This window comes from Prunus avium, chromosome 5 (genome assembly GCF_965620075.1).
Source record: "Prunus avium chromosome 5, drPruAviu1.hap1.1, whole genome shotgun sequence".
Taxonomy (NCBI): Eukaryota; Viridiplantae; Streptophyta; class Magnoliopsida; order Rosales; family Rosaceae; genus Prunus; species Prunus avium.
Genome location: NC_142288.1, coordinates 12259352 through 12331440, shown reverse-complemented (window position 1 = coordinate 12331440; position 72089 = coordinate 12259352). Strand labels below are relative to the sequence as shown.

General features: G+C 39.4%; 2 protein-coding genes, 1 long non-coding RNA gene and 1 pseudogene across 3 annotated transcripts; 1 reads left to right on the top strand and 3 right to left on the bottom strand.

The window, feature by feature from the left end:
• Positions 1-17408: 17408 nt before the first annotated feature.
• On the bottom strand, positions 17409-18440 carry LOC148294326 (alcohol acyl transferase 1 allele RGc pseudogene; annotated as a pseudogene).
• Positions 18441-25977: 7537 nt separating this feature from the next.
• On the bottom strand, positions 25978-28092 carry LOC148294325 (uncharacterized). Its single transcript, XM_088253702.1, has 2 exons — positions 27393-28092; positions 25978-27215 (listed from the first exon to the last, which is right to left on the bottom strand). Exons 1-2 carry the CDS (start codon positions 28090-28092, stop codon positions 25978-25980), a joined length of 1938 nt encoding a protein of 645 aa, XP_088109828.1.
• A 7683-nt stretch (positions 28093-35775) lies between these two features.
• On the top strand, positions 35776-40494 carry LOC148294324 (uncharacterized). Its single transcript, XR_015835701.1, has 3 exons — positions 35776-36461; positions 36733-38027; positions 38244-40494. It is a non-coding gene; the product is annotated as an uncharacterized LOC148294324 (long non-coding RNA).
• A 246-nt stretch (positions 40495-40740) lies between these two features.
• Positions 40741-42294, bottom strand: LOC110771197 (trihelix transcription factor GT-3b-like). The gene is made up of 2 exons (XM_021975451.2): positions 41858-42294; positions 40741-41737 (listed from the first exon to the last, which is right to left on the bottom strand). Exons 1-2 carry the CDS (start codon positions 42149-42151, stop codon positions 41177-41179), a joined length of 855 nt encoding a protein of 284 aa, XP_021831143.1. The 5' UTR covers positions 42152-42294; the 3' UTR covers positions 40741-41176.
• Between the last annotated feature and the right edge of the window lie 29795 nt (positions 42295-72089).

Sequence of the window (72089 nt, the reverse complement as noted above, 5' to 3'; positions counted from 1 at the left end):
AGTTTGGGAACATTAATGAGCACATCATTCACATGAGAACTCGGTTTGATTTGCAAATCACATGGAATATAACAAATGTTAAAGAGATTCAAGTGAACTATAAGAGTGAAAGAACTACGTGTGGCTTGATCCCTGGTTAAGGGTACGTAGGCAACCAAAAGTTACCAGGTGCGGCCGTGAGACTAAATGATTGGAAAGCTATTGAAATAAACTGTCTTGAAATCTATTGATGTATTGTATTGTTTCCAAGGTTTGGATCCGTTTCGGTTGACATAACATTTTATTTGAGTTTAAGAGGCCTGCGGCCATAAAGATTTGATATTGGTTGCTTGAATTATATTGTGCATGCTGAATGATTGGGATTATATATATAGATATATGCTTGTTTGACAGGTGGAAAATTTTGGGAAATGAGCGATTTACAGGGGAGACTCTGCCGAATTTTCGGCAGAAGTCAAACTTGAACAAAATTTGGATTTTAGTTAGTAGGGCATTTTGGTCAAAAGTGCCTGGCATCTGCCAGGTGTCGGACACGCACAGGGTACGGCTCAAATTCCAAAGTGCAATTTGGGTCGGGTCCTGTCAATAAGCATATCATCAACATATAAAAGCACATAAATGAAGGTTCCATCTTGTAGCTTGCGAAAGTATACACAATGGTCATAGTGACTTCTTGTGTACTTTTGCCCGATCATAAACTGATCAAATTGCTTGTACCATTGTCTTGGAGACTGCTTCAAGACATACAATGATTTTCGCAATTTGCAAACCTAATTTTCCTTGCCAGAAACCTTAAAACCTTCTGGCTGAGACATATAAATCTCTTCCTCCAAATCACCATGTAAGAACGCAGTCTTGACATCAAGTTGAGCCAATTCAAGGTCAAATTGCACAACTAAAGCCAACAAAATACGAATAGAAGAATGTTTTACTACAGGAGAAAATACCTCATTGTAGGCAATGCCTTCCTTCTGAGCATAGCCTTCAGCTACTAATCTGGCTTTGAATCTTACATTGTCTTTTCCCAAAGATTCCATCTTCTTGGCATAAACCCATTTGCAACCAATTGCTTTCTTCCCCTTCGGTAACTGAACCAACTTCCAAGTCTCATTTTTATGAAGAGATTTCATCTCCTCATCCATAGATTTCTTCCACTCCATGCTCTCTAAACTCATGACAGCTTCTTTGTAGGTGGATAAAATATCATCTTTAATAACGGGAAGCGCATGTGCCACAATATCAGTAAACCGAATAGGCTTTCGAATTTCCTCGTCCTCATCAATAGAATCAAATGTAGGACTAGTGTCTATAACATCAAACCTTACTGAAATAACTGGAGTTCAGTAGCTCCACCTGCATTGAACTACTTATGGTATTGGTCGCTTCAGTTTCACCTTCATGCTTATTCTGATTAACCATAGTAGCCTCATCAAAAGTCACATTTTTGCTTACAACAAATTTCTTTTCATCTAGACATCAAAGACGGTATCCCTTCATGTCAGTGCTAAAGCCCATAAATAGATCTTTCTTTGCTCTTAGATCCAACTTGCTTTCCCTGACATAATAGTAAGCAGGACAACCAAATATGTGTAAATACTTGTAATTAGTACAAGGTTTACCAAACCATACCTCCATGGGAGTTTTGCCCTCGTTCGCGGCAATAGGCAACCGATTAAAAAGATGGCTTGCATAAGTAATTGCCTCAACCCAAAACGCCTTGCCTAAACCAGCATTAGACAACATACACCAAACTTTCTCAAGCAAAGTATGGTTCATGCTCCCCACCACCCCCATTCTGTTGCGGTGTCTCCCTATCCGTGAAGTGCCTCACAATACCATCATCTTGACAAACTTTCAAGAAAGGATCAGACTTATATTTACCACCATTGTCTGATATGAGAGTCTTGATCTTTCTATCGCTTTGCGTTTCAATCATTTTTTTCCACTTCAGGAATATCTTCAAGAATTCATCTTTACACTTCATGGTGTACCTCCCCAAGAGAAGTCATCAATAAAGGAGACAAAATAATGGCTACCTCCCCAAGATGCATTCTTGAAAGGTCCCCAAACATCAGTGTGAACATAATCTAGAATGTCTTTAGTGTGGTGAATAGCAGTACCAAATTTTACTCTAGTTTGCTTACCCGCACACAATGTTCACAGAATTCCAATTTTCATGCCTTTGCACCTTTCAATAAGCCTTGCTTCACCAATTCTTGCAACGCCTTTTCACCAGCATGCCCAAGACGCATATGCCATAACTTCGTAGTGTTTGTGCTATCTCGGTGACAGGTGCTCCACCAATAATTGTACTCCCTTGCAAGAAATACAAGTTATTTCATCTTGTACCTTTCATCACCACCAGTGCCCCATACACAGCTTTAAGAACTCCACCCTCCATGGTGATCTTGAGACCCTTGGATTCCAATGTGCCCAATGAGATAAGGTTCTTCTTCATATCTGGTACATACTGAACATTACTCAATTATCTGATTGTTCCATCATGCATCTTCAAACAGATTTTGCCTATCCCTTGTATTTTGCATGGCATTATTATTGCCCATCAATACAACTCCACCATCCAGCTCCTGGAAGCTAGAAAACTATTCCCGAATAGGACACATGATGGGTGCAACCTGAATCCAAAATCCACTCCTTGGAGTGACCATCATCAAATGAACTAGCCAAAGCAAACTCGAAATCATCATCTCTAGATTTTGCAACATTTGCTTCAGAACTCGCTTTCTCCTTCTCTTTGTTCATCAATTTGGGGTAGTCTTTATTCCAATGACCCTTTTGGTGACAAAAGGCACATTCATCTTTAGCATGAAACTTCCCTCGTGACTTTGAACGAGATTTTCCCGTTTCTCAGATTTTCTTTCCTCTATTCGACCCCTTGCAACGAGTGCCTCGATTTTTGAATCGTGAGTCTTCTATTCCTTCTTACGACACTCATGATTCACTAATGCCAACACCTCATCAAGTTTCACCTCGGATTTCCATACAACAAATTAGTTGTCAAATGATCATAATCATCAGACAATGAATTTAACAAACATAGTGCCTTATCCTCGTTAGGAATTTTCATATCAAGGTTTGCCAAATCATAAAGTATTATATTATAATCATTGAGGTGTTCGTGCATAGAAATACCTGGACGATATTAAAATCGGAAGAGTGGCTTCTTCAAGAATAGCCGATTTTCTGCGCTCTTGGCCATATACTTCTCCTCCAATTTCGTCCATAACTCCTTAGCTGAAGTTTCCTTCATATACGGGTATTTCAACACCTTATCAAGGAACATTCAATAGCGGCACAAGCATGAAGATTAATTCACGTCCATTGCTTGTCATCAAAATCTTCGAGTTTATCCTTCAGAACCATATCCAACTCTTGTTGATACAAACCATGAGATGTGGTGTGGTGGTAGCTCACCTCATTCCTTAACCATGAGGTTGGGGGTTCGATCCCCGCCCATGAGAATGGAGCGCATTTCGTGGCCAGCCGTTTACCTCTATTGGGAGAGCTCCCGCGGCAAAAAGGATTAGTCACTGTTGTTGGCGGTGGATACCCTTGGCTCTCACCTAAAAAAAAAAAAAAAAAAAAAAAAAAAAACTCTTGTTGATACAACACATCCATAACTTCACATTGCCACATACCAAAATTATTAGATCCATTGAATTTATCAACCTCTAGCCTTGAAGTAGTGATTGGATGTCTAATGGATGTAGGTGCCGACGAAGACAATGTCAACTCTTCTCCTTAACAGGTTCGTCTTTATCTCCAACCATCTACTCGGCACTATTCACAAATACGATACTATTCACAGTACTGTAGCAGGGACTGTAGCGCCGACACATTTCACGCCACTGTAGCTCCAAAAAAAATTTCACTCCTACGAAACCCTAGTCGAAAAACTGGAGGTTTGATACCACTTGTTGTGCGGAAGCATCAACCAACTGTGAGTGAAAATAAAACAACAACTGGTAAGAGATAGAAAAGAGCAAAACAACACCAACAAGAACACCAAGATTTATACTGGTTTGACAATGCCTACATTTAGTTTGGAGACGACGGAGTAATCCGCTCTAATCAAATGAGAGAATACAATAGTGTTTAACACTCAGAAACCCAAGCCCCAAATATACCCAAGCTCACACACTCAAGAATATAAAAGGATTACAAATTGAGTACAATTTGGAGAAAGGGAAAAATAACCAACAATAGCCACAAATTGTTTTGCTGCCTAACTATTATTTTTCCTCTATCACTTTCTCTGCTGCCAACTTCTCTCTGCTCACTCTCATTCGAATGCTGGGCTGCTTCTCCTTTTAAAGCCAAAAAAGAGTGGCTCTTCAAAAAAGCCAACGGCTAAAGGCCTCTAATCAAGTCAAAAAGTTAGCTGCCATGAATGAATGCCTTTTGTCTCCCATATGCTACTATCCCATTTCTGCCAATTAATGAAGCCCACGACTCAAAATATAGGCAAAGCCTAAAGCTGTCCATAATTAATGCATTCCCATTTGCAAAGCCAATTCCAAATATCAAAGCTGCAGAACGCAACTTTGCATGTAGGTGCCCTATTGAGTCAAATAGTCAACACTATTGATGTCTCTATCAAGGAAATTGGTTCCAACATGTTTTGGGTGCGTTTTGTTTGTGATCGTGATAAGAAGCAAGTCCTTAATATGTAGCCTTGGGCTTTTCGGCTCTCATTGATATTGTTGGCTGATATCTTGGATCATGGGACTATGCACTCAATGCCCTTATCTCTTGGTACCTTTTGGGTTCAACTCCATGGTGTTCCTGCCTTCTACATGATTGTCCTTGTTGCTAAAGCAATTGGGGATATTGTCGGAGAAGTTCTTTGGGTGGATAAGTGGATAATCATGATGGTATTGATTGTGTGGGGTGCTTTATCCGGATTCATGTGAGGTTTGATGTCACGCAGCCTCTTATCCATCCAACACTTGTTACCTTTCCTTAGGTGGGCGAGCAAATGGTGGATTTGAAGTATGAATATCTTCGTAAACATTGTTTTGCGTCTGGCACAATTGGTCATCTTACTCAAGTGTGCATTGATAAGTACGAGCTTTCTCAGGGTTTTCTCACTCTTTCTCTATTGGCACAGTTATCCTCTGCTTTTGTTGATCTATAAGGTGGTACCAATTTGCGGGGAAACTCTATAGGTTCTTTCGCACGCCGTACTCCAACTCCTTCACCCCCTTTTAAGAGCCTCGTTCACTCTCCTTGGCAAGCTGGTCTTCGGACCAATGATGGTTCGGGTGATCGTAGTAGTTCTGGCACTCAGTCTTAGGGGTTGTCCTCTTGAGAACAGACTGAGGTAGACAACTCTATCTCCCGCTTGGCCTCATCTCTCCACCCCACAGTGCTTAACGCGGTGGCCTCTTTCGGTGTCAGTCTGAACTATCTGCTGCAGCGGCGCGTGCTCCGCTGGTTTCCCTAAATGAGCCTAATGTCTCTGTGGTTCTAGTGGTTCCAGTGCCAAATGACCCCTCTTTCCAGGCACTCCATGCTCCCTAAGGTTCAGTAACCTCTAATCCTTTTGATCTTATGCCCATTATTCAGTTCTCTGCTTGTCATTCACCAAAAAGGGGTCCCCAAGAAATGGGAGGTCTCCAGTTGTGCCTCCAGCAGTACTACTGCTAAGCCCAAATCTCAAGTTGCACCTGTTTCTGTTGGAGATGCCTTGGTTTCTAAGGTAGATTTCATGGCTTCCAAGCGCTTGTGCCTTGATGTCCCTCCTGACAAACCTATAGAGACTGGCCTAGTAGAGTCTCCTAGGTGCCTTCCTTAATGTATTCTTGGAGCATTCGTGGGCTTGGCATCCGGCGAATGCTTTTGCGCCTAATCCCCATATTCAGGTTAAGTGGCTGAGGCCAGTTTTGTTATTGTTGCTTGGTGTTTTCTTCGTTCTCCCCTTAGCTGATCCTGGATTCTTCTCCTATCTCAAGGACTATGTTTTCATAGGAGGTTTCTTTGTCAGTGTTCAGATGATACGGTGTGCTTGGGGGGTTTTTTATTGTATTTATTTCTTGGCTTGTTTGCGAAGTAAGTCTCCTCGTTGTGTTACTTGTTGCAGATTTATCTCCTTTTATCACCAATTGCTTCTAGAGGTGGATGGAGATGGTGTGCTTAGTGGTTGTTTCTTTCTTCTTGGCATATTGATGTGTTCTCTGTTGGATGCTCTCACTGTCTTGTAGCTGTGCAAAGGACTATGATTTCATAGCAAGACTCTTTTGACAGTTGGATTGTGTTGTAGTGTTCTCGTTGGAGGTCTATGTTTCAGTTTGTTGTTTTATTTTTCTTGCTCTAGCATTGGTCATGCGTGACTGTTTCAGACTCTCTTGTTTGTCCATGACACGTGTGGTACTCTTTCCTACCCTGGGGTTTATCGGTCAGGAAGGTTTTACTGAGGTCACTGTTTCGTGTCGTTCTATTTACTTTGATTTTATGAATGAAATCCATTTCTCAAAAACAAAACAAAAATTACACAAATTCTAAAATTACAATTGATGTGACAATGTTTCATTTATTTCAAGTATGGGCTCACTCTGACCTTCGTTATTCACAACGAATAAAAGTTGTGACATTAGTCACTAACCAAAATTTGCTGTGATAAGTTTGTATCTCAAGTATTATTGACTACAATTATATACAAATGTAAAACAACATAGTTCTTTAAATAAGTACGAGATGAACACACAAAAAAAGTCAATAGAGAATCCCAATCCGAATAATGAAGCTAAAAATCCAACTAATTAAGTAAGTGATTATTTTCATAAGTGATCATATTGTGATTAGTCCAACCCCTAACTATGATAGAATGGACTTAAGAACTATATCACATGGTACCCTAGTATTGTTAATTCTGAAGGACAAGTGTCTATTAAGATCATTTCTTTTTCATTTAAGAATTTGACAAAATTGTACAAATATAAAAGAAATTAATGTTAGGATTTGATTAGACACAGGAAACCATGAAATAATAAATTTTATATGTATGAATAAAGTACAGAATTTTGTTTAGGATGAAAAAGTTGAAGGGAAAAACAGAAAAATGATGGAGGACCTAAGTTGTCAGACTAATGTCGTAAACCATTCAACATAAATAAGGAAAAGAAACGGAGATAGTGGATCACCTTGCTAAGTTCTCTCTTTGGCTTCGGCATGAAAGAAACTCTAGCATAGGCATCCCAACTAAAATTGCAAACTCAGAACAACCAAAAAGAGATAAAGCTTGAAAAAACCAAGCCATAAAAATATAAATAAAACGTCACAACAAAGAGATAGAAAACTCTAAGAAAAAGAGATGTGAAAACTACATAGAAAATCCAAAGAGTCTCTGCGACTTATTCTAAACATAAGGAAACATCAGAAATGATAATGGTGGCCGAGCCTAGTAACACGGGCTTGTGACCCAATGTAGGGGCATTAAAGGTGGAATGAGGAAAGTTCTTGTTAAGACATGGACAACATACGGCCCAATATGTCCTCGGTTAGCTAGTGGCCTTAGATACGCATGTCTAGGTTCGCCGTATGTTTCCACAAGTACTCCATTGGGCTCCTATACTCTCTTTAGGCTGCCCGGTCGACGGGGACGTAGACGAAGTCTTTGCCCACAACGACATTAAGGATGTTGGCTTCTCAGAGAAATGATAGTGGTGGAGATCCGATGTTGAGACACAGCCACCTGTGATGGGTGTAGGAAAATCATAACAAAACGAAGACAATAGGAGAAAACCTTATGTCACCGAAAATGGGGGAAGAAAGGAGAAGACAGGGGAGGAAGAAGAATGGCTTCCTCCAACCTCAAAGTAAAAACGACGCTAGGAGTGTTTATTGGGGAAGAGGGGGCTAGGATTTTTTTAGCTAGGAGTGTTTTTTCGTTAAATGGTGAGCACTTTTTTTGTAGATGACATTATAAAGTAGGTTGGTCTCCACTGGGTCATCTATTGAATTCCTTAACTGGCTACCTTCATTGTTTTTCTCTAGAAACTTAATTTTGGTAATCAAACTTAAGATCTCTTTCAGTATGGAAATAATTGAAATAAGGAATATCATTATGCTAGATAATTATAACTTTATTTTAGAGTTTGAGATAAAAGCCCATCTCCAAGTTAGGCCAAATTCCTAAATTATAGCCCAAAATCCATCTCCAAGAGTGGGCTACACAAGGCTATGAAAAAAGGGAGGGTTACACAAAGGGCCAATTCCTAAATTGAGGGCCACATGTGGCTTTTTGACTAGCCCGGGCTAAATATTTGGATATGGCCTAGCTGATGTCACCTAGCCGTTAGGTGATGTTAGCCAGTTATTATTATTATTATTATTATTTAAATAAAAAAATGATTTTTTTTATAAAAAAATTTCTACAAAATTCGTATATTTTTTATTATTATTATATATAAATACCTTATTCTTACATAATTTCTCACATCTTCATCATTTTACATATTATCCTTCCTCAATTTCATCCTTTTACATAATATCTCACAATCGCTATATTCTTTTAAAAATTATCCTTTATATTTTTCCATTTAAATTAATTTTTAAGTTATTTTTAGAACAAGAAAACATCTAATCATAAATCTATAAGGCTAATCACATGCCGACATGTGGATGTCAAAAATCTTATCCCAAAATATTTTTCTCTTCTAAAATGTATTTTAAATAGGATATAAATAGTAGCTTAATTAAATTAACTAATAAATTTGCATAATATACTAAAAACTATTAAAATATTAAATTTAGCCTTTGCTGTTGGATACGGTTAAAATGTAGCATGATATTATTCCTTACAAAATTATTTTTTAGAGGTTAAATGTAGCCCTCCCCACCTGGAGATGGCCTAAGTACCTTCTAGGATCTCCAACTAGAACCAAGTTCAGGTTTTGTTAAATGATCCAAAAAAGGTTTGACTTATGCTTTGACACAAGCGATATTGAAAAGAAAGAATCGAACATATGACTTCGAGTGCTGAGATAAATACTTTTAAATCCAAAGTTTGATTTTTTTTTAGAAAAAGGGGATTTTTGTAGACATGTCACCTGAACTTATACCTCAGTTTCAATTTGTCACCTTAAAAAAAAATTTAAGAGAAATGTCACATTAATTTTTCAAAATCCATTATTTGTCATATGACTTTAACACCATCCAATTTTCCATTGATTTTAAGGGTATTTTAGTACTTTCCAATCCAAGGGTATTTTAAAAATGGAAAAATCATTATAAAAAAAATTTATACATAGTCAAAGAGAGAGAGAGGAGGGGGGAGGGGGGTCCTGCGCAATATGTTTTGGGGGCGGGTGGGGTTAGGGTGGGGGAGAAAGGGAGAGAAAGGTCTCTTTTTTTTATTTTTTTTTTCTTGAAAATAGAAAGATTAAAATACCCCTAAAATGGATGGAAAATTGAATGGTGTTAAAGTCAGATGAAAAATCATAGATTTTGAAAATTTAAAGTGATATTTCTCTTAAATTTTTCTTTAAAATGATAAATTGAAACTGAAGTACAAATTCAAGTGACATTTCGACAATTATCCTTATAAAAAAAGAGATTTTCTATTTAAACCCCACACTTCTCTTAGTTCACCCCATGTTCTAAGTTCATCCCATCTTTTAATTTAAATTTTCACAATTTCTAAGAAAACCCCACTATCTTCCCAACCTACCCTTAAATACACCCCAAACTGAAAAAAAAAAAAAGAAATAAAAGAGATTTTCTATTTAAACCCCACAATTTTATTTGTTCCTAGCAAAAAAAAAAAAAAAAAACAAATAGAACCCTAAACCCGAAATTTAATACTTTCTAGAGAAAAAGAACAACTTTATATCTCTCCAAGAACTGTAACTGGAATTCCAACACTTGGGTATTATTGAGTTGATAATCAACAAGCCTTTTCATCAACTCCCACGCATATTTAAAGAGGTAGACTCATCAATTTTCTATGTCTTTAAAAGAGAAGAGTAATCTAGCAATATGATGTAGAGGAGTTTGTATTTTTCTAAAACTTGATATGAAGAGTTGTGGGGTGTGGGGTGTGTGGTGTGTGTATAGATGTACTAGGATTAATTATTAAGTTGGATGACCTTTTTTAAATCTTTTTACACAATAATAAAACTTACAACTTAATAATTTAAGTATTGTGGTGAATAAAGAGAAGTGCGGAATTTAAATAGAAAATCTCTAAAAAAAAACAGAAGAAAACAACGCCGCGTGGGTTAAAAAGGGCAGCAGCTAACCGGAGCAAAGTTGGTGGCCCATGGACTCATCGTAAACGTGGTTTGGGGCCCACACACCACACGCAAATGCATAGACGGAACACTCACCCACGCACATCATGTGGGCCACATGTCATCAACTTTCTCTCTCTTTCACTCTCTGATTCTTTGAATTAGAATTTCACGCATTTTTGCTCTCCCAGAGCCTCAGAGAGAGAGACCGGGAAAAATGACTCGGGGAAAGCAGAAGATTGAAGCGCAAAAACGAAATGCGGAGAAGAATCAGAAGCAAAAGGGGTCTCAATTTGAGGCCAGAGCCGTTGCTCTCAAAATCACTTGTCCTATTTGCAAGGTCTATACCGCTTCTACCTACCTATCATATCATTTGCACCTTGTTATTATCATCATCATGATCTTCTTGGTGTTTTTTTTTCCTGCATTTTTTCTGTTATGTTCCAATTTAGTTATGATGATTGATGATGAATTCTTAGTGTTACGAAACCAACCCATCAACCCAATTTCTTTTTTTGTTTTGTTTTATGATATTTATATTTTGGAGCCCTCTTGAATTTTGTGATTCTATAAACAATCATAGGTCTTAAAGTTATTTTGGATAGATTATACCAGAAAGTCAAAATCAATGATGAGTATTGTTTCAGGTGTCAATTTGCTTGGTATATATGGGTTTATCAGTTTTCCCCTTACTTTGTTCTAGTTATTATTCTTTCTTTTTGTGTGAAAAAAGAAAGCGCTTGAAGTGACATGGTGTTAATTGACGTGCACAGAGTACAAAAGTAGAGAAAGTTTTGTATGAAGGTTCATAGTGAGATTTTATGTTCATAGAAGTGACTCTAGTTGTTATTTTGATCTAGATGTGTAAGTGGGACGAAGCAAATACAGATTTATGTTTTTCGCTTTGTGGTCATTCTAGTTTTACGGACCCTATGGAGTTCGGTAGTGTTCTTCCGGATCCAATTTGTATGATAGTTTTATTATTATTTTTTAGAACGAAAATTTATTACAGAAAGAAAAGGGAGTACATGACATGATGGACAAGAGGCCCACCAAAGACAGCTACAAAGTGAGAACAAAACAACAGAGAAAACCAAACAAACAGGGCCACACAACCTAAAGAACCCCACATAGCTAAGAGACCAAACACCCCAGAGCTCAATGAGCTGACCAATCCAGAATAATCATATTAAGGGGAACATCCTTGAGAAATTTAGACTTAAGGTGTTTTTTATATAGATTAAGAAAAAAGTAATTTAGAGGCCAGGAAAACAGATAAGTTATATTTTAAGGGATTTTGGCTTATACAGCACAATGACAGCGGACCAAGACTGTTCTTTGCAAGATTCTTGTGTTTTTTGTATACATCAAGGATGGCTCCATCCTTTTGGAGTTTATATTTCTTTTAGATCAACTTACTGTTGTGAACTACTACACCCCTTGTGATGTATCACTTTGCTAGCTTGTGGTTTTGTTTCTATGCTACTTTAGCGATCGTTACTAATAAATTTATTTTGTGCTTTGTTCAATCTTAAAACATCAGCTTTAGCTTGTGGATGCTATATTTTATTGATCTCATCAAGATAAGGAACTAAAATCAGAAGACCATTTCCACAATTTGTGTTGATTATCTGTTATTGTTGCAGCCTTACCTTGATATCAATTTGAATAATTTATCTTTGCATTGGATTAGGGACATTTATAGGTTTTGGATAGGTTTGTTCATTGTTGTGATTGGGTTGGATGGTGACTGGGTTGAGGTGGTGAGTGGTGGTGACGGGTGTAGCAGATATGATGCTTGGTTTTTGGTCTTGATGGGACAATAGAGAAAGACAATGGTGTTGCGTAAGAATAAGAAGAGGTGGGGTGTGGTCTTGGAGGACCACAACCTCCACCCCCCCTTCCCCTTCCACACTTTCTTTTTTGGGAGTTTCACTAAAACACCCAAAATGGGGGCTGAAATTATAAAAAAACCCAACACCCAACACCCAAAACACTTTATAAACACACCCAAAACCCATCATTACACACTCAAAACCCATTTATAAACACACCCAAAAAATATACAATTATTGATTTTGGGGTTGATTTTGGGTGTGTTTCTATGTTTAAATAGTGTTTGGGTTTTTTTTATAAATACATGTCTAGGATTGGGTTTATTTATAAATTTGCATTCTTTTTTTCAATATAATATATATTTTTTTTCAATTTCAAGGGTTGAGCATGTGTGTTTCATTTGTGTTTTTGTTCTAGCAATGTTAGTGGAGGGAACTTATGGGAGTAAAGTTGACATGAGAGATGAGTGGAAACATAGGGTGGAAAAAAATCTTCATACAATAGAGGAGCCCAAAACGTTCTGATGTCCATTAACTTTTTACTTTCAAAAGTGACGTAGCATGTCTTTTGGCAATATTTTGAAAACCTATGAGAAACTTTGATTAGCTGATGGTCGTATACCATGCTCGTCAACCAATGAATGGAAGAGTACTAAACACCCCCTTGTGAATACATCAACAAGTTGCCGTCCTGTCTTCACAAAAGGAGTGTAGATTACAGAAAAGTCTAGTTTCTCTTTGGAGTGTGAATCCACCTCAATGTGTTTAGCTTGTTTTCATGTTTGATTGGATTATTTTTAATGTTGATGACAACCTTGTTGTCATAATTTGTTGTCATAATATGATTTTACAGGTCCCTTGTGCACTAGGATTTTAGCCAAATTAACTCAAACCCCACTGGCTATTGGTCATGTCTCAAAACCAACCTCCTGGTGTCAAATTGGCAACCATTAACTTCTCTTTTCTGTGTCATGTTACCGAGGTTCCACCTACAAAAGAGGAGTACTGTGATATTGGCCTCCTATTTGTGACTGAGCCAGCCAATACATGTTTATATAGGATTCCACCTGTTGATGATCATCTCTGGAAAAAGAAACCCTGATGCAGGACGCGTAGAACCTAAATTTATTAGTTTCCTAATGCATTTGTTAGTTTCCTAGATTCTCTAGTTTTCCAAATTCTAGCAGGATTTCAACTTTTCCAGATTTCTAGTTTTAAGTTTCCTATTCTATTTGGGTTAGGATTTCTGTTTAAGCAAGGGATTTTTATCCTATAATGTCTAGGTTTTAGTTTGCTATAAATACCCCCATGTAGTTCTTTACAATTCAGTTTTGAATATTGATTAAACCTTCTCTTAAAACTTTGTGATTTCTGTCCTTCCTTCTCGGTTCTCTGATTTCGGTCATTTCTTTCGTCCCTTCGATCTATATTTTCGTCTCCTCGACCTCCGATATTCTTCTTGTTCTACTGTTCTGCCCTTTCTTTCGTCTTTTCGATCTATATTTTCGTCTCCTCGATCTCTTATATTCTTCTCTGTTCTATTGTTTAAGTACTTAATCTAATACCTACGGGCTGTACTACATCAAACCCCTTTTCTGGTGCTAATTTTAAGTCCTCAGAATCCTATAAACATCTTACATATGGGTTACTCAAGGTAAATTGATCACACTGAAAGGGGCTAGTGTATATCTGGTCGAGTATGAGACAAGTGCACTAGCTTCCTTACAAGTCTTTTTTAACGACCTCCGATCAGTGGCAGTGTTTTCTATGGTATCCTCCAACTTATGGTTTTGCTATCTCAGTAGGAGTTTCATCTGTTTACATTGCAACAATCTTGTCACTTCAAGTTGGACGAGGACCTTTTTGAGATGAAGATGCCCCCTGATTTGTTGCAACTTCAATATCTAGGAACTGCCCTAAGTTACCCAAGTCTTTGATTCCAAATTCCTTTCCGAAGTGAGACTTTAGTTTCCCTATTTCTTCAACTCTTCACCAGTAGCTACAATGCTATTGACATATACAATCAGTTAGGTCAATTTACCTTGGTGGTGAGAATGTTTTGAGGATAAGATATGGTCCTTTTGACTGTGGTAGCCAAATTCTGGTATAAATATTGAGAACCTTTCATATCAAGCTCTTGGTGATTGCTTCAGCTCGCAAATCAGGGAGAATATCCAAATACACCTCATCTTTTAAACATTCAGTGGAAACATATTTTTTCGGACTGTAAGTTGGAAACAAAGGATATCAAAACCTAGATGGAATCCATCTTGGCTACATGAGAAAAATGTTTCTCTATGAATCCATCTGCCCTATGTTTCGTGTGCCACATGTAGCCAACAATCTCTGTCTGGGTAACAGTCAATCCCAAGTGCAACTATGATGAAATGCTGTCTTCCTCCATTGTCTCAATCCACTTGGGATCATTCAAATCATCCTGTAGAGTTTCCTGTAGAGTTTGGGGAGTAAACTGAAGTTAATCTAGAGGAGCTGGGATGATATGGAGGGTGAGAGAAAATCTGAGGAAATAAAATTAGAGACTAATTGGTGCAAGTCCTAATCCCATTTTGGAAAGCAATAGGAACAGTAGAAAAAGGCCAAATACTTGAGAGGTTGGGAATTGTTGGACAAGCCTTTACTAGACATTGCATGCAAGGACCCCAGAGGGCGTCCTACCAATCAGTTATGTGCAGTTAGTACAGCACCCCTGGTAATAAACTGATGAATCCGTAGTAAACAAGAGAGATCTTATAACATGTAAAGGGCAACAATTCTTACCATCAGCAACTGCATATTATTTACAAGTATAAGATAGTTTTATGGATAATGGATAATATCTTCATATATTCTGCCCATTATCATATTGGGGACTTGGATTCTAGAATTTAACTGGGTGAGGATTGTGGACCATGTTATGATAGACTTGAAAGAGAGAGAAAACCGCACTTTTGTTTGCAAGCACATAAATTCAAGTTTTTTGAGAATAGCCATAAATAAATGTCACAGGGCATTGTTAGACCCATTTAAATTAACAGGAGGACCCCACACATTAGAATTAACTAAGAGAAAGGGAACTGAATTTTGATCAATAGTAAGCATTCGAGCTTTGCAACTTGACAAATATCGCAGTGAAGTTAGGTACCTCCAATTTAAAGGTCAATACAGGAAACATTTTATTTAAAAGCGAGGAAGCAGGGTGTCCTGCAATGTCACTACCAGATCTCCTCTTTGAAAGAAATGCAATTCTTTGACTGATGCAATTCAAAAAGTATTATTGGGTTTCCATTTTTGGAAGAGGTGTTGCCTTAGAGTTAGTGACCCGTATATCATTGAAAGAGGTTTGGGACGCACTTAAGATAGTGGGTCTGTACCTAACTAAATGAAAGGATGTGGAAATAGTGGATGTCCCTTGATAAGACATACAATGTTGGATCTGTCTCAATTAGTCTTGATAGTTTATGTGGAAACTTTGGTGGAAATGGACGAGCAGCAACCTAAGACGGTATATCAACCATAGTGGTATGGTGAGCTCAAGTTCATACCAAGACTTACTGAATGACCTCCATTTAAAGAATCTCCTCTACTTCTGTATAAAGTTTTCGCAGGGAGCTTCCTACATGTCTCTTGAGTATATCATCAGATTGTCTTTCACGTGCTTTTGAGCATAATTAGCAATATGATTCTCTTGAGGGTGCACACAATAGAAGCTAGAGTGGAATGCCAGCTGTCTATCCTGTTTCTGTATAGAATTGCAACTATGTTATGTCATGTCACGTCATATGTGGGAATGGCCTGTGATTTAAAAGTCTGAATGTGACTGGGTTTGTCACAATCTTTTGTCTACGCGGTACTACAAGTGTTTTTGATGATCTGTTAGGACTTAATGTGTATAGTTATGGTATGGAGACAATGCATGTTTAGCAAAAATTATCTGGGTTCTTTATTTATATATATTTTGACAGTTTACTAAGCACCACATCTGACGAAATGTGTATTTTCAGGTGCAACTTGCAAATCCAAAGCAGCTTGGCGATCACTATGCTTCCAAACATCCCAGAGAAAAGCCTCCAGCTGAATCAGAATGATCCCTTTCTCATGTGGAATACAGTATGACAATAAAAAACGAAGTAAAAAAATCCTTTGCTGTGTTTTACGACGTGTTTCAGAAAGTTTGTTATATGTTGACTTGTGTTAAATCTCTCCAGCTCCCATCGCGTGCCCCTGGTTTGTTAAACGTTGTATGACTATGAAGGATGATTGTTACTGTCGTCATATCTAGAGTTATGTGGGCTGTGAAATGAAATTTTTGTCCATTTTATATCATATGCCTTTAACCACCGCTAGCCTGAAGTTTCTAGTGGGAGAAAGAATGATACTAATAGAAACAGAAATTTTATGCTGTAGCCCTAGGTTGAGTATTTAATTCTCTCCCTTGTTAGAGATTTTTTGTGTCCCTTAGGTATTGTATGTTACCAAGTGAAAATTAGCCTCTTTCGAGCATTGTTGGTTTTAAAACCCAAATTGTTTTCAGGTGGTAAACCTGTCAAGTTTTCAATATCTCTGGGCAACTTTGAATATGACTGTTGTAGAAAAAGTTCGGTACTCTAATAACTAGTGTTCTATGTTTTGTTCTCTATTTTGAAGCCTACAATGAGAAAGAATTAGAGGGATCGGATATGCTGAGATTACTTGCACAGTACTAAGGCCGGACGAGATCTTTGAAACCGTTGAGAACCAGCCACTCACTGGTCTAGCTGATAATCATCTTCCACAAGAGGAGAAGAGGCGTTTCGAAATTTATGTTATTGTGAAAGCTGACCAGGTTCAACTGATAGGATTTCAGATTTGCATAAACAGTCTGATCGGCCTTGCTACTCTTGTTTGTTTTGCGTTATAAACCCAAATATGTCACAATCCTTTATATCTAGATCATTGATTAACGAAAGTCCAGCATGAGCAAGTGCTCGAAGAGGAGATCAAAAGTATCAAAGGGATAGAAAAGCACCAGAACTGGATGGTTACAGCGTTTGATTCTGTAAAAAGCTTGGAATATTGTGGTTAAGGATGTCAACAGCTATCAAATCCTTCAATACTGAACTCATAAGCGAAGTTAATGACACCAATTGGCTCATGGTCTATTGGTATTTCTTTACATAATGTTCGGAGATGTTCCAAGTTTGAATTGCATTTGTGTTTAGGGCATAAACACATCGGGTGTATTTTGGAAACATAATTAAATAAAATCCGGAAACAATGGATTTTTGTATATGAGTGCCATATCAAAATTGTGCGAAATTATTTTAAAATGTAGCGATATTCATTACAGTGTGGACATAATCCTAGTAGGTTTAAGTTGATAATGATCCTCCACAAGCTCCACAATCATCATGCTTTCAAGTTCCTGCTGAAATTTCTCCACCGCAAACAATGGCAAGCATGTTAGTGCCAGAATCCCATTTTCTTGTTTGTTTTTGTGCTGAGCCTTAATTAGCATACAAGTTTATCCCATTATTTGGCAGGTCCAGCAAACACTGGCTATACCCACCCGAAATCGACCTCTCAAAAACCAACACGTGTTGCGTCACGGACTACAAAGTTCCCCATGAAAGAAAAGTGAGGTCGTCCTCATATCACCATTAGATCTGCCAGCGAATTAATGTACTCTCCGCTCATTTTTGACTTTGCCGTGTTCACAATGGATTTTCACACAAAAGTTGGACCGTTGAAACTTGAGACATGAAGGCAAATGCATTGCCATCCCAAAGGGAGACATCCACGTGGGTTCATGCCATTGCCACGTGCGCTTGCTACGCATGAAACGCAAGTAAATTGTTCGGGATCGAACTTGAGTGCAAGGGAGTGGCATTTTCACAAACAAACTGTTATCAAGTCAAATTTGGAGCAAGTGGAAAGGTTCGGGGGAAGGTGTCCCCTGAGGGCTGCTATCTCCCTAGTACAAAAATAGAAAGAACATTGGACCAAGTTTAGCTGAGAATCAATCACTTCCTCCTCCTCCTCCTCTTCGTATTCATGATGCATGCATGTAACTCATGGTGGGTCCCGAGCGTCTAAGAGCTCTCGGTCTCACACCCAGGGACGGACCTTTAGTTTAGCTAACTTAGGCTATAGCTCAAGTGGCCTTTTTTTTTCCAGCCCAAAAAAAAAAAAAAAAATTCTAGCTCACCCAATTTAAATAACCTAACTTCCTTTAGTTCTCCTCCGTGCACAATGTTGAGGCCCAAAAATCCAAGAGCTAGGCCCAGGTTTATTCTTGGCCTAGCACAAATAATTGATCACAAAGAAGCCCGATCGGGACATAAGAGAAATTGTAGGACACACCTACATAAGCCATGGGTCATGTGTCACGCCAAGTAAGCATGCGCAAAAGGGCCAAAAAACGCACCGGCTTTATAAATTCACGCTCACCAACCTATTCGATGCTACTTGGCCCGATCATGGCTTATTGTGGCACAATAAAACTCAAGCACAAGCATGATAAATAAACACGTGATGCCATGTAAAGGACCGCTATTCTAATAACAAGTCGTGCTACAAGCTTAAGTGGGCCCAAGCCACGTAATTACTCGGGGCTTGCTAATAAGGTTGTGGTATGGATGAGAACAAGCGATCACAGGGCCCATTGAGGGTTCGAGGAACTAAAGTTTTAAGCCACTTGGGAGCATTAAAACTCAAGCCCATTCCTCGGGCCCAAACACATGGGTTAGCATGAGAGAGGGAGAAAATTAATCCAATGCCATAGGAGAATATCTAGCCTACTGCAACATTTAGACAAACCCATATCAGTAAAATGCCCAAAATAAAACAAATAGACTATTTCCAGTAGCTTGACGAAAACCCATTGGATGCTGGAAGTGGCATGCCAATAACCCAATACTGTACACAAAGCCCAGCCCAGTGCTTTGTAACAAATCTAGCATCGTGTTCCACCCCTGTCAGAATTCCAAGATGGTCAGCGAGGAGCCATAGCAAGGACCAAAGGAAATCTATATATGTGAGAAGAGTACCCCTTGGACAAATGAATCTACCCATTCTCTTTTCCTATGTAAGCTCCATTTTGAAAACCAAGAAGGAAAGCAGGTTGCGCCTCACCCCCATGGGGAGGTCCAGCCGCTCAAAAAACCTTGGAACCCCAAAGAGCCTGTGACCCATACACTTTGGTTGGAGAATTTTCACCAAAATGGAGTAAATGGAAAAAAGCGAAGGAAAAGTGGGAATGGAGGATCGATGAAATTAGGGTTCTAAATGCCTATAAAAGAGAGCTTCCTCTACCTAGAAAAACACACCATTCCAGAGCACGACCAAGCTTTGTCGAGCAAACTGGAATTTACTCTAGACACCCCATCTTTTATTTCCATTTTTTTTCCCTCTTTCTGAGATAGAAATCCTCCTAATTTCCCCTTTTTCCACTTTGAACCTTCTCCTTCTGAAAGAAATTCATGTTGTTATTTTTTCCTCTTAAATTGCTAAACTTGTGAAGGCTTAGCTCCCATGCCACAAGCTCCTCAAGCCAAGTCACTAATCAATTTGTTACGTTCCTCTGATTGTTGGTGAAAAGAACCCAAAAGTATTTTTTTAAGGTTTTAGCAAGTCTTTCAAAACTCTTTTGGGAGCCTAGATCTTGAACTCAGGCATTGGGGAATTTTGTTTGTCTTCCTCTTACGGCAGCCCAAGCCCATTCGTCAGGCTGCTGAAATAAAAAGACCCCTACACACAACACATAGTCAATAAAAAGAGAAGGAAAAAAAAAAGAAAAAGAGCTCACATGCTAAAAAGAGGAGAAAAAATAACTCACACACAACATGTAGAAGAAAAAAAAAATAGAAGAAGCACCCTACCCTCGCATGTAGAGAAAAAAAAAACGATGTTGTTGTTGCTGCACTCACCTTGAAGTCACCTTCAAGACTTAATTCAAGTGAACCAAGTTCCTATATTCGTCAAATAAGCTTCCCTAAATTTGTTGATGTTTTAATTTGAGGATTTTTTTTTGGAGTTTATGAAGTATTAATTAGGATTTGCAATTGAAACTTATGAATTATAAATTAAGGATTTGCAATTAGAGCTTATCAGTTTCAGTTTATGAGTTAATACTTTGGATTTCTTTAAGGCTAATAGTTAAAACTTCTGTCATTTCTCATCAAAGCCTCTTAGCAACCTTTTTGGGTTTGCTTGTATTTTCAGCAACCCACTCACCATGACCTCATTCTCTATAAATTGAAGGAGAAATCATTAGCAAAAGAGAAGAACTCAACTCAAACAACTGAACCAACAAAAACTAGACTCAACGTCTATAAACACAGCTCAAAAGCTTGAAACAGCCTTCCTTTTTTCATTCTCTAAATTCCCAGTTCACAACTCCTGAGGAATTTTCTTTATTTTGCTATGCCAACTCTTGGTATGATTTTTTCTTGTACAAGATTGAATAGAGAAAGTTTCAACCTCCATTTTAATTTCATATATCCAGGTATGAATAGAGAAATCTTCAGGCTGTGTTGTTTATGTATTTCCTTTTTCTTTCAAGTTGTCTGAATAGAGAAATATTCCGATAAACTTTTGTCATTTCCATTACCGTTCAATTTCAGCTTCTATCAGTTACCATTTTCGCACTAGATGAATATTGAAGTCCTCTTAATTGAGGCATAGAAAAGAATCTATATCAGTTCCCCGCCCAATCCACAATCGATTGATTAAAGTCAATATCGGTGCGCATTTTCCAATCTTACTGTTGACGCCAAAAAGTGGTTCTTTGACTTAGAGGGTCAACTTAGTAATTTTATGCCTTCGGTATCCTTGATGCCTCGGTAGTCTACGCGATCTGCAATATGAGCAAACGTACGGTAAGACCTAGGGCACCGGTGTGGTACCGGCCGAAGGCTCTCCGATGCTTAAGTAAGTTCGGGAATAGAAAGTTCAACTGACAGATCAATAGGCTTGTATGCCGTAAGTTCTGATTACCTCTATTTTGGGATAGTTGGCCTCCTTTTATAGGTCTTGGGAGGTGTGCATTTTGTTGATTATTTCGATGTGGGACTGTGGGCGTCGCTTGGGAGCGTGCCACGTGTCCCAGGAGAGGGCATTGCCCTAATGGAGAGATCGGTAGGTAGAGTGCCGAGGGCGCCTCTGACCAAGTCCAGTTTTCTCCACGTGTCTTGCCCTTATTGGCTATATATTTTGGGTGTAAACAGGAGTCCCCCAAGTTCTCGAGTGAGATTTCTCGGTCGGGGACTTGTATGTCCTTCGGTAGCCGCTCGGTTAATCTACCGTTCGGTAGTCTGTCAAGGAGGCACGCTGGGGCCTTGTCCTGGTGCCGATTGACTTTAAAAACTTGCCCGGAAACTCAAGAGTCGCCACTTCGAGGGTTACCGTTCGGCAGGCTTTAGCATGTGAAGGGGTTCCGAGTGACGCTTGCCGATATTCTGTTAACTTGGGCGAGTTTGATCTTTTCTCATGCGACCTCGTGCATAGTGAGGGGTAGTGATGGGACAGAATGACGCTTTGTCTTCTGCACCCAGCGTGCTGTCAGAGATTCCACTCAGCGCACGACACGTGGCGTGTCTTATCACGCGGAGCGGCACCATTAATGCGCCGTTTGGTATCCCGAGGCGTACCGTTGCAACTTTCGCCCTATAAATAGGAGTCTCAGAGGCGAAATTCACTTTGCATTTGTGAGTGAGTCGAGAGCTCTGTCCAGGCGATTTCTGACGAGAGCGAACGGTAACATAGGCGATTTCCGGCGAGAGCAAACGGCAACACAGGCGATTTCCGGTGACAACAAACGGTACTAGAAGCGCCCACTCATGGAATCGATAAAGGGCTTATGACTAGTCAGCCCTTACCGTTGACGGTTGTGTACAATGACGGTCGGCAGGTTGGTTTGGGCCTGCATTCCGAGCCTGAAGAGAACGTTCGGATGCCGGAGGCATCTTCCAATCACCGTCCGGAGGCTTCCACTTCAGGCCGTGGAGAGCCTTCCGAGTCACTTCCTGTGCCGAGGGTGACGATAGTAAACAGCGGTAACCCGAGGGTACCGATGGGGGTAGCGAGAGAGCAGCTCTTTGATGTAGACTACCTGCCGCCCAACAAGCTAACCTACCGAGAGCTGGCGAGGATCAGGGAGGAGTTCAAGATTCCCCAATCGGTAGGGATGAGGATCCCAGGCCCTACCGAATCCCTGAGCAACCCCCAGGACGGTGAGGTTGCGTTCTTCACCGACGTCCTTCAACAGGGCGTTAGGCTACCGTTGCAGCCTCCAGTTCAGCGAATCTTGGCCCAGATTGGATATGCCCCTGGGCAGTTCAATCCGAACTTCTGGGCCGTTCTGATGGGGGTAGTTACGGCATTCGGGCTTGCCGATGAGGAGGGGCCTTCCTACGAACAGTTCTCCCATCTGTACAGCATCACCAAATCGAAGAGTACTGATCATGGTGGCTGGGTCCAGGCGAACTGTCTCAGGGCTTCTGAAATGGGCCATTTTCTTACGGCAGTGCCAACCTCCCAGAAGTCCTGGAGGAATCGGCGGGTTCTCCTCTCTGGCGATTGAGAATCGCCCTCAGGAGTTCCCGTTCGCTTCCACATCCCAAATACTTTTCAAATTGCCGGTAGGTTGCTACCATGCCGAACGGTAGATCAGTTTTTTTGTTCAATGGATTAACCTCTTTCGTTATTTTTGTAGGCAAACTGAAGCAACCAACGGCAACCCCCTCAGAGCTTCGGCAGATTGATACGGTGAGGCTAAGAGTTCCTGCCGGTGACAGGGAATACCCACAGTTCCTCTTCACCGAGAACCTCGTCAGAGCCGGTCTTGCGAATCCTGCTGAGAGTATGTTCACTTCACCCTTTTTTTTTTTTTTTTTTTTTTTCTTCTTCGGCTAACTCCACCGTTCCTGCAGTGTCAGAGGCTAGGAAGACTGCCGAGGCTAAGAAGATGTCGGAGACCTCGAAGCGGCGCCTCCAAGTGCTTGCGAAGGGGAAAAAACAGAAACGGCATCCTGAGGCTTCGGCAGAGAGGGTCGCCCAGGCTGATGTCGAGGAGCAGCCTCTTTCCGAACGGCATAGGCAGCGCCATGCCGAGCCTGTGAGCAGAAGGGTGCCGCTCAGCGAGCCGGTCCTCCACCCGGGCCAAGGTGCCGATGCCGCTTCTTCCAAGGCTTCCGGGAAGCGGCCACTGACGGTAGACCTGGATGCCGCCTCCACCCCCAAAAGGGTGCGGCTAACTGACCCGCCGAGGGCCATCTTTGCGCCCGAGGACGAGGAGGGCCCTACCGAGGCAGTCACCCTGGCCTGTCCCTCGAAGACGGTCCAGTTTGCGAACCACATGATCGTGGGCTCGCAGATGGATCTGTTTGAGATCGATGAGCTGCCGAAGAGGGCTCTTCGGGAAGAGGCGGGGCGCGCCTTCCGTCTCCAGGCCACGGTAAACTTCTGACTCCCATTGTGTTTTTTTTGTTGTTGTTACCTTTCGTTCGGTACTAACTTGTGGCTTCATTTTTCAGGCGTCGATGGACATGTGGCTGTGCATGAAGAGGGCCATCACAGCTGCCGAGCGCGCGAAACGGCTCTACGAGGACGGCCGCTCCAAGGTCGCCGATGCCACAAAGGCACTCCAGGTCCACGCCAACCTGGTGCAGGACATGCATGCTGCCGAACGGCAGATTCAAGCGCACGAGGCAAAGCTTGCCGAGATGCGTGAGGCTCTGGACGGTGCTGAGCAGGCGGCCAGGGATGCCGAAGGAGCAAAGGTGGCGGCGCAGACGGCACTGGAGGCGTCCGAGCGGTCGAAGGTAGTGGAGATAGAGGCTGCCGTTAACGAAGCCATCATGGGATACCGTTCCTCCTCTGAGTTCACCTCTCTGGTAGATAATGAAGTGGCTTCGGAGATGGAGGACCTCATCTACTGTTTCAAGCGGTTTAACCCGGGCCAGAAGCTGAACCTGAACTTCGTTGCCGATCCCCCTCCCCTACCGGAAGGCCTTACAGAAGAGGATGCTCCTGAAGATGCCGAGGGTGCCCCTGATGCCAACGTCGATGCCGTGGTGGAGACTACCGAAGACCAGGGAGATCGTGCTGCCGAGGCCTGAGCCTTTTTTTGTAATTTTTTATGTATTTTAATTGCCGTTGGCAAAATGTCTGAACATATTGATGCCGAGGGCATCTTTTTAATTCAAGTTACCTTTTGTTTATTTTACTTGAATTTTATCCATATTTGTTACTGCCGTAGGCTAATAACTGTGTTTAGGATAATTACCGATTGGGCCGTTGGCCACTTCGGAATTTGTTTGCTTTGGATTTAGCCCAAGTGTCTCCACTATCGGTAGACAAAACCAAAGGAACAAGGCCCCATTAGCCTTTCGTCCATAGAGATGCCGTGGGCAAGTCTAGGGCACCGTACTAGGTTTCGGTGGTTTGTGTGATGAGAACACGGTATTGCCGTTGGCTCATACCCATTTGTCGAAACTCAAGTATTGCAGGCATTGGTAGGGACAAGGTCCCAATAGCCTTTCGTCCATAGAGATGCCGTGGGCAAGTCTGCGGTACCGTATAGGTTTGTAGTCTATGCGCGATGAGAATACCGTAGGTAATTCTGGGGCATTGTACTGCCGTAGGCTCGTACCTACTGTATTAACTTGGAATAAAAATTGACAAGCTAAGTTGGACTCGGCAGTAAGCATGTAGCGGTGTAGCTTTTAATTGCCGTAGACAATGTTACTGTGGCTCATTTTGGTGAGCCCTACCGAAACAATTTTTTGAACGAATACCGCTAGGATATGACGTTCTGAATACGTGGGACAGAATAATCTCGTTTTATTTATATATGCCGTAGGCAAAAATACAATTCCTCCCTGCCGTTGGCTAGGGGGCTTTATTTAAAATAACTCTTGAGATGGTCCACATTCCATGGGTGACCGAGGGTCTTCCCATCTGTGCCTCGGAGCCTGTAAGTACCGGAACGAAGGATGCCGATGACTTCGTAGGGTCCTTCCCAGGAAGGTCCGAGGGTTCCTTCCGTTGGGTTTTTGGTTGCAAGCGAAACCTTGCGCATAACCCAGTCCCCGATTCTGAAAGAACGCGGCTTGACCCTTGAGTCGTAGTACCGAGAGACGCGCTGTTTGAAAGCTTCGTTCCGAATGTTGGCTACCGTTCGTCATTCCTCGATTAAATCCAAGCTCAATGCGAGTGCTGCCTCGTTAGCCTTCGGCTGGAAGCTTTCCGTTCGGTAAGAAGACTCACCGATCTCAACTGGGACAACGGCCTCTGAGCCGAATGCAAGGCTGAAAGGAGTTTCCCCTGTGGAGGTTCGGTAGGATGTTCGTATGGCCCACAGAGCTTCGGGAAGCTTCTCCGGCCAAGCACCCTTGGCACTGTTGAGTTGCCGTTTCAAGAGTTTCTTGATGATTTTATTTACGGCCTCTACCTGGCCGTTCGATTGTGGGTGAGCTGGCGAGGCGAAGAACAGGTTGATTTTGAGGCGAGTGCAGAATTGCCTGAAGAGCTTCGAATCAAACTGTCTGCCGTTATCAGTGATGATGGCGTAGGGGATGCCGAAGCGGCAACAGATATTGGTCCAGACAAACTCTTCGACCCTCGCTGCCGTTATGGTGGCTAGGGCTTCAGCCTCAACCCATTTCGTGAAGTAGTCCACGGCAACGATCGCATATTTAACCTTTCCTTTGCCTTGCGGCATTGGGCCAATCAGGTCGAGCCCCCATTGGGCGAACGGCCATGGACTCACGATCGGTGTGAGGGGTTCGGTAGGCAGGTGGGGAATATTGCCGAACCGTTGGCATTTATCGCACCTCTTCACCATTGCTATTGCATCTCGATGCATTGACGGCCAGTAGTATCCCTGTCGGAAGGCCTTGTGGGCCAGGGATTTAGAGCCGGAATGATCGCCGCAGACACCACTGTGGATCTCCCGAAAGGACATATTCGCCCTGCTCTTCGGTGATACATTTCATGTAGGGGGTCGAGTAGCCACGTTTGTACAGAATGTCGTTGATGACAATGTACCTTGTCGATCGGTAACGCAGCTGTCTGGCCTTGGCCTTGTCTGCAGGGAGGGTGCCGTTTGTTAGGTAGGCATAAATAGGCAACATCCATGTGTTGTTGTACTCTATAGCGCAGATCTCGGCAATGGCTGTGCTCGGAAGTGTCAATATCTCGACGGGGATCTTTCGACCCACTTTGTTGTTGATTGCCGAAGCCAGTCTAGCGAGGGCGTCGGCATGACCGTTCTCGTTTCTTGGTATCTGCCGAATTTCGTACGCCTGGAATTTGTTTAGCAACTGGCGTGCTGCCGTGAGGTATGCCGTCATTGACGCGTCCTTTGCTGCGAAATCGGCAGTCACCTGGTTCACTATTAGCTGCGAGTCGCTGTAGATGCTGATCTGAATTGCCCCCATGCTTCTGGCGAGCCGTAGGCCGGCCAAAAGCGCCTCGTATTTGGCTTCGTTGTTAGACGTTCGGAAGCCAAACCTGATGACATATTCAATTTTGGCTCCATCGGGAGCGGTGAGTACCAGACCTGCTCCGCATCCTTGTTGGTTTGCCGAACCGTCAACGTGTAGGATCCAAAAGGGAGTTGACTGGTCGAGACGACTGCCGTTCGGTAGGCCTTCCTGTGGAGGGGTTTTTTCAGGTTCTGAAGCCTCCGAAGGTGTCAGTTCAGCGATGAAGTCTGCTACGGCTTGTCCCTTTTCGGCAGGCCTGGGTTTGAACTGTATGTCGAATTCTCCTAGCTCGATCGCCCACTTCACCAGCCTTCCGGATGTTTCAGGTTTTTGAAAAACTTGCCGAATGGGCTGGTTGGTCAGAACGATGATGGTGTGGGCCTGAAAATAGGGCCTCAGCCGCCGGGCAGAAACGACCAGAGCTAAAGCCAGCTGCTCGAGTGGGGGGTACCGAGACTCTGCCCCCTGAAGGGCCTTACTGACGTAGAAGATCGGCAGCTCTGCCTTCTCTGGGATCCGTATCAGTACTGAGCTGACGGCAGTGCTGGATACCGATAGATATAGAGAGAGTGTTTCTCCAGGGAGGGGTTTTGACAGTAGCGGTGCTCGGCCCATATAGTCCTTTAAGTCTTGAAACGCCTTATCGCATTCGGCAGTCCACTCTATATGGTGTTTGCCCCCTTTCAAGGCTTTGAAGAATGGTGCACACTTGTCTGTGGCTTTGGAGATGAAGCGAGTGAGGGCTGCCACTCGTCCGGTAAGGCTCTGGATGTCCTTCTGTGTCTTCCACACCTCCATGTCGATTATGGCCTTGATTTTATCGGGGTTTGCCTCAATACCCCTCTGGCTGATCATGAAACCGAGGAATCTCCCGGAAGATACTCCGAAGGCGCATTTCGTCGGGTTGAGTCTCATTCGGTAATCCTTCAAGATGCCGAACATGAGCGATAGGTTTTTCAGGTGCTCGCCTGCCGTTCGGCTCTTTACTAGCATATCATCCACGTAGACCTCCATGGTGCTGCCGATCTGCTCAGCGAAGATTCGGTTGACCAGTCTTTGGTAGGTTGCCCCCGCATTCTTCAAGCCGAACGGCATGACGTTATAGCAATACAGGCCTTTGTCGGTTATGAACGCCGTGTGTTCGCTGTCGGCAGGGTGCATGAAGATCTGGTTATATCCAGGGGATATGCCCGGCATGTCGTTGTAGGACCAGGCAAAGACCTCCGAATTCTGCCGAAGGAACTGGATGAATTCGGCACGGAGGGCGGCATTCAGCATGGTACCAATCCTTACACACCGTTCCGGTTTACGTTCGTCTAGCGCCACTGTTTCGAGATCCTCGGCAGGTTGTGCCACCGGGGTGGGCATTTCCTCCCTTGGATCGTCTACTGGTTCATTGCCGTTTGGCAAGTCTGCGACCGTGAAGGTTTCCTTTTGCTTGTGCGGAGCTACCGATTTCAACGCTGTGGCGTAGCAGTTCCGAGCGCTCAATTGATCGCCCCTGATTGCCCCCGTGCCGTAGCAGGTTGGGAACTTCATGAGTAGCATGTGGGGGGACAAGTGGGCCTTTATTGCCGTGAGCGCCGTTCGGCCGACAATAACATTGTATTGCCGTGAGTCCCACAACCTTCTCGCCTTCCAACCATACCCAACTCATTTATCACGACGTGTCTTTTCTGAACGAACGCGTTCAGTAAAGTCTTCGCGCCTTTCCATGAGCCCGTAATTTTTGCTTATGGAGTCTGCGGCGCCTCTACACGTCAACACGTGTCGTGCCCTGTCAGTTGGTCCCTTACACTGAACCGAGACATCATGACCCATGTTCTTTTAAAAATAAAATAAAATTTACAACAAAAAAATAAATAACATGTGGGCTTCGGATTTCATTGTGGGTCGGGTTTTCACCGTTGTTTAGTTTTCAAAGTGAGTTAATTTTCTTTTGGGTTGGGCTTTCAATCGTTTGGGTTTTGGTTTGCGTAAAACTGTTTGTTTAGGGCTTTCTGTTTCGAGTGTTTTACTGTTTCGTTTCTTTTGTTTGTTTGTTTTGTAATTTTTATTTTGTAATTATTTTGTTTTTGTATTTTAACTCTTGTGTGTTTTGTGATTTTTTATTGCTTTAATACCTTCATTTGTTATTTTTGACATTGCTTGTGCCTAAATTTTAAACATTGAGGACAATGTTCATTTCTAGGTTTGGGGGTATTGGAGTTTAACATGTAAATTTGGTTTTTCCTTAATTTTTTTTTAATTTTATTTGCTTGTTTTTATTTTTATTTTATTTTGTTTAAGTCTTGCTTTTATTTTTTTATTTTTTTATTTTGAGTCTTGTTTTATTTTGATTTTATTTCACTTTCCGAACACATTTGATGAGATTGTGATAAATGTTTGCATGACTTAAATGAAAATTGAATTTTATTTATTTATTATTATTATTTTTTATTGTAAAAAAAATAAAAATAAAAAATTAATTAATTTGGCATCGTTCTAGCATGATATGTTCGAAACCTTCTTTGCACTTGCCATTTGTTTCATAATTCTCCAATTAAAGGATTTGCATGACCCAAAGAATTGTATCAAGCATAAATTAGACTTACATAACCATATAATGTGAGCTTTTGAGCCTTGTGCTTCATTTCATGAGTGTTATACACATACTCTTATTTTCTTGTCATCAAAGTTGTTGTTTGATCTCATTATTCATTGATTTGGTTGAACACTTAAAAGTCATTCATTCTTATGCAATTTGATTTCATGACATTTAAGAAGTGATATTAAGGCCCTCTTTGGATCGTTTGTGCCTTTCAAGCTAACCTTATGCATGCTTAAGCATGATTTTCCATTGTTAACCATTTTGAGCCTACATGTAAACCTTTTCTTTCATTTTACCAATTATATTTCCTCACCTTAGCCCGAAAAACAAATATTTACCTTTCTAAGGAACTCATGAGCTCTAATTCGGATGTGTTTTTCATGCTAAGTTTGGGAAGGGATATTACATAAAGAAAAAAAAAAAAAAAAAAAAAAAAAAAAAACTTCACTCAATTGGTGAAAGAAAAGAGAAAGTTGTGATTCAATGGTAGTTGATTGAAATTTCGTTTTTGGGTTTCATTGGTGTTTGGAAAGGAGTTTAAATCAATGTAAATGAAGGTATAAGGAGTTTTGATCATGTAAAAGAAAACAAAATCTAATCGTGATGATTCGAAGTCTTGTAAACTATTATTTTATGCTCTTACATTTTGAGTTCCTTGGACTTTGTATTATCCATACCTTTCATTTCTTACTCACCTTACACCCTTGGCCCCATTACAACCTATGTTAAAGACCTAAATTGATCTTAAATGTCATATGGTTGAATTGCATGCATTTTCTTACTTTTAAGTGTTTGGCATTCTTCTTGAGATCATATTAATGCAAGTTCTTCATCTTCCTATTTTGAGTTAAGTCTCTTATGGTTTAACTCTAATCTCATGTTTATAACTGAGTGTTGCATTGTAGCCCTCTTCTGAGTGATTCATTTGTGAGAGGACAACTTTGGTGAGATTTGAAGTTGCATTTGTGTTTGGTATGATTTTTGAAATTGTGTGGAAACTAAGATTGGAGAATTTGTTGCATTTGGCTATCACACTATACACTTTGAGCATGTTGTGCTTTGAACTTTGCCGCCTTGTAAATAATGTCTAAAATTGAGTTTTAACTTTTGAGTCATGTGCATGAGTCATTTCTCTTCAGAAAATGTTCGGAAAGATTGTTTTGAGTTTTATTTTTGTTTTTGTTTTTGTAATTATTTTTGTTTTGGTTTTTGTTTTTGTTTTTGCTTAAGGACTAACAAATCTAATAAGTTTTCTAACTACTTTGTTTTGTAGAGTTAGTAAAACGTTTGTGGGTATCGTATCTGTTAAACCCTCAGGAGACACAACTCCTCCTACTAGGGATGCCTAGAGGTTTAAAGGCTTGTTGCATACGCTCAATGCAATCGAGTTAACTACGAAAGTGGTTTAGTTAACTTCTTGTTTTGTTTTTAACTTTGTTTTGTGTTGTTTTGCTCGAGGACTAGCAAAATCTAGGTTTGGGGGTATTTGATCGGTTCATAATTGTATATCATTTTGTACCCTTCTAGCTTATGATTTGGTTATGTTTTTGAGTTAAACTTGTGCTTTTAATCCTTTTTGTGTTTATCTTTCAGTTAATTGACATTTAGGTAACAATGATGACTTTGGATAGGAAATGATGCAATCCATGCATGTTAAGGCTTGATTTGGGTGAATGGAAGAAGGGCTTAAAGACAAACACATTTTGGCTACAACTCCTTTCCAGCCCAGTTTCGTAGGTCAACTTCTTGGCCTTGGATCAGAATGCTGTGGGGCTCGGATGAGGTGAAGATCTTCATGAAAGTTGTTCCATTGGGTGTGTACTATAACATATCCAAATTTCAGCCCAATTGAACATGTCTGGAGTCCTTAGCCCGTCCAACACTGAACCATACTCAGGAGGATTTGCAGCTGCCAGCTTTGAGCCTTGTCTCCTCCTTTGAGCCATGTGCCTCACCCATGCTGCAACTGACTTTGGATCCAACATAATGAGTGAAGTGGGGAGGCATTCCAGCTATGAAAGTCTAAAGGATCAAGTTGGTACATGCTGGAGTTATTATAGAGAAAGCATGTGCATGCATGTGAAGCAAAAGAATGAAATGAAATGAAGTCAATTCCAGTCCCTGTTTCGGCAGCCAACTTGCAGTGGCCTAAACGTACACTTCTACTGCTCCGATGGGAATACTTTCTTCATAGAAGTTGTTCCAATGGGTGTCTAGTATAACATATCCAAATTTCAACCCCATTGGATACGTTTTGAAACCTGTGGCCTTCCTACACCAAGTCTGGTTCAGAAAACTCGTTTTTCAGCAACCAAAAGGCAATCACATGGGTTGGCAGCAAAGGGCAGCCACATCTGACCACCTTTGAACCCATGTGATGAAAGCTTGAGGTGCAGCAAATGATGAAGGATGGTGTGGGAGTTCATCATGATGTTCCTCCCTCTTAGCCCTATAAATAGAGAAGCCTTCAAGCTTCAAAACACACCCCAAGGGGGGGAGCTCTCAAACACTTCTCTAGAGCTCCCTTCCCTTCTCTCCCTCAAATTCTCTTAGTTTCCTTTCAAGTTGTCAATTGTTGTAACAAATTGATTTTACTAAATTTTCCTTAAGTTTTTCAAGTTCTACTTTACTTTTATTTGTAATGTACATTCTTTCTTAAGTATTCAAGTTTAATTAGTTTCCAAGTTTCAATTATGGTTTTTGTTCTTATTCATTATGCTTATAAGTTAATATGCTAGTTTGAATGATTGATCACCATTTAGGCTTGCATGTTAGCTATCTTGGTTTGAATTAAGAGTAGACACCATGCTTTAATTCGAATTGAACTATGAATAAGAAGAGTATGTATGGACATTCGACAACAGGGATTAGATACATGCTTGGTTGTTTAAATTGTTCTTCTATGCTTAATGGGTTCCTAATGCTTAGTTTTAGGTTAGACAACAAATGATCAAATTAGGGAATTAGGAACACAAGGTTATGACCAAACACCATGGCTTAATCATACTTTAGCTAGAATCAATCCGTTAATCTAAATTGAACTTGGGAACTTATTTGCTTGAGTTATTTCCTTTTTCTTGTTTTATTTATTTTCTTTTTCATTTCTATTTTGTGTAGGGGAAACAAATTGGATCATTCAATCACCAATCCTCGTGGGATCGACCTCGCACTTACATATGCTATACTACCAAACGGCTCGTGCACTTGCGAGTATCACAAGTTGAGGATGCAGTTGAAACCATTTTGGTGCAGCTGAATCGAAGCAACATGGATTCCAGGATCGGTATCCTCCGTATCGGAGACTTCCTCCCCATGTTCCTCGGTCGGGGATCGTCCAGGCGGGCATTGATCCTGATCGGCGATTCCTGCCGTTCGGTGTGTCGTTTGGATTCCCGTTCCAACAACCTATGGCGGCAATCGGAATAAACCTTCTTCGGCACGTGGGGCCTATTTTTTGGTGCCGGGACCACCAATTGTTTAGATGGCGCAGGCGCAGGCGTTGCCTTCGCTGCCCTCTTGCCCTTCTTCTGCCGGCGGGGGGTCTGTAGGCTTTCGGACGATCGATCTGTCGGCATGTTCTGCGTTTGCTGCTGGTTCAGCAGCAGTTGTGTTTCTTCCACTCTGGTCGAGAGGAGATTATTGTGTTCTTGCATCCTAGCCATGTCCTGCCGAAGGGACACGACTTGGGCTAAAAGCTCCGCGTTTTCGGCGGATTGGATTACAGGGGGATTAGTTGCCGGTGTGTAGGGGGCTGAGGCAGGGCTCACCCCGCTTGGCATGCCGAACGGCATCACCTCCCGTGGTACGAACGTAGTTTTTTCAGTGGTCCCCATATGTTCGGGATAAAGGGTCGATTTTATCGATTTCCCACAGACGGCGCCAAACTGTTGACGCCAAAAAGTGGTTCTTTGACTTAGAGGGTCAACTTAGTAATTTTATGCCTTCGGTATCCTTGATGCCTCGGTAGTCTACGCGATCTGCAATATGAGCAAACGTACGGAAAGACCTAGGGCACCGGTGTGGTACCGGCCGAAGGCTCTCCGATGCTTAAGTAAGTTCGGGAATAGAAAGTTCAACTGACAGATCAATAGGCTTGTATGCCGTAAGTTCTGATTACCTCTATTTTGGGATAGTTGGCCTCCTTTTATAGGTCTTGGGAGGTGTGCATTTTGTTGATTATTTCGATATGGGACTGTGGGCGTCGCTTGGGAGCGTGCCACGTGTCCCAGGAGAGGGCGTTGCCCTAATGGAGAGATCGGTAGGTAGAGTGCCGAGGGCGCCTCTGACCAAGTCCAGTTTTCTCCACGTGTCTTGCCCTTATTGGCTGTATATTTTGGGTGTAAACACTTACCATTTTCAGTATGTTGGAGTTTTTCACTGCCAACAGTGACACCTTCGCAATTGAAATGAGCAAACTCCATGGCCAAACCCCACACGCATGGCCAGCGAGTCCTTTTTGGGGTAAACACACATATCAAACTCATGAACAATTAAGTAAATATTATATATTTCTAAAATATTTCAAAAGAAATTATACCGTAAATTAATAAAATAATAGTTGAGAGAAACTCATAGGATAAATTTGTAGAAAAAATATTTGCTAATATTAAAGGATTTGTATATATTAGAGGATTTATTTTACATGGGGGAGCGAGTGAGGATTTGAATTTTACATCTCTTTCAGCAGGGAAAGGATAAATGCCATTAGTCAGATGTATCTTACCATTTGACAGGAAAAAAAGAAAAAGAAAAAAAAAGGATGTATCTTTCCAAAAGAAACAGCACGAAGAACATAAGAAAGAAACAATACCATAAAAATAAAAATAAAAGAAACCGATATAATATAAGTATTGTTATAATATTGTCCAATAATAGGGCTTGTCCAATATAGATCCCTACATTTTCTATTTCCTAGACATATATCCATCACTCTATAAATCTATGTGTAAAACCCAATTTCAAATTTAAATGACCAGTAGGATATAAGAGGTCGTAGTATTCCTATATTTTTACATCGTTGCCACCAAACTTCATATTTTATTTATAATTTATTTCAAGCATTTCATTAACTGTCATAATTGTAATTAACACTCCCTATTAATAGCATATCAATCACCCCATTTCTTTTGGTTGTCATTCCCTCTCACATACCGCCCCCTAAAATTGCAAACCAAAAAAAATATATGTAAATTACATATCCAATAATGTACCTATAAAAAAAATATAAATATAAATATATACGTATAAAATATAAATATATTATTTAAATAAAATATAGGTATATTATTTACCAAAATTTTTTTTAATATAAAAAAAACTAAGTCGGTTACTTTGTAATTGAAATTTCCATACATTTTTCATAAATTCAAAATAGGTACACAATAATTTATAGAAAATATAGGTACATTATTTACCCATAGGTAAATTATTTTACAATATACCTATAAATGTGTATAGGTATATTATTTGGAAAGGAAAAATAGGTTCATTTAAAAAAATACGTACATTGTTTTACTAGGTATATTATTAGAGGAAAAAAATAGGTACATTATTTGGAGAGAGAAAATAGGTTCATTTTAAAAAATTGTTTTTCATAAAACAAATAATATGTACTTTATTCAGAGAAAAAAGGGTACATAATTTAGAGAAAAAAAATCGGTACATTATTTTGAGAAAAAATAGGTTCATTTAAAAAAAATGTTTTTCATAAAACAAACAATAAATAGATTATCAAAATATTTTTCAACATAATTAGAATGTACACATTATTCATAAAACTATAATAAAATAGATTACTAGTAGTATAATTCATAAAAGGAAAACAACAACAAAAATTTATTTAATAAACCAAAACGTTGTTTTTTTTTGTCATAAAATAAACCAAAACATTACTAATATGTTAATGTTGAATTTAATATTTAATTTCAAATAAGTTTCTAAATTAATTCATACATCCATTACAACCATTTGAATATCTTTCCAAATTCAACGTGTGTCATTAGTTACACCTCCACATAACACGTTAACTTGTAAATACATGTAGTTTTGGAATCCGAAAAATAGAATAAATCAGATTTTAAGCTAGATTAGGTAACTTGCTTACTTGGATCCTAGTCAGTGGATTTTACTTGAAAAAATTGGGTATTTTAAATAGAAAAATAAAGGAAAGAGTTGTAGGTGATTACAAATGAATTTTATGTGTCTAAGCTCAGTTTACTATTAATAAAAACCGAATTGGTTGTCGATATTATTGTTGTCAATAAAACGTACGCGACATGTAACCAATCCATTTTCGCCATCATCCATACAACATTGATGCACATATTGACAATTCGGTCTTTATTTGTTAAATAGTAAATTGAAGACAGGCTGAACAGAGAATATGTTGGCTTGTGTTGTGAATGCATTAAATTGCCTTGACTTTAGGAGGCTGCTGTTGGTTATTTCCAGGAAGCATTTAATATCCTTGACTTTAGGAAGCTGTTCTTGACTTTAGGAAGCTGTTGTTGGTTATTTCCAGGAAGCATTTAATATCCTTGACTTTAGGAAGCTGTTGTTGGTTATTTCCAGGAGGAGTTGGGAACCAAAGCTAGCATCAAGTTGGGAACCCAAACTAGCTCCAGCTGCCTATTATAGGATTAATGGCACTAGCTACTTGGCACTAGCTGCCTATTATAATTAAGGATGAGTTTAGAAAGTCATCTCTACTTGTATAAATCTGTTGTTTGTAATACAAAGAAAATTAAGAAGTTGAAAACCAGAAAACTCATTCTCTCATTCTATCATACACTCAAATTTCTCATATTTTATCATGGTATCAGAGCAGCAATCTTAGAATTGCTGACTCTTGTTTTGATTCATTGCTACCGCTGTTGGGGAAGATTTTTTTTCCTTGCTGGAAGTAGTACCACCAACCATTCTCAACCTACCTACCTAGAAGCATTGATGAACTCGATCCCGACTTAGACACCACCCGACCGAGTGGCCTCACCTAGACTAGGTGTTGCCACCGACCCGACCGACCCGATCGACCGGCCACACCTGGACTCGGTGTTGCCACTTACCCGACCGACCGACAGACCCCGATGATCCAGACCTCGACCCCGACTAAAACTACACTATATGAATCTTCCACTGCAACCATTACAAGATGAGGTTGCACACATTGCAGCGATTTGAGATACACTTGTGAGACTTGTTTTGAATTAAAAGGCTACCCTGAATGGTGGGATGAACTCAAAGATCGAAAAAGATGTGAAGCTGCAAGTAGTGGCTCTGGTTATGTATTCCATAATTCAGATAATAGTGATTCAACGAGGTAGATAATTGATTCCAGTGCAACTAATTATATGATGTTTGATCCTAATGATTTTCTAAGTACCAGCCAACCCAGAAAAACTAGTATTGCTAATTCCAATGGAGTTACTTCTCTCGTGACAGGAGCTGACACTGTGGCTCTCTAATCTTCTATTTCATTATCTAACACTTTACTTGTTCCATCTCTATCAAATAAGTTGATGTTAGTTAGTCAGATTACTAAACAATTGAATTGTTGTGTGCTAATCTACCCGAGTTTTTGTTTACTTCAGGATATTCACACTAAGGAGATTATTGGTCGTGGTATTATGAGAAGGGGGCTATATTATGTGGAGGACCTCAGTACGGGCATGGCTAATAGTGTGACGCATCCCTCTGATATCAAACAAAGGCAAGTTTGGTTGTGGTACCGTTGATTGGGGCATCCGTTCTTTGGTTATATGAACCATATTCTACCAGATTTATTATCAAATTTCAAGGACTCTGACTTCAAATGTGACACTTGCATTTTGGCTAAGAGTCACCGTGTGCCCTACCCGTTGAGTTCAAGTAAGAGTACTACTCCGTTTAAGCTAATTCACTCTGATGTTTGGGAGCCCTCACCTATAACTACTCATTCTAGCTTTCGGTGGTTTGTGATATTTGTGGATGAATGCACTCGGATGACATGGCTTTACTTGATGAAAAATAAAAATGAAGTGTTTACTATGTTTTAGTCTTTCCACTAACAAATTGAAACTCAGTTCTCTACCAAGATCCAAGTTCTCCACTCCGACAATAAGGGCAAATATGTCAACCATGACTTTCAAACATACTTCCAGATGCATGGCATGATTCATGAGACAACTTGTCCTTAACACCGTAACAGAATGGCGTTACGGAACAAAAAAACCGACATCTCCTTGAAACAGCCCGAACATTACTGATTGGGGCTCAAGTCCCTCGCAACCATTAGGATGATGCCATTGTCATGAACGTTTATCTTCTCAACCTTATGCCTTCCCAAGTCTTAGACTTCTAGACTTCACTCCAAATGCTTGCCCACTATGGGCCCCTGCCACTCGTTTTGATGCTTTCACCATGGATCTTTGGATGCGCTCCGATGTGTTTTTGTAGGGTATGCTGCTCATCAGAAAGGATATTGGTGTTATCATCCCCCAACTCATCGCACCTATGTTACTTTTGATGTCACCTTTATGGAATCTTAGATGTTCTTCCATGAGCCGATGTCTCATTCTACTATTCAAGGGGAGAAATGAAGTGAAGAGTAGAATTGGAGTACCTTGGAAGAAAGAGGAATTGCTCTAAGCGTAAACGAGATCAATCGCTTCAGGGTTTGAAATGCGATGTTCCTCTCAACCCAAAAGAGATCGATTGCTCAAACACCAACGATCGATCACTTCAGGGTTTGCAAGACGATGTTCCCCTATGCCCAAATGCGATCGACTGCCAGATGTCAATGATTGATTGCTTTCTGCATGATCCTGTTACTGGAGACCCTGAAGCTGAAAACTCCCCTTCTCCACCAACAATACCAATGGGCCAATCTCCTAAGAATATCCTTGAGGTAAACGTTCCTTCTACCCCTGTGAATTTAGTTGATAATTCTGTTAGATATCAGTTACCTTTCAGGCAGAACCGTGGAAAACCACCAAATCGGTATTCCCCTAATAATGGCAAGACATCAAAATATCCGATTGCAAACTTTGTGTCCACTCAAAGATTATCCAAACCTCTTAAGGGTTTTGTGCACTAATTATTTGCTATCCACATTCTGACAAAGGTAACTGAAGCAGTGAACGATCCAAAATGGGCTCAAGCAATGTCAGAAGAGATGAAAGCTCTGGAGAAAAATCGGACATGGACACTGGAGACGTTACCACAAGGAAAAAAAAAAAGTTGGATGTAGATGGGTGTTCATTGTGAAATACAATGCTGATGGATCTATTGAACGATACAAAGCAAGACTTGTTGCAAAGGGATAGACACAGACTTATGGCATTGACTATGAAGAAACCTTTGCCCATGTTGCAAAACTTAACACTGTTAGAGTGCTATTGTCTATTGGAGCCAATCTTGACTGGCCACTCTACCAGTTTGATCTAAACAATGCCTTTTTGCATGGAGAACTCACAGAAGAAGTGTACTTGGACATTCCACTCAGATATGCTACATCTACTCAATCAAGTGTGGTGTGAAAGTTACAAAAAGCATTGTATGGATTGAAACAGTCTCCCCTAGCATGGTTCGAGCGGTTCACCTTGGCGAGATCTTAAAGTGGCTCTTAAAGAAGAGGAAGTGTATTGGAAGATGAAATCCAAAGTCCAATGGCTTAAGGAGGGTGATAATAACATGAAGTTTTTTCATGCCAAAACTGTGATGCGGCAAGGACGTAATAAAATTAGAGGCTTGGAGGATGAGGTGAGGGAATGGCATGAAGATGAAAAGAAGATACAAGGCATCACAGTAAAGTACTTTGAATAGCTCTTTACATCTTCTTTGCCTCTCCAGTTTGATGAGATTATTAATTGTGTGGATCATCGAGTGTCGGAGCAGCACAATTGTGAACTCACCCGGGAAGTTATGGCGGTAGAAATTCAAAAGGTTATATTCCAAATACCTCCAACCAATGCCTCTGGGTTGGATGGTTTCACTGGTGGTTTTTATCATAATTCTTGGGACATCATGGGAGATGATGTGGTGGAAGCAGTTTTGGCTTTCTTTTGAACTGGGCATATTTTGAAGAAAATTAATCATAACCATGTTGTGTTAATCCCAAAGGTGGCGAGCCCCGCTCGAATGACGCAACTACAACCGATTTCATTATGTAATGTCATATATAAAGTGATTTCGGAGGTCTTAACGAACTGCCTGAAATGGGTGCTTCCCCACGTTATCAGTCCGAATCAGACGACATTTGTCTCTGGTAGGCAAATAACGTATAATGTCTTGATTGTCCATGAAGTGCTCCACTCGTTGAAGACAAATACATGTGGGTCGGAGTATGATGTAGTAATTAAACTTGATATGGCGAAAGCATATGATCGTGTGGAGTGGCCTTTTCTGCTAGCCATGATGCGGGAGTTGGGTTTTGCGAACCGCTAGTGCGATTGGGTGATGGGGTGTCTCATTATTGTATCTTACAATATTATGGTGAACGGTACGCCATCTGGTTTTATCCAGCCCCAACGAGGTTTGCGGCAAGGGGACCCATTGTCCCCATATTTGTTTTTGATTTGCACGGAGTGACTGACTTCGCTACTACATCACTTTGCTTGGAGGGGCTTGTTGCATGGTATTAGGATGGCCAGTAGCAACCCGCCTCTCTCCCATATTTTATTTGCAGATGATTCGATCTTATTTTGTAAAGCTACTGAAGGAGAAGTGGATATGGTTAATAACATCCTTGATTTGTATGAAAAAGGATCCGGTCAGCAAGTTAACTTTGACAAAAGTTCTCACTTTTTTAGTACTAATTGTTTGCAAGGAGCTCGTTATTGTTTGGCAAGACGATTAAACATTCCCCATGGACGGGGTTTTGGGAAATACTTGGGACTCAAATATGAGTTTGGGCACTCAAAGAATGAGGTGATTGAAAAGATCAGGGAGAATGTGGCAGCCCGTGTGCATGGGTGGGGGGATAATTTTTTCTGACAATGGCAGGTAAGAAGGTTTTTGTTGAAAGTTGTGGCACTTGTGCTCCCTACGTATACTATGTCTTGCTTCTTACTTTCGAAGGGCATGTGTGAGGATATCCTTCGACCTCTCGCTTCCTTTTGGTGGGGTAGCCAAGGAACTGGTAAGGGGTTACATTAGGCAAAGTGGAAGAAGCTGATACAAAGGAAGGAATGTGGGGGGCTGGGTTTTAAGGATCTATTTTGTTTTAACCGAGCCATGCTTGCCAAGATTGGTTGGCGCTTACTATTGCAGTCGAATTCCTGAAAAACCAAGCACTTATTATAAAACTGTTGAAATTTTCATAACTAATCTAAGTGATTCCTGAAAAACCAAGCACTTAGAGTGCTTCTTCATAACAAATAAAAAAATAAAAAATAAAAATCTATAATTGATTTCCGACAATGCTGCAATTTTTTTTTTACGCTAGGGGCCCAAGCCAAGGAGAGCTAATCACAAAGTACAAAGTAATATTAATGCTAAATGGGCAGAAAGGTCGATGATCTGTATTGATTTTGTTTAATGTTGGATTACATCAACTTTTTCTCTATGTTTCCAGCTTATATGATGGGATACTGGGTTAGAAATAATTAAACTCCATCCCATTTATCTCCTTCTTTGAAGAGGAGCAACAGCTGCTGCACAAACTCAGCTTTCAGAGCTAATCACATTTGGGAATGATTCAGAAAATACATACTAAAAAACTCTTGTTACAAAACTTGTGCAGTCTCATTCACCATAATCTCAAAGATCTTTTGATTTTTACACAATTCACCCTTCAATCTCCAATCTCCAATCTCCATTTGCAACTAACCACTTTTCTCTGCCAATGAGCACTTTCTGGTATTTTGTAACAGAGAAATATATAGTAGTAGTAACCCCAGAACTCTCTGCCAAGAACTGCAAATAAACCCAACACCTAACTTTCCAAATCACAATTCTAACTTTCAGTTAGATCAAACAAATTCGTAAATTAGTATCCAACTTTCCATACTCAAGCCAGCACAAGATGAACCCAAAAAGCATATTCAATTCAGAGAGTTAAAAATTAGTTTGATTGATAAGTTTATTCAAGAGAGTGGTCAGCAGGGCATCTCTCCTCTCAGCTCTGCTCTCTTCTCTCATCCTTCTCTGTTCTTCCCTCTCCCTCCAAGCCTGCTCCACCATTAACCTCTCCCTCTCCACCTTCTCCATCTTCTGCCGCCATTCCTGCTCAAACATCCGCCTCTCCTGCTCCCGCCTCTCCATCATTTCCCTCCACTCCATCTCCATCCTCTGCTGCTGCTGAAAAAACGCCTTAAGCATATCCTGGATACTACTACTACTAGTCCCACTAGCAGAATTGGTTGCTTTTGGCATAATTACTCTTTCACCCTTCCTCTTCTTATCATCCTCATCCTCTTCATCTGGGTCCTCTGAGAACTCATCCGAGGATCGCCCCGGCCTCAATTTCCTCTTCCCCATTTTCTTGGACCGGGCTGAACCCGTCTCGGATTCAAGAAGTAAGCGCTGCATATTATTTGCTCTTTCAGTAAACACTGCCTGCAATTCCTCAAAGAAGGGACACTCCCGCCCACTCTCCGGATCAGACGTCTCCTTCCCCTGAATAATTAGGGTTACTAACAATTGTTTGTCATTTGAATTTCAACCTAAACCCCACCAAAACCCAAAAATAATTCAATTGGGTATTTTTGTGGTACAGCGAATTCTGAAAATTCATACCTTGTAACGAATGAGGAGGTTCTTCCACTTGCATTTGCACTGCTCGGGGGTTCTGTTGAAGCCTCTCTCGGCCATCTTAGAGCTCACTGCTTCCCACAGCGCCTTGCTGCGATTCGCCAAATTGGAGTTCCTGATCTCCAGTTCTCCACGGATGGCGATCAGCTCCCTCGTCTCCTCTGGGGCCCACTGTCCTGACCCTCCCCCTGCAGGACTGGTCATCATCTTCTTCATCATCCCTGTTCCTCCACTTCCCATTCCCATGCCCTCTTCCTCGTCTCCTCCTGCCCCATACATCTCTTTCCCGCCCTACGACGTCGTTGCTTCTTTGCTCCCGGAACAGCAGTTCGGGTTTGCCCTTCGATTTGATTGTTACTTTTCTTTCCCCGGTCAGACCTCGCTATCTCTTCTTTGTTTTAGAGTGCTGCTGTTTTCACCTATGTCCTATTTTTCTATCATCTTTCTTCTCACACACCGTGTAAATTTGAAATAGCACAATCTTTCCACCCACCATTATTTTTAAAATAAAAAATTAAATTTAAACCATTGGAAAAAAACCCATGGGTTTATTAAAGATCAATTTAGATTCATAGTTTGGGTTTTTATTATAAAAAAATGATGGATTAATTACATTTTTTGTCATTGAAGTTTGGCTCAAAATCAAATTTAGTCACCGTGATTTCAATTTTCTTAATTTGGTCACTGTAGTTGCAGTTGTTAACAAATCAAGTCCAATGTCTCAATTCTGCCAATTTCATTAATTAAAAAAATATTTCATATTAAGTTAAAAATAATTAACTTCAATATAAAATTAAGTATAACATATTTAAAAAGAAATTAATATGATTAAAACTTAAATTGAAAAAAAACAAACAAACAACCAAGGTGGTTGGTGTGAGTGGTTCGGCACTCTCATTCCTTAAGAGAGGTCAGGGGTTCGATCCCTACTCTCGTACGGAGTCACCACTTTGGCCAACACTTTACCCCTTACGGGCCGACCCGGTGTGAGTGGGGATTAGTCTGGGTTGTGGTTAAGGCTTAAAGGTGCCACCTATAGTTGGGGCCCATTCAGGACCACCTCATGGTTCATACCAAAAAAAAAAACAAACAAACAAACAAACAAATAACCTGCACATCCTTCTCGCTCTACCTTCGTCTCCCCCTTGGCCATCTCTCAGGGCAGCTTCATTGTCTAGGTCCACCTTGAGAAGCAGGAACTACACCATTTGAATAGGGAGGGTGAGGTCGAAGTCGAAGAGGGGTGCCTTCTCTATCTTCTTGGCGAAAGAGGGCGGGGCCCAGGAGTGAGGTTGCTGACGACGACAGAGAGATAATTTTGGACTTGGTGAGTTTTGGGAGGGTTGGGATTTTGGGCTCTTATTCCACGATTAAGCAACAATTAACAACTTTCTTCTTCATCCTCTTCTTTTGGTGCTTCTCCTTGTTGTTGGTACCCTTGAAACAAATGGAGAAGGTGAGAGAGAACAGGCGGAAAGATGGCAGAGGGGGAGGGGAGGAATGGCTACAGGTTATTTGTTTATTTATTTATTTTTAATTTAAGTTTTAATCTTATTAATTTATTTTTAAAAAAAGGCTTTTTATCACAAAACGTCCCTGACGTTTGTGAAACTATCAGATTGTATCCTTAAAGTTTTTTTGTATCACTCGTGGTCCCTAACGTTAATATGGGTGCTCTCAAATAGTCCCTCCGTCAAAAAAATCGTTAAATCCCCAATTTTATGAGGGATATAATCGTCAGATCAACTCCCTTTTACCTTCTCACCTTCTCTAGCAGTTGTCAGGTTTTCACAACCCTCTCCAGCACCTCAAGTGGTATCACAACCTCCTACTACACACAATTCTTCATCCCAGCAAGCCTCAACATCACAAACTGTCCAAAGAAGGAAGTTAAAGTCTCCAGCAAAGAAAGGAAGGCCATGGAGAGTTTGAGATGATGTTTTATGGAACTGTAATTGGAAAGAGGTCTAAGGTTTTTGATGTATGATATTGTTTTTTGATGGAAGCTTTCTAGGCGTTAAAGTGATGGCACTGAAAGTGGTTTTTGATGGAAGTGGTCTAGGATTTTTGTATGTATGGAAGTGATTTTTGATGGAAGTCTTGTAGGGGTTAATGTGATGGAACTGAATGTGGTTGATGATGTAATTGAAAGTGATTTTTTATGTATGGAAGTGGTTTTTGATGTATGCAGTTGGTTCAATTTGTTCACAGTGGTTCGTAGTTTAGTTTATTCAATTTGTTCAACGTGTGTTGTTTATAGTGCAATTTGGGATCATGTTCTTCCCTTCCATTTTCATCACTTGTTCTTCGTCCAGAGTAAGACATTCTTTTAGCATGTGAAAATGGAACACTAGCTTTAATTGCCCTCCAATTCCAACAAGAAATGGAGGGAAATGGTTCCAAATTGGTGGCAAATGGGTCTGAGGCGTTGAAGAGGTCAAAAGGGATTGATTTGATGATTATATCCCTCATAAAATGGGGATTTAACGATTTTTTTATATTGAGAGACTATTTAAGAGCACCCATGTTAACGTTAGGGACCACAAGTGATAGAAAAAAACTTTAAGGATGCAATCTGATTGTTTCGCAAACGTCAGGGACGTTTTGTGATAAAAAGTCTTAAATATATTATACTTCAATTTTATATTGAAGTTAATTATTTTTAACTTAATATTAAATATTTTTTTATTAATGAAATTGACGGAATTGAGACATTGGACTTGATTTGTTAACAACTGCAACTATAGTGACCAAATCGGGAAAATTGAAATCAGAGTGACCAAATTTGATTTGAGCCAAACCCTAGTGACCAAAAATGTAATTAACCCAAAATTTATTAATGGACATGCTGAGTTGGATAGTTTGACTTTTCTCAATACCCATTTTACCCCCAATAATGTCCCTTGTTGCTTCTTTGCTCTCAGAACAATAGTTTGGGTTTGCTCTTCGATTTCATTGCTACTTTCTTTTCCCCTGGTCATACGTCACTCTCTTCTTTGTTTTAAAAGTGCTGCTATTTTCACCTTATTGAGATCCAAAAATCCAGGGGGTTGGGCCCGAGTTTATTCCTAGCCCAAGACAAAGATTGGATTGCAAGTGGAGCCCAATTGGGACATAAGGGAACGTGTAAGAAGCACTTGCGCGAGCCATGAGCCACGTGTCACACCAAGCAAACATGCATGCCCACCACGCAAAGGGGACCACGCACTGGCTCTATAAATTCACGCCTACTAACTTTTCCAATACTACATTACCCGATCATAGCTTATTGTGGAATGATGGAACCCAAGCACAAGCATGACAAATAAACACGTAATGCCATGTAAAGGACAGTTAATCTAATACCATGCCGTGCTACAAGCTTAAGTGGGCCCAAGACACATAATCACCCAGGGCTTGCTGAGAAGGTTGTGGTATGGACGAGCACAAGGACTCACAGGGCCCATTGAGGGTCCAAAGAATGAAGGTTTTAGGCCACTTGGGAGCACTAAAACTCAAACCCATTCCTGGGGCCCAAACACATGGGTTAGCATGAGAGAGGGAAAAATGTGATCCAATGCCTTAGGAGAACATCTCATAGTCTGTTGTAGCACTTAGACAATCTCACGTTAGTTGAAATACCCAAAGACAAAATAAATAGGCCACTTCCAGCAGCTTGGCGAAAACATGCAGGCCGTGGGAAAGAGAAGACTAATAACCCTATACTGTAAACAAAGCCCAGCCCAGAGTCTGGTTAAAAAATCTAGCATCGTATTCCACCCTTGTCAAAGCTTCATAACGGTCAAACAAAAAGCCATCGCAAGAACCAAAGGAAATTCATATGTGTAGAAGGAATACCCATTGGACATACAACTCTATTTGTTCCTTTTTCCTCTGCGAGCTGTAGTTTGAAAACTAAGGAAGAAAGCAGGTGGCACCTCACCCCCATGAGGAGGTTCAGCCGCATAAAAACCTTGTAACCCCAAAGAGCTTGTGACCCATGCGCTCTGGTTGAAGAGATTTCACAAAAAAGGAGTGAATGGAAAGAAGCAAAGGAAAACTGGGAATGGAAGATCGATAGAATTAGGGTTCTAAGCACCTATAAAAGGGAGCTTTCTCTACCCAGTGTTGAGGCCCAAAAATTGAAGGGCTAGGCCCAAGCTTATTCTTGGCCCGGCACAAATAATTAGTCGCAAAAGAAGCCCATCGGGGCATAAAGAGAAATCGTAGGACACACCTACATAAGCCGTGGGTCATGTGTCACGCCAAGCAAGCATGCGCAAAAGGGCCAAAAATGCACCGGCTTCATAAATTCACGCTCACCAACCTATCCGATGCTATTTGATCCGATCACGGCTTATTATGGCGCAATAAAACTCAAGCACAAGCACGATAAATAAACACACAATGCCGTCAAGCCATGCTATGAGCTCAAGTGGGCCCAAGTCATGTAATTACCTGAGGCTTGCTGAGAAGGTTGTGGTATGGATGGGTACAAGCACTCAGAAGGCCCATTGAGGGTCCAAGGAATGAAAGTTTTAGGCCACTCGGGAGCACTAAAACTCAAGCCCATTCCCCGGGCCCAAATACATGGGTTAGCATGAGAGAAGGAAAAATGAGATCCAATGCCTTAGGAGAACATCTCATAGACTGCTGCAGCACTTAGGCAATCCCACGTTAGTTAAAACGCCCAAAACAAATAGGCTACTTCCAGTAGCTGGATGAAAACATGCGGGCCGCTGGAAAAGAGAGTACCAATAACCCAATACCTGTGAACAAAGCCCAGCCCAAATCCTTGTTAAAAATCTGGCATCGTGTTCCACCCTTGACAAAGCTCCACAAACAGCCAACAAGAAGCCATTGCAAAGAACAAAGGAAATCCATGTGTGTAGGAGGAATACCCAATGGACAAACAACTTTATCCATTCTCTTTTTCCTCTGCAAACGCTAATTTGAAAACCAAGGGAGAAAGAAGGTGGTGCCTCATCCCTATGAGGAGGTCCAGCCGCATAAAACCTTGGAACCCCAAAAAAACCTTTGACCCAGGCGCTCTGGTTGAAGAGATTTCACAAGAAGGGGGTAATTGGAAAGAAGCAAAGGAAAAGTGGGAATGGAGGATCAACGAAATTAGGATTCCAAATGCCTATAAAAGAAAGCTTCCTCTACCCAGAAAAACCCACCATTCCAGAGCATGACCAAGCTTTGTCAAGCAAAATTAGAATTTACTCTAGACACCCCATCTTCTATCGTTGTTTTCTCTCTTTCTGAGATAGAAGTCCTCCTAATCTTCCTTTCTCAACTCTAAATTTTTTCCTCCTGAAAGAAATTCATGCTTTTATCTCTCTCTCAAATTGCTAAACTTGTGTAGGCTTAGCTCCCATGCCACAAGCTCCTCAAGCCAAGTCCCTTATCAGTTTGTCATGCTTATTACTGAAAAGAACCTGAAAGTGTTTTTTCTAAGGTTTTAGCAAGCTTTTCTTAAAACTCTTTTGGGAGCCTGGTTCTTGAACTCAGGCATCAGGGGTTTTTGTTAGTTTTCTTCTTACAGCAGCCCAAGCCCATTCGTTAGGCTGTTGGAACAAAAAGACCCCTACACCCAGCAAGACCATCATCTAGACCTGACCAAGCTTTGTCAAGCAACTGGAAATTTACTCTAGACACCCTACCTTTTGCCTCCATTGTTTCCTCAATTTCTAAGATAGCAATCCTCCTCATTTTCCTCCTTCCCCACTCTGAATCTTTTCTCTCTATAAGAATTTCACGCTCTTGTCTCTCTCTCTCAAATTGCTAAACGTGTGAAGAATTAGCTCCCATGCCACAAACTCCTCAAGCCAAGCCATTCCCTTGCTAATATGTCATTTTTATCTGGTAGATTGGTGAAAGAATCCAAGGTGTTTTCTAAGGTTCTCACTACTCCTTTCAAAACTCTCTTGGAGCCCGGTCTTTGAACTCAGAAACAGGGGCAATTGTTGCATTCCTAAGAGGACACAAATTAATGTGCAAACAACCAATTAAAAATACCCGCAAGTGCACGAATTTATTGAAGTATAGATTATGTAAGTACGGGGTCGATCCCACGAAGAACTTGTCGGCTTCCTATAAGTTCTAATTTGAGTACGTAAAGAACACTTAATTGACACACCACAAATGCACAAATACAAAATGGAAACTAAAAATGAGTAAAGAAGTGTAAAAGAATTGAAACAACACAAGAAAACTAAACAAAAACAAAAACAGCATTTTCTATCGCCATTTTATCACCACTTTATCACCTGTGAACAGTGCTATGAACAGTGAACAGTGTCGTGAACAGTGAACAGTGCGACGGTCGTGAACAGTGACGACCGGTCGTTTTTGGACAGATTCATGTGCGACCGGTCGCCTAAACAGTAACGACCGGTCGTTTTTGGCAGATTCGTTTCTCTGTTTTTCAGTTTCGACCTATGTCCAGTGTTTTGCCTATAACTTTCCAACCGTATGTCCAAAATTCACGTTCTTTATACGGTTGGATTCAGCACAGAAAATTGAAGAACACTACGCGCACCAAAGGTCCAAAACAATTACGGAAACAGATAAAATTAAGTAACAAAGACACATAACGTGTCAAACACGCAACTCACACACACATTGGGGGGGGGGGGTTTTGATTTGTTTGAAGTGACCTATTTCTATTGCATGAAAGTAAATGGACTTTGAAATTAAATGAGAATGGCAGAGATGAATTATCAAAGAGTGGAATCAAGATGTAACAAACACTAGGGTTTTGGAATCCACCCTAAACAATTCTACCAATGTTCATGGATACTCAAGTGATGAACTCTAAACGTGTTGATGAAAATGTTCGCAATCAAGACCATGGGTCGTGGCTCAAGACGCATTGATTCTCTCTAATATACGTAAAGTGCATGGTTCGTGCTACAATACTTGTGCCCTCCCCATAACCGAACCTAGGTATGGTTCGTACTTCGATTCAATTACAAGGAGAACCCATTAAGTTCAAAGAGAATATGAACATCACAAGAATCCTAATAGCATGGTGTTTACATTAGGTATTCAAGAAACCAAATCACATGGATGATTCTTACTTCATCCATTTATTGCTTAGGATAACATGAAGATACACATAATCCCAACAATCTCAAGAAGCATGCTTTCAAAGATGGCCAACCAAGGAAAAACACACATCAAGGATAGATTAATTTGGTGAATTGGAATTCATCAACAATATCTAGAAATTCATACACTCAAGCATCAAAACAATAAGGTAATCATGTTTAGGGCTTCAACCTAAGCCCTAGCTATGGAGTTTAGTTCCTCATAATCATTTCAAACACAAATTCGAAATATAACTAGAAAGAGTTTACAGATTTGGAAATGATGAAAGCTTGAAGTCTTCAATGGTGGAAGTCTTCCCCCTTCTTCCTGCGGCTGCACCTCCCTCTCCTTCCTTCCTTAGCTTTTTTGCTCTCCAATCTGCTCCTCAATTGTGGAATGATGTAATGAATCCAATACCCCCCGTTGAAAAGCCTCTCCAATATCAGATTACACTCCCTTTGCTTCCCTCTCTCCTCCTTTCCAGCTTTACTTTTAGTATTCTAATGCAAAGTCTTCACCCATTGTCTTCTTGTCCCCTTGCAAATAATGAAGCCTTGTCCTCACAAAGATGCCAAATGCTTCAGAAAATATCTCATCTACTAAGGTAAATTCTTGTTACCAAGTGTTATGGTAACAAGAATAATCAAGATGACACAATGGAGGTAAAAGCTGGCCAATTCCGGATTTCCAGAGCTGTGGTAACATGCTGGATTGGTTGGATAGGCAATACTTATCCAATGGAGCTCAAATTTGGATATGTTGTAGTTAACATCCATTGGAACAAGTCTCATGAAGATCATGACCTCATCCGAGCACCAGAGCATGTTGATCCCAGGCCAAGAAGTTGACCTACGAAAATGAACAAAAACAAAATTTATAACTAATAAAGCACTTTTAGCTCATTTTCATTCCAACCAAGGTAAAATCTAAGAAAACACAAAAAGGAAGTAAAAAGCTATAAAATGTCAAGAACTAACTCAAAATAGTGGGTGAATAACATGAAAAATCATGTGTAAAAATGAACCGAACAAACTTCCCAAACTTATCTTTTGCTAGTCCTCGAGCAAAACAGAAACTAAAACAAGACTCGAAACAAACTTTCCGAACACTTTCCAAAGAGAGAGCGACTCATGCAAACGACTCAAAAGTTTTCACAAGAAAAACTCAGTTTAGACATTAGTCACAAGGCGGCAAAGTTCAGAACACAACATGCTCAAGTGTAGTAGTGTGATGGCCAAATGAAACTCATTCTCCAATTTCAGTTTTCACACAACTTCAAAAATCATACCAAGCACAAATGTAACTTCAAATCTCACCAAAGTTGTCCTCTCACAAATGAATCACTCGGAAGAGGGTTACAATGCAACATTCAATAGTAAATATGAGAATAGAATTAAACCATAAGGGACTTAACTCAAAATTAGCAAGATGAAAAACATGCATGAAAATGATCTCAAGAAGGATGCCAAACACTTAAAAGCTGAAAAATGTGTGCAAATCAACCACATGACATTTAGGATCAATTTAGGTCTTTATTATAGGTTGTAATGGGGCTAAGGGTGCAAGGTGAGTAAGAAATGAAGGATATGGATACAACAAAGTCCAAGGAAATCACAATGTAAGAGCATATAATCGTTGACTAAAAGACTTTGAAACATCACGCTTGAGATTTTCACTCATTTTTTGGTGATCAAAAAGACCACAAAGCCTTATACCTCCACTAATTATGATTCACACTCCTTCCTTCCATTCGAACAACCAAGAAACATGGAATTGAATTTGAGACCATTGCCACTTAACCACAACTTTTCTCTTTTCTTTCACCCTTTTAGTGAAGTATTCTTTTTTTTTTTTCTTTTTTTTTGAAAGTAATAACCCTTCCCAAACTTAGCATGAAAAACACATCTAAATTAAAGCTCACGAGTTCCTTAGAAAGGTAAATTCTTGTTTTTCAGGCTAAGGCTAGAAGTAATAATGGTTACTTGAAAGAAAAGGCATACATATAGGCTCAAGGTGGTTAACAATGAAAAATCATGCTTAAGCATGCATAGGGTTAGCTTGAAAGGCACAAACGGTCCAAAGAGGGCCTTAATATCATTTCTCAAATGTCATGTAATCAAATTGCACAAGAATGAGTGACTTTTAAGTGCTCAACCAAATCAATGAATAATGAGATCAAACAACAACTCAGATGACAAGAAAAGTAAGAATATGTGTATAACACTCATGAATTGAAGCACAAGGCTCAAAGCTCACATTATATGGTTATACAAGTCTAATTCATGCTTGATACAATTCTTTGGATCATGCAAGTCCCTCAACTAGAGAATTATGAAACAAATGGCAAGTGCGTAGAGGGTTTCAAACATATCATGCTAGAACGATGCCATTTAGTGAATAACAAATATATATATATATTTTTTAAACATTCATTTTCAATCAAGTCATTTAAACATTCATCACAATCTCATCATATATGTCCGGAAAGTGACTTAAGAACAAAAAAAACTCAAAACAGAAAAGAAAACAAAATAAAAGAAAGTAAGAATTTAAGTGAAACGAAAAAGACTTGCTATCCCTTCCCAAACTTAGAAACAAACATTGTCCTCAATGTTAAAGAATTCAGGCATCAACAACGTTATAACAAGAAATAAAGGGAATAAAGTAAGTAAATACAAGAACAAACAAGAAAAACAACTACAACACGGTTGCAAAACAAAACAAAACAAAACAAAACAAAACCAAACAGTAAGCCCTAACAATAGTCCTACGCACGCAGAAATCCAACCCAAAGAAACGCACAAACCAAAAGAAAGCCCAACCCAAACGAAAGCCCAAAAGCGAAGAAAGTAAATAAAACAAAGAAACCAAGTCAGAAGCACAAAGTGCGAGGACTCAGTAAAATAGAAAAAGTGGGCCCTGAAGTCTCGACACCTGTGAGTCACGGGAAACAAAGTGAGAGACGTGTCGACAAGCAGAGGTCTCTCTCACGGTCCCAAGCCAGAATTATTGGCTTCATAGGAAGGCGTGACGACTTTCGTTTCTCAAAAACGCTGAAAGGCGGAACTGTAATTAAAGGGGTTGGGGACCAGGTGACACTACTACAAAAAGGGCAAAAGACGACCAGTAAACAACGACGGTAGATCAAAACACCGTCGTTGTTTTTTAAAAGACGACGGTAATAGAAACCCGTCGTAGAAACATACTTTAAACACCTAAAAAACGGCACACGTATAGATATTTTGAAACCACGACGCACCAAATTAAAAAAGCGTCGTCTTATTACAAAGGTATTTTCAGAGTTAAAATCTGAACCTAAAAACAACGACTGCATCTATGAAATCACCGCCGTAGAAAGTAAAGACGACGATATAAAAATAAGACGCCGTGTTAATTAATTAATAAACACGACCCAATTTTCTTAGTCAGCGACGCATAAATTCAAAGGAATCTACGACGGTTAATTACAAAAAAAATCGCTGCTTTAAATTAAGTTACCACGACTGTAAATATAAATTTATCGACTTTTTAATTATAATATACTACGACGGTATCCATAACTCTACTGTCGCATAATTGTACTAACCACGACGGTTTGTTAAATTAACGACGTACAAATTTTATGCAATTATTCGTCTATCATTACCAGAATGAACTCTGTTCCTCATCATAATCGAACCAGAATGAACAAAGGCAATGTTTTAGAAGTGGATGATGTGCCAATTACTCTCACAAGGAGTTTGAGGGCAAGAAGCTTGTCTCAGCCGCCAAGGAAGGTCTCAAGCTTGATGAGAGTGAAGACGAGGCAAAGAAGAAGGAAGAGTTGAAGGAGAAGTTTGAGGGACTCTGCAAGGTTGTGAAGGATGTTTTGGGTGACAGAGTGGAGAAGGTTGTGGTGTCTGACCGTCTGACCGTGCTGGACTGCCAACATGGAAAGAATCATGAAGGCTCAGGCCTTGAGGGATAACAGAGCGGCTGGGTACATGTCGAGCAAGAAGACCATGGAGATCAACCCAGAGAACCCCATCATGGAGGAGCTGAGAAAGAGGGCTGATGCAGACCTTGTTCTCCTTCTGTGCAGAAAGACAATTTTTTAGATGATGTGTGCGTGTTTGTGTCTTTCAGATACACAAACGCGCCCACACATCAACATCCAAACTGAAAAATGAAAGCGAGATGAGACAGAGAGGTGATGTGCCTCCAGAGAATTGAGAAAAAGTTGAAACCCTAATTGAAAAATGAAGACGACAGAAAGACAGAAAACCCATTATTTATAAACAAATCTTATATACCACGTCGGTGTTTTAAAATATCGACGTTTATATATAACATACACGTCGTTTAAATTTAAAATAAGGTCGTATAAATTATTTAACAACGACGCTATATAAAAACGACGTTGTAATTTTTTGGAAAATTAATTTATTGTGTAATTAAAAAAATTACACGTCGGTATGAGTAATTAAAAAGACGTGGTATTAATTTTTAACGTCGTTATTATTGAATATAAGGTCGTTTGGTAAATTGGAAAATGACAATTCATCTTTTTTGAAGAAACATGCGCCGTGTAATTCGATTTCAAAACGTCGTTTCATTAAAACATACCGTCGTTGAAAGTAATATTAGAGGGCAGTGTTAACAATAGCGCCGTATAATGTATCATACTAGGGCGCATACTATTAATAGCGTCGTTGTTATGAAAAGGTTTTTTATTATTTTAAACTTTTCGCCTTCCTGACCCATACTTGCATTGGTTCCAAACCCGAGAAAAACTTTCAAGCTTTTCTCATTTTTCATTCTCCAAGAACTGTTTCAAACTTTCAAGCTTATCTCCTCTTCGTCTTCATCTCTGAACTGAAACACCAAACTCCAGAAGAAAGCTTTCATCGCAAGCAAAGGGTAAGCATTTCTGGAAGGATTTTTGTTCCTGTTTTGCATGCGCATATCATTTTCGTTTTTTTAAATCTTTTTACATTTTTTCTTTCCAAGTTTGATAAAATTTGCAGACAAAGATGAAAAGTTTCCAAGTTTGAATAAGACGACGGTGGCTTATTATTTACGTGGTTAGATTTATAGACCACGACGGTTCGTCAGTCACCCTAGCGTCGTGTGAAAGTGTTCGTCGTTGTTTTTTAAAATGATATCCTTTTTTTGTTTTTGATTTTTAAGGATATCATTTTAAGTTTCCAAGCTTTCATCGCATGTTTGATTTCTCTGAACAATGGTTTTTGTTTCGAAAATCTTTTTAATTATTTTTCTGCTGAAAATATTTTACGTTGTTCCTAATTTGTTTTTGTGGTATAGACGACGGTATATTAATATTTACGTCGTTTTATTTTCAATACCACGGCGAATGTTTATTATTAATGTCGTTGTAATATTTAATACTCTGTTTTTATTATATCATAAGACGTCGGTTGTTTATTATTGACGTTGTTGTAATATTTTATCACGTCGGTGATTAATTACCGTCGTGTAAATTTATTATTACGTCGTTTGTTTTGTTCTTACGTCGTTTGAAATATTATAATACGTCGTAGTTTATAAATAATCGTCGTGGTTTTTCTTAATTTCACTGATATATTTTCACTTGCAGGTTTAATTTGTCTGTAACCATGGTTTCTCAATCCCAAAGGAAGGAGTCTGGTTTGAAAAAAAATGAATCCTCGAAGAAGGAGCTTAGAGTTGTAAATCCTCAAACCAAGGCCTCGAAGAAGATGAAGTTTGTTTCATCTTCTGAGACAGAACCAGCCAGCACGGCAACTATTTCTGAGGAGGCAAAGTCAGGTCTAGGTATGAGCACAATGCCCCGTGTTGTGCAGAGAAAAATTCAGAAAATCAAGCCTGTTGTTGAGTACAATGAAGAAGGGAAACCTTATGGCCGTGCACATAATGAGATGCTGTCCTACATTGGTGTGTTGGCACGCTCCAGAGTCCCACTTGTGGACAAGAAATGGGTTCAAATATCCAAGGATATAAAAGAGCAGATTTGGGAAGCCGTTGACATGGCTTTTGTGGTTGGTAAAGGGGGCAAGCAAATGGTGCTATCTTCTGCCGCCAAGAAATGGAAAGATTTCAAGTCCACACTAACGAGGTTTCATATCCTTCCATTCATCAAGGAGCAGGATAGATTAAGGCAGCCCCCTGAAACATACAAATTCATAGAGAAAGCTCAATGGGATGCCTTTGTAGCTTCAAGGTTATCTAAAGAATTTGAGGCTGTGCATGAAGAACAATCACAGAGGAGGGAGAAACTCGAGTACAATCATCGATTGTCTCGAAAAGGATATGTTGGTTTTAAGGAGGACTTGAAGGAAATCATGCCTGGGGTAGATATTGATCGATCTACCTTATGGAAAAAAGCAAGAGAAGACAAACATGGTAACATCCCGGATCCAAAGACTGCAGAGAAAGCAAAATTAATTGTAAGCCTACTCACTCTGTTTTAAAAATTTTATTACGTCTGCTGTTATTTTTTTCCGTCGTGTGAAAAGTTTTACTACGTCGAAATATTTTAAAAGGCGACGTTAAAGGTCTGAATCTGGAATCCATGCTCTGTTTTTTGTAATTATATCATAAGACGTCGGTGTATTATTATTGACGTCGTGTTAATATATTAATAACGTCGGTATTTAGTTAGCGTCGTCTTAAATATTATATTACGTCGATTGTTATGTTATTGAGTCGTGTGAAATATTATATTACGTCTATTTTTTATAAATAACCGTCGTTTGTTTCCTTATTCTGACTTTTTATTATGTCTTTTTGTTAGGATGATTTGCAAAAGCAAGTCTCTGAAGGCACAATTTCTCTGTCAGGATCCAATGATGTTTTGACAATGGCTTTGGGTCCCGAGCATCCAGGAAGAGTTAGAGGTGTAGGGGCTGGGGTTTCCCCTAAGCAATACTTCAACTTACCTAGACAACAGAAGGTTAGGTTTGCTGATCAATTGAAGGAAAGTGTAAGACTTGTCCTTCAAGAAGAGACTTTGAAAATGGAGGCTAGATCAAGGGAAGAGAGTTTAAAGATGGAGGCTAGGACGAAGCAATTGGTAGAAGCTGAGAGGGAAAATTTGCTGAGTCAGCTTTCAAAAATCATCCCCAATTTTGATCCAAGCCTGCTGAAACTGAATACATTGCCCCAAATCCAAGGGCAAAGTCCCAAAAATCCAATGTCTGACAAAGCAAGCTGTTCTGGGGCACTTGATGTTAGAGCCCTACAATTTGAGGAGGATACTGCCAAGAATGGGGAACAGCAGGAGGAAATGGTAACGTCTTTGAACTTTGAATTTTCTGTTTCTCTGTTTATATTTACCGTTGTCTGTTAATGTTTACCACGACGGTTTATTTATTTGTTTTAATTTTTCTACAATGTCATTTATATATTTCTTTATTTCTTATAACAGAAATCAGGGGAAGTTGAAAAGAGAGTAGAAGGAAAGATACTTGAGATAGTTGAACAGGTAAATTCTCATAACTTTGCTTTTTTCAATTTTTTTTTTCAATAAAGGAATTACCACGACGTTTAATGAATGTTACACGTCTGCAATTATTTAATTGAATGTTTAAATTGTTGTACAAGCTTAGATACCGTCGTAGTATATGAAATACCACGACGTTTATTATTTACCGTCGTGTGATTAAATATACACGTCTGTAATTATTAAATACCGTCGTTTGTTATTATTACCACGACGGTTTAATTTAATTTTTTTACTTTTTTTTTTTTGCCCTTTTTGTACTATGTCTTATATATATTGAGTTTATTTCTTATAACAGAAATCTGGGGATCGTGAAAAGAAAGATGAAAAGGTAAATTCTCTTAACTTTGCCTTTTTCATTTCTTTTTCAATTTTCAGACGTCTATATTTTCTTTCAACCGTCGTTTGTTTTAATTGAATGTTTAAATTATTGTACAATCTTTCTTATATATATATCTCTTTATTTATTAAAACAGCAATCCAGTGTTGGAGAAAAGAAAATTGAAAAGGTAAATTCATTAATTATGAATTTTGCATTTGAATTAGACGTCGGTTTTATTTAAACGACGTATTAAAGTATTCATTACGACGGTATTTTGTTACCGTCGTGTAACTCATTTTAAGACGACGTTTTGTTATTTAAACCGTCGTTGTTATTTATTTACCACGTCACTTATGTTGCTTTATTTGTTCAAACAGAGTACTGAAGTACCAGATTATACAAAGCTGGAGTTGCCATCTTCTTTACAATCCCTTTGTAGTTATGTTGAATCGACACTAAAGCCTCAGGAGAAGGCTATGAGCTTTATGATTGAGAAGGAGGTGTTTGGCATAGATCGTAACACCTTCGTCTTGCATGAAGATATTACCCAATTTGCTGGCATGGAAGAAATTGGGGCTACTGTCGTTGCAATATATATGAGGTTTGTCCTTATCAAATATTCATTTGACACTCTCCTTTTGTTAAAAAAAAAACACTCATGGTTTCAATTCATATATTTAGGTGCCTGTTTGATCATCTGAAAGCTGCAAATATGGTGAATATGGTTGGCTTTATAGACCCTGCTCTAGTTAGTGCTGACGCTGGTTCATTAACTGAAAGATCACGTCTCGTAGCCAATCGTCTTCAAAAAACAGATGGTGAACAGATTTTCCTGATGCCTTACAATCCAGGGTTAGTCTCCAAAACAAAAAACAGGATTTTGTTTGTATGATGCTCTGCATATAACACTATTTAACCTTTATATTTATTTTGTGCAGCCGTCATTGGGTCTTGATCATTGTAAGAGCAAAGAAGGAAACCGTATATTTTCTGGATCCACTGCCTGGAAATCGGTTTGTGGATGAGGACGGGAAAAACATTGTGAACTCTGCTCTAAAAATGTATAATACACACATAGGCAGAGTAGGCCGTAAAACACCTCTCTGGAAAACTCTGCCCGGCACTCCAAAGCAACCAAGCAGTGTAGAATGCGGGTATTATGTCATGCGCTTTATGAGAGACATCATAAAGGATACTTCCCTGGAATTTGAGAAGATGGTAAGAAGAAAATTTTCAGATTTATTTTTATGTGGGTTTTTATATTATCAACGACGGTAAATTAAAAATACCGTCGTTGAATATATATACTATGTCGGTGAATGAATAATAGCGTCGTCTGTGAGATTAATCTTTGTTTATGGACTGCAGTTTGCCAAAGGAAAGGATCAAGCGCCATACCCCCAAGCTGCCATTGAAGAAGTTAGGAAAGAATGGGCAGAGTTTGTGTGTGTTCATATGGAGTAGAGGAATTTTAGCATACTTAAACATTTTTATAAAATGTACAAATTTTGTTAGAATTAGACAAGTTTTTGTACAAAATTGGTTAGAATTCGCAAGTTTTTGTTGAAATCAACGTCCCTGTAAATTTGTTGAGGTTTTCATGTTGTGAAAAACCGTAGTTTGTTCAAAAAGACATTGTATACACATAACAACGTCACAATTTTTAAAAAAGCGACGTAAGAGGTTTTTCAAACGACGCTCTTGGTTCTATAGACGACGTTGTTTTTTTGATATTAGACGGCGAGAAGTTAAGAGTTGTGGTCGTGGAAAATATTTTGTACGTCGTTTTATGTGCAAAAATAGTCATGGTTTAGAATTTAAACGACGTTTTGTTTTAAAATTAAGTCGTTTATAATAATTTAAAACGTCGTTAATTTATTAACGCCGACGTGGTTTGTGGGTTTTATTCATAATATTTTATTCCATTTCATTCAAATATTCATAATAAATTGAAAATAAATCCAAAAAATGCAACGTCAACTCCTATGAAGTCATTGAGATATTTTCTTCCCCCTTAAGCTTTAAAAAAATTAAGTTTGAGTTATACAAATTTAAAATTACCACCAAAAAGAAAAATGTTTTCACGAGTCACAACATCACTTATACTTTAATGGTTTAGGGTTTAGGGTTTAGGGTTTAGGGGGATGAAGGTTTATTTTTGGGGTTTAGGGTTTATGGTTAATATATATTAGGCCCTAAAACCATAAATCCTTTTCTATAATTATTTAAAAATATATATATATAATTTATGGTTTATATTTTATGGTTTAGGGTTTAGGGTTTAGTGTTTAGGGTTTAGGGTATAGATGTCATATTTAACGACGGTTTTATTGTTTTCCGTCGATGATTTACGAAGAGCGCATTTCTAAACCTTGGTTTCTTTAAAATGACGTTGTACACACATAACAACGTCATAGTTTTTAAAAAAGCGACGTAAGAGGTTTTTCAAACGACGCTCTTGGTTCTATTGACGACGTTGTTTTTTTGATATTAGACGGCGAGAAGTTAAGAGTTGTGGTCGTGGAAAATATTTTGTACGTCGTTTTATGTGCAAAAATGGTCATGGTTTAGAATTTAAACGACGTTTTGTTTTAAAATTAAGTCGTTTATAATAATTTAAAACGTCGTTAATTTATTAACGCCGACGTGGTTTGTGGGTTTTATTCATAATATTTTATTCCATTTCATTCAAATATTCATAATAAATTGAAAATAAATCCAAAAAATGCAACGTCAACTCCTATGAAGTCATTGAGATATTTTCTTCCCCCTTAAGCTTTAAAAAATTAAGTTTGAGTTATACAAATTTAAAATTACCACCAAAAAGAAAAATGTTTTCACGAGTCACAACATCACTTATACTTTAATGGTTTAGGGTTTAGGGTTTAGGGTTTAGGGTTTAGGGGGATGAAGGTTTATTTTTGGGGTTTAGGGTTTATGGTTAATATATATTAGGCCCTAAAACCATAAATCCTTTTCTATAATTATTTAAAAATATATATATAATTTATGGTTTATATTTTATGGTTTAGGGTTTAGGGTTTAGGGTATAGATGTCATATTTAACGACGGTTTTATTGTTTTCCGTCGATGATTTACGAAGAGCGCATTTCTAAACCTTGGTTTCTTTAAAATGACGTTGTACACACATAACAACGTCATAGTTTTTAAAAAAGCGACGTAAGAGGTTTTTCAAACGACGCTCTTGGTTCTATTGACGACGTTGTTTTTTTGATATTAGACGGCGAGAAGTTAAGAGTTGTGGTCGTGGAAAATATTTTGTACGTCGTTTTATGTGCAAAAATGGTCATGGTTTAGAATTTAAACGACGTTTTGTTTTAAAATTAAGTCGTTTATAATAATTTAAAACGTCGTTAATTTATTAACGCCGACGTGGTTTGTGGGTTTTATTCATAATATTTTATTCCATTTCATTCAAATATTCATAATAAATTGAAAATAAATCCAAAAAATGCAACGTCAACTCCTATGAAGTCATTGAGATATTTTCTTCCCCCTTAAGCTTTAAAAAATTAAGTTTGAGTTATACAAATTTAAAATTACCACCAAAAAGAAAAATGTTTTCACGAGTCACAACATCACTTATACTTTAATGGTTTAGGGTTTAGGGTTTAGGGTTTAGGGGGATGAAGGTTTATTTTTGGGGTTTAGGGTTTATGGTTAATATATATTAGGCCCTAAAACCATAAATCCTTTTCTATAATTATTTAAAAATATATATATAATTTATGGTTTATATTTTATGGTTTAGGGTTTAGGGTTTAGGGTATAGATGTCATATTTAACGACGGTTTTATTGTTTTCCGTCGATGATTTACGAAGAGCGCATTTCTAAACCTTGGTTTCTTTAAAATGACGTTGTACACACATAACAACGTCATAGTTTTTACCAAGCGACGTAAAAGGGTTTACAAACCGTCGTATTATAAATTTATAACGACGGTAAATAATTCATAACTGACGTAGTTATCACAACTGCCGAACGGCTGTATTTTAATAAACCGACGTGGTTACTTTGGGGTTCTGAAAACGACGTCGTTCTCTTTTTAATACTCGCCAAGTGACTTTTGGATTTCCGATGTAGTTATGACGGCGCTTGTTTATCTAAACGGACGTTGATTATTAAAATATGACGTCGCTATGTATATTAGAACCGACGTTGTACTTATATAATTTGTTTAAATATGATTTTTTCACGCGTTTTTTAACTCTCAGTTTTCAATTAGGGTTGCAGAATGATTCCTCACAAGAAATTGTCTTTCTGAAAGCAAATGGGTTTGCAGAATGATTCCTCACAAGACCAAGCATAGGTTTGCTACATCCTCCTGTGTAGCAAGGGTGGAACCAGCTTTAGAACCTGCATGGGTTTGCAGACGCACAACCCACAACAGGATCTAAGGCTGGTTCCCCCCTGCTACACAGGAGGATTGAAGTTGATCACTGTGGAAAAGGGGACTACAATGTAACCAGGAATCGAGGAGTGAGCTTTTCACACTTTGTTGATTTTGATTTTATGAAATTATTAGATATTCATCTGTGGCTGTGCAGGAGCTTGAGAACAAGAGGAAGGAGAGGGCCCAGCTTGCATATGAGAGGAAGAAACAGTTGAACAAGCTGAGGGTGAAGGCAGAAAAGAAACCACGATGTATTTGCCAAATTTGTGTACATATATTGTGTAAATATTGATCAATATTTAACACGAAGAGATTTGCCTTTTAAGATGAAAATGTTGTTGAGGATTGAGAATTAAATTTTGTTTTGTGTTAAGAAAGATATTACCAAAATAAAAGAAAAATTAATTAATTTTAAAAAGCTATAAAAATAAGACGGCGGTTTACAGAGAAGCCAGACGTATAAATTGAAAAAATACGACGGTAATTTGAACTTAGGACGTGGTAAATAAACACGACAGTAGTGTTGTAGGTACCGTCGTAGTATGCTCCAAAATAATAAGTCGATAAATTAATCTCTCGCGTCATGGTATATTATTTAACACGTCGTTTTTTGTAATATACCGACGTGTATTAATTACATATACACGTTTAGGTTGTGGAAAATGGTTTGTACGTCGTTTTCTGTGTAAAAATGGCCATGGTTTTAACTTTAAACGACGTTTGTTTAAAAATTACGTCGTTTATTATAATTTAAAACGTCGTTAATTTATTAACGCCGACGTGGTTTGTGGGTTTTATTAATAATATTTTATTCTATTTAATTCAAAATATTTATAATAAATTGAAAATAAATCCAAAAAATGCAACGTCAACTCCTATGAAGTCATTGAGATATTTTCTTCCCCCTTAAGCTTTAAAAAATTAAGTTTGAGTTATACAAATTTAAAATTAAAACCAAAAAGAGAAATGTTTTCATGAGTCACAACATCACTTATACTTTCATGGTTTAGGGTTTATATAAATTTAGAAAAGGGATTAGGGTTTAGGGTTTTATGGACGAGATATTTTAGGACATAAAACCCTAATCCCTTTGGAGAAATTATTTTTTTTAAAAAAATATATATATAATTGTGGTTTTATTTATTAGGGTTTAGGGTTTAGGTTATATTTGTCTATTAGGGTTTAACGACGGTAGTTTGGTTTTGCGTCGTAAGGATATTTACAACGACGTCATTTTTAAAATAAGCGTCATGTTTAGGTTGAACTTTTAACGACGATTGTGTTTTTGTTTCCGTCGATGTTTTTTAAAAAGCGCGCTTTCTAAAAATTTCACCTCGACCTAAAATTTTCAGATTTCGCTCTAACTCTTATACAAGTTGCCAAAATTTCTGTGTCCTAAAACATTTCGCTCCGCTCTCTCACTTCAACTCTAATTCAAAGTTGGTCTCTCCGTCGAATCCAAGTTGGCCAAGTTTACAACTCCGTCGAATCCAAGTTGGCCATAAGCTGTGAGCTCTGCCTACCTGTAAGTGCAAACCCTAATCTCATGCTTGTAAATTCATTGAATGATATTCAGTTCTGTGGTAAAGGGTTTTGTGATGTTTTAATGTTGTCGACGGTATGGGTTAATGGATTTAATGTTTATTGTTTTCATGAATCGGGTTTAGGGTTTAATGTTGTCGGATCTTTTAATACTCTCTGTTATTATGAATCGGGAATGGATTTAATGTTTTCATGCTTAGTATATGTTGGTTTCGTGCTTAGTATTAATGTATATGTTGTGTTCTGAATATATTCTGGGTTCTTGAAAATAAACTGGGATTTCGAAATCTTTTTTATGCATACGACGACGCTTGTTTTAACAAACCGTCGTCTATAAAAATATACCACGACGCTTGTTTTAACTACCGTCGTGGTTCAAGTTCGCTGGCGTCTGTTTCTTGCTAGCATTAGACGACGTTTTTTTAAAACCCGTCGTCTATATATGTGTAAAACGTCTGTTGTTGTTAAAAAACCGTCGTCTGTTTACTATATTATTTGCTATTAAAACCTTATATAATCTGCTATAGTGATAGTCATTGCTTGTCTTTTCACCTTATATATGTTGTGTTCTGAATATATTTTGGGTTCTTGAAAATAAACTGGGATTTCGATATCTTTTTATGCATACGACGACGGTTTTTTTAACAAACCGTCGTTTGTAAATATATACCACGACGCAGTTTTTAACTACCGTCGTGGTTCAAGGTCGCTGGCGTCGTTTCTTGCTAGCATTAGACGACGTTTCTTTTCAAAACCGTCGTCTATATATGTGTAATACGTCTGTTGTTGTTTAAAAACCGTCGTCTGTTTACTCTATTATTTGCTATTAAAACCTTATATAATCTGCTATAAGTGATAGTCATTGCTTGTCTTTTCACCTTATTATAGATAATAGGATATAGTGTCGGAGATGGATAAGTCATGGATGCACTCGGATAGAAGATCGAAGGCATATGAGTTAGGGGTGGAAGCATTTTTGCAATTTTCTGTAGAAAATCTTCTAACTACAACGCATATCCGTTGTCCATGTGTTAAATGTGCGAATTTGAAATTGTTTGGGGTTGGAATTATAAGGGATCACTTATACTTTAATGGAGTTGACCAAAGCTATAAGAATTGGACATTTCATGGAGAACCTTGGGAACCAATTGCAACTAGTAATGCTAGTAGAAATGTTGAAGAAGATGATGACCATAGTAGGTACAGTTTTGTGTCTGAAGAAATAGAGATGGATGATAATGATTTTGGTGATTTTGGATCCGATCCTTATGAGTTTGCTAATGTGATTGGGGATGGAGATCAACCATTGTACCCTGGTTGTAGAAAGTACACCAAGTTATCGGCATTAGTGAAGTTGTATAATTTGAAGGCAAAACATGGGATGAGTGATGTATGTTTTACAGAATTATTGATACTTCAGGGCGAGTTGCTTCCAGAAGGAAATACAATACCGGCCTCTTTGTATGAGGCAAAAAAGACTTTGTGTGCATTGGGGCTGAGTTATGAGAAAATCCACGCATGCCCCAATGATTGCATCTTGTATAGGAAGGAGTATGAAGATTCAACTAATTGTCCTACTTGTGGTATCTCAAGGTGGAAGGAAACCAAAGATGGATTCTTGAAAGAGGGTGTGGCAGCGAAGGTGTTGTGGTATTTTCCTCCAATTCCAAGGTTTAAAAGGATGTTTCAATCACATGAGACAGCTAAGAATTTGACTTGGCATGCTGCTAGAAAATCAATTGACGGTCAGATGTCTCATCCGGCGGATTCCCCGTCTTGGAAACTTGTTGATGATAAATGGCCCGAGTTTGGTAATGAGCCGAGAAACTTGAGATTGGCTCTTTCATCTGATGGATTCAATCCCCACAGTTCTCTAAGTAGCAGATATAGTTGCTGGCCAGTTATCTTAGTTACATATAATCTCCCACCATGGCTGTGCATGAAACGAAAGTTCATGATGTTGACTTTATTGATTTCCGGTCCTAAACAACCCGGAAATGATATAGACGTCTACTTGGAGCCTTTGATTGATGATTTAAAATCTTTGTGGGATGGGATTAGAGGAGTGTATGATGCACACATAGGAGAATATTTTACACTCAGAGCTGCATTACTGTGGACCATTAATGATTTTCCCGCCTATGGAAACTTATCTAGTTGTGTTGTTAAAGGATATAAAGCTTGTCCAATATGCGGCGATGATACACCTAGTCATAGGTTGAAAAATGGCCATAAAATTTGTTACATTGGGCATAGAAAATGGTTACCAATTAATCATCCATATAGAAGGCAACGTGCAGCTTTTAATGGGAAACCTGAATATGGCACGCCTTTGGAGCCATTAAGGGGAGAAGAAGTGCTACATATGGTTGAAGATATTAATTACATATGGGGATCGAAAAAAGGGGGAGGTGGAGGTGAAAATGATGGTGACAGAATTTGTTGGAAGAAGAAGTCAAAATTCTTTGATCTTGAGTATTGGAAATACCTTCCAGTGAGGCATGTCCTCGATGTTATGCACATTGAGAAGAATGTTTGTGATAGTATCATTGGTACATTGCTGGAGATCCCTGGAAAAAATAAAGATGGGATTGCTGCTCGGTTAGATTTATTGAACATGGGGGTCAAAACTGATTTGCAACCCGAGTATGGAGAAAGAAGTACTCGTTTGCCTCCAGGGCCTTGGAATTTGTCAAGAGCAGAGAAGAGAGCGGTTTGCAATTCTTTCTATGGTATGAAGGTCCCTGAAGGTTATTCTTCAAATATAAAAAATCTTGTATCTTTACAAGATTCAAGACTTCTTGGCCTTAAATCACATGATTGTCATACCTTAATGCAACAATTGCTCCCTGTGGCAATTCGTTCTGTTTTGGAGAAGCCTGCAAGGTATGCAATAACTCGTTTGTGCTTCTTCTTCAATGCTATATGTGCAAAGATGGTTGATGTTTCCAAGCTAGATAAGTTGGAAGAAGATGTAGTAGTTACTTTGTGTTTGCTTGAAAAATACTTTCCACCTTCATTCTTCGATATCATGGTTCATCTAGTAGTACATCTTGTTAGAGAAGTTCGTTTATGTGGGCCAGTTTATTTTAGATGGATGTATCCGTTCGAAAGATATATGAAAGTTCTAAAGGGGTATGTTCAGAACCGTACTCATCCCGAAGGTTGCATTGCGGAGCGTTATATAGCTGAAGAAGCTGTAGAATATTGTACTGAACATTTATCTGATATTAGTACAATTGGAGTGCCATCAAGTCAGAAGATAGGAGTTTCAAAGCCATTATCAGGTTGCACAGTGAGCTTAGTTGATCGGGACCTGTTGAACCAAGCACATCTATATGTCTTGGAGAATACGGAGGAAGTTCTACCTTATATCGAGTATGAGTTTTATTCCTTAAGTTTCCATTTTAAATTATTCCTTATGTTTATCTTATATGTTTGGGACCGTAATGCTTGAATTTTTCGTGTCATGTAGGGAACATATGATCCACATCAAGGCCGCTTATCCAAAATTTAGAAAGAGAACAAAGTGGCTGCAAGATAAGCACAATAGCACTTTCATTCAATGGCTACACTTCAAGGTATATGTTATTCAATAACATATTGGACTTTTAATTTTCTTCTTTCTATGTTAGATTGAATTAAGATATGATTAATTTGCAGGTTCAAAGTGAACTTGATGAGGGAGGCAATCATGGGGTATCAGAAAATTTAAGGTGGCTAGCAGCTGGTCCAAACATGGCAGTGCCATTATATAGGAGCTATCTTATTAAAGGTGTTAAATTTAACATCAAGGCACAAGATGATGTGCGGACAGTTCAAAATAGTGGAGTTTATTTACTTGCACATACCATGCAAGTTGCTAGTGCCAAGGATAAAAACCCAATTCTCTCAAATATGGGTTTTTATGGTGTCATTCAAGAAATTTGGGACCTTGACTACCAAAAGTTTACAATCCCAGTCTTTAGGTGCGATTGGATAGATAGTACTTCCGGCCTTGTAGTCGACGAACTTGGATTTACCCTTGTAGATTTGAGTAAAATTGGACATAGGAATGACCAATTTGTTTTGGCTTCTCTAGTCAAACAAGTATTTTTTGTTGACGACCCGATGCATCATGGTTGGTCGGTAGTGTTATCAGCGCCTAATAGAGAATATAATGATGATGTTATTGGTGATGATGTCTTAGGTGATGTGAGAATTGAGTGTGAGCCATTTACTAGAGGGATGCCAAATGTTGACACATTTGATGAACTAGTGGGTGAGTTTGGGAGTCAAAATATTCGAGATGGGTGTGAAGATATATGGATTGAATGATGCTCTTGTAATTTATGAAATCATTTATGCCCTAAACAGCACTACTGTATGACATTAATTTTGCAATAAATTGTAATGTGTTTTCTTCACTTTCATTATGCAGGTTTTGGACACAAAACAATCAGTACATAAAATACTGGTTCAGTATTATAAAACGACGGTCCTTATAAAATTGTGAAAAACAGACGTCTATTGCCATAAAATTGTCAATCAAAAACGACGTTTTGGAGCATTCAACGACGGCATTGAATTAACCGACGTCTAAAAGCGAACTAAAAGTGAAAAAAGACGACGTTATTGTGAAACAGTTATTAACGATATCACGTCGGAGAAGGATAAAGAGCCGACATGTAATTACAAATAACATGACTTCAGTACAATAATACCGACGTCTAAAAGGACAGATATCGAACCTGAACGTTACAAAAGACGACGTCTTGGATGGATTAGACGACTATTATTTTACTAAAGACGACGTATAAATAGAGAAACACGGCTGTCTTTTACATGATCACGACGTTGTATATCACATACTACGTCGTTTATAGAAATAAATATGTCGTAAGTCATGAGCCTAACATATTTTCCACGTCGGTTATGTAAATATATAAGACGTAGTAAATGTTAATAACGTCGTATTTTATTTATTTAAAGACGTAGTATATACATACACACGACTGCGTTTGTATAAAATAGGTCGTCTATTCTTCTAAATGAAAATTTTTTGGTTCATTTTTCAGTATACAGACGTCGGTTGTTTTTGTAAATGACGTTGTTTATTATAACAACGACGGTGATTTACCTTAACCGCTATTTCCACGTCAATATTAATGGAAAAAGTGAAGTAACAATACTATTTCACGACGGTTATATAAATATATTCGACGTCGTATGATTTAATAATGTCATATTTTATTTATTTAAAGACGTAGTGTTTTCTTTTACACGACGAATGTTGTATAAAATAAGTCGTCTATTCTTCTCCATGACAATTTTTTGGTTCATTTTTCAGTGTACAGACGTCGATTTTTTTTTTTGTAAATGACGTTATTTGTTATAACAACGACGGTGATTTACCCTAACCGCTATTTCCACGTCAATATTAATGTAAAAAACGAAGTGGCATTACTATTGCACGACGGTTATATAAATACATTGGACGTCGTATGATTTAATAACGTCATATTTTATTTATTTAAAGACGTATTGTATTCTTTTACACGACGGAGGTTGTATAAAATAGGTCGTCTATTCTTCTCCAGGACAATTTTTTGGTTCATTTTTCAGTATACAGACGTCGGTTGTTTGGTTGTTAATGACGTTGTTTGTTATAACAACGACGGTGATTTCGCGTCGTGGTTTTACTTTGCAAAAGACGTCGATCGATTTTACGACGGTTTGAAAACCAAATTCACGACGGTGAATTCCCGTCGTCTTTTGCCTTTTTTGTAGTAGTGTGAGGTGACCTAAGGGGATAGGCCGTAAGGGCCGCGCAAAATGCAGAAGCGCAGTGGCTAGGGTTACGTAAAAACTAACTCTATAAAAGAAGAAGAGAAAGAGTTGGGGAAAAACACACAAACGTAGAAACACACAACAGAGGAAAGAAAGAACAAAAGAAAAGAAAGTTCAAATGGCTTCTTCCTACCCATTCTCGCTGGATCTCAACCTAGCTCCACCGACTCAGACTCGGGGCCAAGCAGTGGCACCAGTGTGGATGCCCTACTTTGCCTCTGCACGGGGGCACGTGACAGTGAACGACTCGATACTGCTGGACAACGATGTTGCCCTTGGAGTTGCTAGAAATCTAGTAACTCCCAAGGATATACGGGTGCTGGGATCAAGGGATGACAACCGGGTCGTGAGCGATGCTCTGGCACTAAGCGTGCAAAGCACTGCAACAGTTGCAAGTGTGGGTCATCGCCTACTTGCGAAGTCCCATGAGGTGGAGGTGCTGAGAGGTCAGTTGGCGGCGGAGCGAAGTATGGTGGAAGAATGCCAGAGTATTATTAAAAGCTTAAAAAGGGAAAGGGCAAGGATAGTGGAGGTGAATCGACACCAGCTGGAAGCGTTGCGGGAAGAGAACAAAAATCTCTCAAAGATGGTAAGTGTTTACGCCCATGACATGAGAAAGCAGCTGGAGGACCTGGACCAACCGGGTAAACGCAAGAAAACAGATCGCGAGAGTAGGTACGCTCAAGCTAAGAGTGCGATCTTTGGGAGCTCGAGTGATGAGCCCCAAGAGGCTGTGCGTGAAGCCCCGAAAGAGGATAGCCATAGGGCTAAGCTCAAAGGCCCAATGGCCGAGACACCGAGCACTGTGAAAGAATAATTTCTAATGTATTAGTGGTGTGCCTGGTTGTCTTTGCCCTTTCCGTGTATTTTATTTTATTTTATTTTGTTTTTAATTTTAAATTTCTCGTTTCCGGAAATAAAAAGAAAAGAAAGTTGCAAAAGACAAAGAAGACAAACAAAACGCACTTCCCCAAACCGGAATAAAAGGAATGCGACAAACGAAAAAGACACAAATCACACTTCCCCAACTGAAATAAAACAAAAACGACAAACTGAAAAGAAATCAAAACATAATGCACCAGAAAACAGGGGGGAAAAGAAAGCAAAGCGAAAGTAGAAATGCTTCCCCTTTTAACCGGACGCAACCGCAAATTGCGCAGGAAATGCAAAGTGGTGTCGGCTCCCTTATGAGCATATGGCTATTTAAACCACTTGTCGGTTGAAAGAAGGAGCATCCTGCATTTCAACCTGCAAACTCAAGAAAAACCATCAAAAAGCCCAGACAGAAAAATCAATGGCATCCCCAGATATGCTTGTTGATGACCTTAACCTTGAGTTGTCGCTTGCACCACCAAATGCCCAGACACGGGCTCCTCCAAACCCTATCTTCCCAAACTCCTCATATCATCATGGCTCGGCCTCAAACTTCTCTGAGGTGGTGCCGCGTAGGGCAGTATTGCCGGAGGGCATGACTGTCAGCAGACTTACAGTTGCAGATCATCTGCATGTGGCGCAGAGGTCTGACCAGATGGCAGTGGACGAGTCCCACAACCTAACCGTGCTCAACGCGGTCTTGGCCACAAATTTGGGCATGCGCCTACTGGCGAGAACACGGGAGTGCGGGGCACTGAGTGAGGAAGTGGCGGCCCTGAAAGCTCTGGTGGCGGACCTGCAGAAGCGGCTCTACAGTGCCAACCAGCATGTAGAGATGCTGCAAAAAAGGAATGAAGATCATGTAGAGCTGCTGCAGATCCTACAAGCAAGAACAGACAGAGGCAATTAGCAGAAGCCTCTGGTGGCGCAGAATGCAACAATGAACATGTGATTAGGAATTTAATGTACGCATTTTCACTAGTGTGTATGTAATCACATGTTATGAAATAGAAGAAGCATTCACGCCCAATTCTGATTGTGCATTAATGAATTGAAAACACTTCCCAAACTTATAATATGCCACAATTATACCAAAAAAAAAAAATAACCACAATGCCAGAATATTAACCACAATTATGCACAAATATGCCACAATTCAAAAGAAAAACAAGTTAGAAACAAGAAAAAGTAATAAGAAAAACAATTAGAGTTAGAAAATCAAAGAGAAAGAACAAGAAAAAAAATGAAACTTTACCTTGGTTGGCTTGGAACCCTAACTCAAAATAAAATAAAATAAAATAAAATAAAGTTTGAGTCTAGAGAAACTCCACTTTGAAGCGATTAGGATGACAACAAACTTCTTCTCTTCACCTTGGGTTGCCTCCCAAGAAGCGCTAAGTTTAAAGTCTTTTGCCGGACTTCCAACATACTATGGTCACTTGGGGGGTTTTGGTTCAATCGCCTCCTTGTGCCGAACATGAAGTTTCTTCAAATCTCTTTGCCATCTAATCAACCCCTTTCGTATTCTTTTCTTTTTATGCGCATGAGTAGATTTCGAAAGCAATTTTAAGCGCTCTTCAATACGTGGATTGGATGGATGAGGCACATATTTAGGATTGAGTGGCCTTCTCACTTGAGTAGAAATGATGGCATTGAACATGTGATTGGTGCTTGGAACATGGATGTTCAGCTTGTCTTCCTCTAGTACTTCAAAAACAGAATAAGGCATTAGATTAATTGAAGCACCTAAATCAATTAAAGATTTCTCAAACAATTTATCACCAATTACACATGGAATTGTGAAACTTCCTGGATCTTCCAACTTGGGAGGAAGCTTCCTTTGCAAAACAATAGAAACCTCTTCCGTTAGTGCAACTGTTTCATCATCTTTGAAGTTCCTCTTGTTGGTACAAAGATCCTCCAAGAGAGGAATGTTGACTTGCACCTTCCTACAAGTTTCCAATATGTCCTTGGCATGTTGAATTTTTTTGGAACTCATAAGCCTGTGAGGAAAAGGAGCACGTAAGATTTCTTCATCAGTAGGTTCACGACTTACCTTCTCCTTTCTTGCCCTTCTTGCAAGTTCATGCTTTGGGATCCATTCGGATGAAGAAGCTGCTTGTTTATCTTTCTCTTTGTTGCTTTCATCCTTTTCTTTAGGCTCAGTCACTTGTTCAACCTGCATGTCATCAACATTGTGAATCAAATTTTTAGAACCATCAATTTCACCAATTACCTTACCAGTTCTCAAGGTAACTGCTTGAACATGCTCATGCCCGGTTGGTAACACTGTTTGGTTAGGCATCATCCCAACTTCCCTTTGACTCAAAGCTATAGCAATTTGCCCCACTTGATTTTCTAGATTGGCAATGGCCTTATTCATTTTCTGCATGTGGGTATCATTCCTCTGCATGTGGGTGTCATTCCTCTGCATGATGAAATTATCTGTGTTTCTAACCATTGAAGCAACAATTTCTTCCAAAGTTGGTCCTTGAGGTGGTTGGTGAGATTGACTAAGTGGTGGTGGATTATAATATTGGGGTTGACCATAAGGTGGACAAGTATTATGTTGGCCTTGATATGGTTGATATGACCCTTGTTGAAAATTTGGATTGTCGGTCCACCAGAAGTTTGAATGATTTCTCCACTCCGGATTGTATGTTTGTTGGAAATATTCATTCA

What these genes read in the sequence shown, in the direction of transcription:
- LOC110771197 (XM_021975451.2), bottom strand. Translation starts at nt 42,151, where the DNA reads ATGTATGGGGCAGGAGGAGACGAGGAAGAGGGCATGGGAATGGGAAGT. An exon ending in ACCTCCTCATTCGTTACAAG is followed by an intron (nt 41,738 to 41,857) that starts GTATGAATTTTC and finishes CTAATTATTCAG; the next exon opens with GGGAAGGAGACGTCTGATCC.
- LOC148294325 (XM_088253702.1), bottom strand. Translation starts at nt 28,092, where the DNA reads ATGAAGTTCCCAACCTGCTACGGCACGGGGGCAATCAGGGGCGATCAA. An exon ending in TTTCATGATCAGCCAGAGGG is followed by an intron (nt 27,216 to 27,392) that starts GTATTGAGGCAA and finishes AACACCATATAG; the next exon opens with AGTGGACTGCCGAATGCGAT.